Source organism: Periplaneta americana, chromosome 10 (genome assembly GCF_040183065.1).
Source record: "Periplaneta americana isolate PAMFEO1 chromosome 10, P.americana_PAMFEO1_priV1, whole genome shotgun sequence".
NCBI lineage: Eukaryota > Metazoa > Arthropoda > Insecta > Blattodea > Blattidae > Periplaneta > Periplaneta americana.
In genome coordinates, this window is record NC_091126.1 from 2,172,303 (window position 1) to 2,244,391 (window position 72,089).

Genomic DNA, 72,089 nt, shown 5'->3' on the forward strand with positions numbered 1-72,089 from the left:
ATTTTAACAATATTTCCTCTCTCGTTTTCGTTGTCGTTTCCGGTTTATTGTGAACCAGCCTTTACTCCACAGGTGTGGACTACTGTGTTTAGTGAACTAGTATGTTTAATCATGGATTCATCGGCGGATAGTGAAACTATTGCAGTACCCGTTCCCAAAAAGAAAAGTTGCAAAGTTAATTTAGTAGCGAATGGTTACAACATATTCGTGGTGAATAAAAGAAAAAAACGATTATAGAGTTCACTGTACTATGTGCCCTTCTTATTTTAGCGTTTCTCACGGAGGCGAATATTACCTTACAAATCATGCGAACACTACTTTGCAGAAAACGATTTATGATAAAGCCTTGTTAGGTCTTTCTGATATCCCGATTTCCCTCGGAGAAAACCTAGCAGCTCTGCTGACAGCAGAAACACGGTATTAAGGATATCTCGCAAAGGAAGCATTGTTCCTTTAAACAAAAACATTTAGCTTTCGGATACGCAATACAACACGTACTCAAATAGCGGTTTCGAAATCCCGCGCGTTTTCTTCCAAACAAACGGCGGCTTTCCGCTGCATCAATTTGGGTATACATTTCTCACTTCTCCGCTACGGCGTGGTAGGGACTCGATTGTAGCACGTTCTCTTGGAATTATAATTCAACTATATTTTTCTGGTTAGTAAATACAGGCTAAAGGCTGCAACGTAGTTGACCAGGTGATTCGCCATGTCATTTTTACACAGAATACAGAACCTCTAATAATAATAATAATAATAATAATAATAATAATAATAATAATAATATTAAAGCAATAGTAATACATTAACACTCTCGATTAGGATTGCTTTCGTAAGTAAAAATTAGGGACACAGACATTACAGACAATTATATTGCACTAATTATTTCCACATATCAATGTATATCAGTATGTATATATATATATATATATATATATATATATATATATATATATATATATATATATACACACACACACACACACACACAGAGTGTAAGGGGTATAAGTGCCGTCCTTTTCACAGTCGTCAGGGACGGTCTACAGCAGAGGTCTCCAAAAAGCGTATCGTCATTCGTGCTCTCGATGCTGCCCGCCGAACACAGTGTGCTGTAAGGCTAGAGAAGGGGGAGAGACTCGTACCTCAACAGACGGGAGCGATCAGTGGGGGATCGCGGCAACGGTCTGCTTATGTTTACAAATAATAGCATCAAAAGAATAAGAAATATACGTTTGTATATTATTTTGACATTCTATGAAGCTGGAGCCCCGTCTGTTGCTATTGACACAAGCCATTGCAAATTAAACCTCTTCTGTTCTATGGTGCCTTTCAGTGCCTGGAGAAGATCTTCTCCAGATGTATTTTGTAATTACATCTAGAAGACATTCAGACACAGTAAAATGTTCATTAACTCCTCGGATGAAAATGGCTAGCTGAGCTTTGTCATTTCTATCTGTGCTTTCGTCCAATGCAAGTAAGTAAGCTACAAACTGGTTAATTGTGGTTTCGACTTCAGATTCAATTACATTTACAATCTTGAAATTCCTTCTCTGAACTGTAATTGGAAACAATTTAATTTTCTTAAACTTTGACTTTGTTCTGGACACAGTATTTTAGTAACGTTCTGTATACACGATTTTACAAATGCTCATTCTGTAAAGGGCTTCATTGATTTTCCAGTATTCCAAGCTAGAACATAGCTAGCAAGAAGCTTTTTTTTTGTTTAAGACTGAGGAAACGTGTGTGATTTGTGTTTGTATTTTCTTGTTTTATATTTATCAAAATATTTGTAGGCCTACGCATTTCACCTAAAATTGAACGAAAAACTATAAGTTTGTCATGCGGAACTGAGTGTAAACGTATTATGATACACTGATTATTATGTATAACCAACAGTTATACAGATGCCTCAAAATAAATTATTTTCACATGTCCAGAATGCCTGTAATTGTATGATATTCTTTGTGAAGAGACGAGTAGTGTCGTCGCATGTTGAATTTTAACACACCCTTAAGAATTTTCGAACAAATTGAACATTTCACATTCTCCCCACTAATACAAAAAAGTCTCTTCCTATTCATCCTTGAATGTACTACGTCCATGATTAGAAGACATTGTGAAACGGTGATAATGGCAGTCCGCCACTGCTCTTCGTTTGCGCATAAACATTGAGTACAGTACAGGTGGGGATGGGTGAGGCGGAGCGCGCTTACTACGTACTGGCTTCGGTTCCGTTCAGGGGCTTACTCGCGAGTACGCTTTTGGAGACGTCTGGTCTACAGGATCAAAAAATGTCCATACAACATAGGATCAAAACTTGATAGTTTTCCCAGAAAAAAATCTTTATTTTATTCGCGTTATACTGCTTATATCGTTAGTAATATTACGAAAACAATTACATCAGTCGGTATATCTAGCAAAGAGTTAATATTAGTTTAAATAAATATTTGTGTGTTCTATTACGTTTTCGTGAAATTAAATAAAATTGCATGCTTAAATTTGTTAATATTCTGGCGTGAGAGACATGGCAACATGTTCAACAGGCAGTACTGTGCACAGATGTACGTACATGTTAGCTGAGTTCAAGCTCCCTATCCATAGCTCTACTGCCGAGCGGATGACAGTTCGGTACCAGGTACCAGGTAATCGAAAAAAAAAATGTTATGTTTTATTTAACGACGCTCGCAACTGCAGAGGTTATATCAGCGTCGCCGGATGTGCCAGAATTTTGTCCCGCAGGAGTTCTTTTACATGCCAGTAAATCTACTGACATGAGCCTGTCGCATTCAAGCACACTTAAATGCCATCGACCTGGCCTGGGATCGAACCCGCAACTTTGGGCATAGAAGGCCAGCGCTATACCAACTTGCCAACCAGGTCTTCGATAAATAACTTACAATGTCATTCACAGTTTAGGAATATCATATGTTATTAATTTATGGAGAAAGTCGTAATTCAAGTGAGGCAAGAAAATGTACCGTCAACGTCTTCCTCAAAGAAGGTTACCTAATCGGCGAACTTTTGTAGCAGTTTCTCAATGATTATTCGAAACTAGAAGTCTCTTACCCCGTTTCGACAATCACACAACCAGAAATTTGTTTAAAAAGTGATACTGCTTTACGGAAGCGGGAGAGATTAAAAAAGAAAGTGAAAATTAAAAACTAAAAGACCAACTCATAAACTTGACATTATCTTGCATGAGAAGAGACTAAAGCGAACGTTTTAAACATCGTGGTACGACAAATTTAATTGGTTAACCGGCAGTCACACTCAAAATAAATTGTATTGCTTTGTATGTCTATTGTTTAGGGGAGAAAAAGAGTGGAGTGAAGAAGGAATACCAGGTGTAAAGAATATTGAAAAGAAAGCATGCAAACATGAAGCGTCTAAAAGATATATTCATAATAGGGAATCGTTTCAACTGCTGGGTAGGGGTACACGAATTGAACATGTTTTATCTTAAGCTGCACGTTTGTCTGCCATGAAACAGAATGAAAAAATGTTTGCTAATCGCAAAATATTAGGTCGTCTTATTCCAGCTGTAGCTTTCTTAGGGAAACATCGGTATCTGTGATGGAGATCTTCCGGACTGAGAAGTGAGATGTCGTGGTCCAGCCCGAAAAAGCTGTATTTTCTTTGCGATGCACTATTATTTGTACTCATCTTGGAAAACAGAAATAAACAAACTAAAACAAAAACGTTTGAAACAGTAGCTGATCGTTGATCGAACCGCACACGCAAGCACAAGCCTGCGAAAACTCAATCAATTAGCAACCGATAGAAGAGGAGACTTGGGCTTGATGCCTTGAAACCAGCCCACGGCACAAAATTGCTTCGCAAACAGCCGAGCCAGGCCAGTGCGATGACGTCACGGACTTGTTCCGTGCGAGACTGTGAATCCCAGTGCGGAAGCAGCCCATAGGCTGGACCGTTGTGCAAGTCTCTGCCTTAGCCTCTGTTCCACTCTCAAGTTTCACAACCATACATAACAACCGGTAATATAACTGTTCCATATATTCTAACTTTCAGTTTTTTGAGAGCAGGCCGGATGACAAAAGCTTCTTAGCTGAATAATAGCAGGCATTTCCCATATTTATTCTGCGTTTAATTTCCTCCCGAGTTTCATTTATATTTGTGACTATTGCTCCAAGGTATTTCAATTTTTCCACCTTTTCAAAGGATAAATTTCCAATTTTTATGATTCCATTTCGTACTATGTTCTGGTCACGAGACATAATCATATACTCGTTCTTTTTGGGGGGGGGGATTTACTTCCAACCCTATCTCTTTACTTGCTTCAAGTAAAATTCCCGTGTTTTCCCTAATAATTTGTGAATTTTCTCCTGACATTCATATCAACTGCATAAACAAGTAGCTTATATAACCCATTCAATTCGAAACTGTCTCTGTTATCCTGGACTTTCGTAATGGCATGTTCTAGAGCAAAGTTAAAAAGTAAAGGTGATAGTGAATCTTCTTGCTTTAGCCCCGCAGTGAATTAGAATAGCATCAGACAGAAACTGGCCTATACGAACTCTGCTGTACGTTTCACTGAGACACGTTGTAATTAATCGAACTAGTTTCTTGGGAATATCAAATTCAATAAGAATATTATACAGTAAAACATCTCTCTTAACCGAGTCATAGTGTACCTATTACTAGGTCAAAATTACCCGACACACCATACTGCACTGGATTTTATGAACAAGTTATTGTAAGGTCAACAAACTAAAGTTTTGGTCCAGAATCGATTCTGAAATGCCTGCTCATGCGCATTAGCTCAATGTGTGTTCCAATTCCAACAAGACCAGAACTGATTCTGAACTCTCAGTTACATGTTCCAACGTGCTCTAGAACTAGTTCGGAACGAATGAAATTGGTTCTCGGTTAAGAGCGAACTGTTGACGCATTTGCAGATGGTTTAATCTGTAGTACGGTTAAAATGTTTCGAGACAAACAGGCTAAAATAAAGAAATAGTCCATCATGAGCGATATATTTTATGACGAATTTAGTTCGGAGACGAATATAATTTTAATACGAGAAGAAACTCCGAAGGCCGTGAATTAGTAGTTCTAGAAACGTTGGAAAAACGTAAAATGCCGAACTAGTTCTCAGACCATACACAACTGGCGCATGCGTCGAAAGAAGTCCGGTATTATTTCGTAAAGCGTTCTGAACTGCTTGTTGGAACAAACCATAAATTAGCTGCAACCATTTGGACACTCGAATACTACGAATTGCCACTCATTTGTTACTCCACAGAGGGCAGCATTTCCTATGGAAAGTGAAGGTTGCTAAGCGTGAGCCAGGAACTTTATGACTCAGTATCTCAGAACTATTCCAGATGGACTTGGTCCACTCTCGTTGTGAGCCCCTCATGTGTGTGTGTGTGTGTGTGTGTGTGTGTATATATATAATTTTTTTGTTATTTCAGATTTTTAACTTGGCTATTTAATGTAGTAATTTTGCTTTGAAGAAGAAATGATTAAAAAATTAGGCCAAATTTTAAATTTATTTGTGATAGGCCTAAAGTAATAAAAAGTGATGTATTTAGTCAAATGCACGAAACCCCAAATCTCAATTATATGTTGACTCAAGACATAGTCCAACGCAGAGGCTGTCGTGAAGGGATCTTTTTTGTTTATGTTTTTTTTTTTGCATGTGTACTTTCATGCATAAACTGATTTAGGAACTAGAAGTTGATCAATATTACATTTAACGTCATAAAGCCCATACTTACAGGCGCCAAATACAACTTACGAACTTGCCTCTGTATTGAGCATCAGTATTTATTTGTCTATGATCAGTATACTGAATACCGCTTGTCTGTTTCTGAAAGAAAAGTCCTTTATCGCCTATTTAATAGTTGACTTTGTTAATTTAATATGCCCCAAAATTCATAGTATTTTAATGTTCAAGTATACGCAATTGTTAGATGAACAGTGTTGCCATGTGTATAAACACAAAATTAATCTTTGTGTTGTTTCACGTAGTCCTCTGATCTGGCATAAGAGTGATACTTCCGTATTTCTGTTCGGATTGATAAGTACGTTTTGCTTTGTTAGTGAGGAGGTCTTTCTAGGATTTGTTGAGTCATTGCGAGTTATTGCGAAATTGATTTTACGCAGGAGTATAGTTATAAACGTCGGAATACATTTATCTGCTCGCCCTTCAACAGAAGAGAGAAAAAATGACAGTCCATCTTGTTAAGGATACGGTGAGCTCTTTCTATTATTTGCATGTAACGCTGTACTATTAATTAAATATATAGTTATGCGTTGTTACATAATCTTTTAGATGTGGCTGCATTCGATTCTTAATTGCCCTATATCCAGTTCTCTTGTTTCAACCTTTCATTTACGAAAGAAGGATGCTGATGAACATTCCAAAGTACCGGTAATGGAAATTCACTTTTGAGGAACTGGAAACTGAAAATGTGATATAAAATATTGTGTTATGTCTATGTGTACGTCACAGTTAGATATTTGATTTGGCAGATCTATGGACTTTTTAACGTATTCCACATGACGAGCATGTACGGTAAATCTTCACGAGACGACCAAGTCAGAAGATTGTTATCGAATCAAAATAATAGGATTTGCTTGAGCTATTGCTGTCATGTAATTGAAAATGAAACATTATGTAAAGGCAGTGTGTTTAAATTGTGGGTTTTCTTAAATAGGCTTATATGTTCACTATTTAAAAGTTGTCCTCCTTTATAGAAGCAAGATATTGTCATAATCTGAAAGAGCGGTGTAGGGGCCGGTTCCCGTCGCCCTCTCCCAATGCGCATTCGATGCCTAGTTGCGCCAGTCTTCAGGTTTTCCCTGCATGTATTTGGCAATGTATGGGAAAATTTTAGAACACGGACTGCACCTACCAATTTATGTCTTAAAATACTAAAAAGGGCAGATTTGTCTGCGTTTGTCGAATGCGCATCATTATATTTACGAAAAGGCACTTTTCAGTGCCAATAATTTATTTTGTGTGCACAAGGTTAGAATTTTGAAGTAAGAGGGAAAGGGTGCAGTCCATGTTCTGGAGTTTATCCTTTTTCGGCTGCCTACACAAAAACATAACATTAGCTTACTAGGTTTTATTGTTTGGTGAATTTTCGATCCTGCTACACACAACATAAGGGAGAAAAAAACCACAAAATTGCGGAATACCACTGTAAAGATACGAAGTGATCATTGCGAAAGCTATAAACCCACCCAAACTGATCCAAATGCCTTCGTATCTTATATAACTGGCCGATGTTTTTCCCAGATATTTTTACACGAAATCATCACGTAATCCAGTGGTACCACAATTATGGAAAGCACTCCCTTTCTCGATCCAGGGTAAATCTGTGTATCTATCAAAAAGCGTAGGTATATGCAATGCATACTGAAAGCCTGAAGAAACCAAACCTAACCTGTCACTTATCCTCAACCTTACGAAAACTCGTTTATTTTTCCATATTGGGACAATCTAGAGCATCCACTAGCCACTGAACGAATATTGCACACTTTTATCACTGCCAGTGTGGCGCTATAAACCAATTTTCAATACTTTTATCACAACCACAAATTTCAAATCTTATTGTACCATATATATATATATATATATATATATATATATATATATATATATATATATATAATTATTACTACATTAACACATTTAGTATATCACGAAAGATGTAAAATGTGATTATTATGAAAGTCGCCATAGTTTCTTCTTGGAATTAGTATTAGTACGATCCAATTCCACTACATGGAAACTGACACGATTGGCAGAGCCGGCAATACATGCAAACGAAATGATATTAAATGTGGGAAATGTTACAAGTGTGTATTATTATGTGACAAGTTAGGTTAGGTTTGTGTAGGTGTGTATTATGTGACAGGTTAGGTTAGGTAAGGTTTGATTAGGTGTGTAGTATTATGAGGAGGGTTAGGTTAGATTAGGTATGTAGTATTATTGTGTTGGCAACACTGAAACCCACCGTTACATTAAAGAAATGTGGCGATATTCTTCGTTCACGCACTACGATTTTCGTAGGCCTATATAAGTAACATATGTATTTAGAGTGCGTTGGGTGGGCTTACAGCTCTCCCCGTGATCACATCGAGCTTCTCCTACTCCATACTATAAATCGAAGGTATTTTCAGTGCGTTTTTTAAATTCTCTATAGTGCCAGGGACATAAGTAAGATTCACCGCACCATTTACGAAGCAACTTGGCCAGGAGATAATGGAGTAGGGTGGCCAGTTCCTTTCCTCCTCCATTGCATACATCGCCGATTAACTACATATTACACTAATGAGATGCAAACAAACAATTGTTCTTCCTCTGACATGTATCGTAAAGTGAAATGTACTGGACTGATAATAGATGTACAGTTGCCCAAGAAAAGAATAAGATGATGAAATATTAAGTCTCAGATGTAAGACACTGGCATGATCAGAGACCAGAGCACTGATACAAAAGATAACGAATATTTGTGTTACTTAAATTCAGACTATTTGGTTTGTTGCTAGTATAGCTCTGAAGTGCACTTCAAAAACTGCAAAAAAAAAAAAGTGATATGACGTAAATAACAGATAAAAGTATACATAAATCGTATAGCTAGTTATATCGACATTTGAATCTTCATGACCAGATCGATACTCCGTGCAGAAAAGAAAACTTCCATGTCTTCTTAATAGCTCAGATGCTAGGTCTTCTGCATATGGTGCAGAAGAGAGCAGGTTCGATTCCTAGTATATATCGACAATTTTTCTTTTGTCTGCATAACTTTGAAATAGAGTTTACAGAGTCCTGAGATTAACTGTTAATGATCACAGATAATATAAAATTACAAATTGTAGTATTATAAATGTTAATCTAATGAATGTAATTACACCATATATACATACATACTTACATAGGTATGTACAGTGTAAATGCATATATATTAAAAGCTAAACATTACAATGCAATTGAAAAATGTAAAATTCTTTAACCACAAGCATTAGAAATTGACTTTAAATAACTACATTTAAATATTAACCATATCAGCCACAGAGACAAGATGGAGAGACAGACATTTATCCAGTTTTTATCCTCATCCCAGGCAGGTTCCCATTCAAAATACTGATAAAGAATATTATAGCCTGGGCCATTTAGAAAGACATTCCCAGAGGGAAAAACATGTGAGTGAAAGTGCTGACTTTCCCTCTTCGAGAAGGCTTTAAGTTAAGTTTGTTCATTTCATTTTATTTATTGTACATATTCTATAGATCTCACATTAGTACTGAAGCTTCAAGATGTGGAATAAGCACAATTTTGTAAGATTACAATTGTACAAATTTTTGTACTATATAGATGAGGTGAGATATATCATGTCATATGAGCTCTGTGACGGGGGAAAGAATGAGCTATCAGAAAGAGAGTTGTTTCTTGATTATTTATATTATATGAATCTACTGACAGGAAAGTTCATCTATCTTCCTCCCTCCTATACCCATTGGTGATATGGCCACGGCACATGATAAGGTCACAGGACAGATCTTGCCTCCACTACTATAGTATAGCTCATCTCAAAATTAGTTACCTGGCACTTGGCTCTTGGCGCTCGGTAGAAAATATCCTGAGTAAATCTGTAATCAGTCAGGCTGCCGTACAGCATCGTAAGACCCTTCTTTGAGGACATTATCTACTGTGTGAAACAATAGTCACTTGTCAAAGAGAAAATACATTATTTGAAATGGCAATTGTAGGAGCATGACAAGGACATAGACGAGGACAATGACAAGGATCACAACATGAGCTGCGACAAGTACCACAATAAAGATCATGATAAGGACCATGAAATGAACCACGATAAGGATCACAATAATGAAAAATACCACGATAACGATCCTGACAAAGAAAATAAGGACCACAATAAAGATAACAATCGTCGCAATAAGGACCATGACAAAGACGAGGATCACAGTAAGGACCACGACAAAGACGACAAAGATCAGCATAAGAGCCCAGACAGAGACAACAAAGACCACGATAAGGACTACGACAAGGTCAATGACAAGAACCATGATAGGCCTAAGTATCACGACGTGAATTATGGTCCTTGTCGGATCCTTGTCTTGGTACTTGTGGTCCTTATCGTGATCGTTGCTGTGGATCTTATGATTCTTGTTGCCTTTGTGATGGTCCTTATCGTGGTCACCATTGTGTTTGTCATGTTTCTTATTGTGGTCTTTGTTGTCGCACTTATCAGGATTCTTGTCACTGCAATGGCCCTTGTTGCCTTTATCATGATCCTTATCATGGTATTTATTGCCCTTTTTGTGGTCCTTATAGTGGTCTAGATCATTATCGTTGTTCATGTCGTGACCTTTATCTTGAACTTTGTCCTCATTGCGTTCCATTTCGTAATTATTATCGTGGCCCTTGTCTTTGTCCATGTCTCGTTTTTTTTATATTGGCCCTTGTTTTTCTTTTCATGGTTCTTATCGTGATCCTAATTTTTGTTGTCATTCTTGTTGTCTTTGACATGTCTCTTATCGTGATCAGTGTTGTCTTTATCATGGTTCTTGTTGGAATTGTAATAGTCCTTATCCTACTCCTTGCTGCTTTTGTCATTAGTCCTTATTAGTTATTTGTTGTCTTTGTCATTGTCCTTATCGTGGTCCTGGTCCCTATCATGATTCTTGTCATGATCCTTATCGTGACCCCTATCGTCATTCTCGTGGTGCTTGTCGTGGTCCATGTTGGGATCTTTATTCTGGTCCCTGTCTTTGTTACTGTCGGGGCTTATAGTGGTCCTTGGCAATCTCATATTTCTTATCGCAATCCTGTTCCTTGTGATCCTTATCGTGATACAATGTCGTCCCTTTGATGATCATTCTCTTGGTGCTTGTCATGGCCCATGTTATGATCCTCATCGTGGTCCTTTTTCCTTATCGTTGTCCTTGTGAACTCTATCATAGTCCTTGTGATAACTGTCGTGGTCCTAATAGTGACCCCTATCAAAGTGCTTTTCGTAGGCCATGATGCCATCCTCATCGTGGTCCTTGTCATCTTTGAGACAGTCCTTATCGTGATCCTGTCGTGATTCTTTCGTGGTCTTTTTATGGTTCTTTCTTGGTTGTTATCATAGTCCTTTCGTGGTCCTTGACGTGTTCCTTATTATGGTACTTATCATTCTCCATGTTGTGGTCCTTATCATGATCGTTGTCTTTATCACAGCAATTAGTGTGTCCTTGTTGTTCTCTCCATGGCCCTTATCATAATGCTTGTTGCCATTGTAATGTTTTTTATTGTTCCACTTGTTCTTGTCATGGTCTTTATTATGGTATTTCTTATTTTTGTTATGGTTCTTATCTTGTTAAATTTCGAAGTCCTTATCGTGATCTATGTGGTGGATCCTACCGTGATCATTGTTTTGTTTGTCGTCCATGTCGCGATTCTTATCGTGATATTTGTATTTATGTTAATCGAAGTCTTTGAAGGGAAGTGCTTACCGTATTTATGTAACTTCAAGACTGGGGTTCGATGCTTGTTGCCATTATACCGGGTCTCAATGGAAGAAGGACCTACATTCACCATCAAAATAATACGACTTCAATAATTTTTTCAGGCCAAACGAAGGTTTATGGGAGAGAAAGCTGAACCATGGGTATTTTTATTTTCAATGTACTTTTATCTCAAAAATTCTCTGTTCGTTCTGTGACATTGGTCCTTGTTAGACATGCTGCTTTGAGTGAAAACATACCAAAAGTAAAGCCACTATCTGGATGTATTAAACTCTTGTATTCATCTACGACTCCACATTGCATGTGAATACAAGGCCGAACACAAAATGAATGAAGCTTTGTTGATATTGGACTACTCACCACTAGCCTTATGTTTAACTGTTGACTAAGGTTTGAACATAAAGCACGTCAGTAGTAGGCAGATGGGTTCTGAGAGTACAATGAATAATATCTCTGAATACACTTCATGACAATGTGAATTTTGTTTCATTTCAGAATGAATTTGGCACCAAACTTTCTGAAGCTGATTCTGCACTCATTGTTGTGGATTTCTTTGCACAGTGGTGTGGACCTTGCAAGCTAATTGCACCGAAAATTGAGGTCTGTATTGTATTTTGCTGTCATAATATTATATACTTATGATCTAATTTTGTGAACGAAGCGTTGCTTGTGATAATCAGTATTTTAAATAGAACCTCGTGTGGATTCACTGACACACATTGATCAAACTTAATACAGATAACTTTTTATCTTTATCACTGTATCATGGTATAGTCTACTCCCCAACTTTCACTTCTTCACATTTAAATTGTTTTTTTTTTTCCCCCCTTCCTCGTTAGAAAAAGAGGAAGAGCTCACAGAATTATATGCTAACATGTTAAATCACCTGCAGGAACATAGTATTGAAATGATTAAATATTGGTAGCACATGATTATACAATGAAGACTTCTGAAATTCTGGGAAAATCATATATTCTAGTGGAATGTTTCCTCAAATTCGGCCTCTCTATGTAGCTCTAAGACAGTGGTACTCATTACGCAGCCCACATGTGCTCTCTAAGACATTTATTGCTGTTCTTGAACTAAGATTACTATTTTTTATGAAAAATATTTTTTAACATATGTGATAATGTGCAACCAGAGAAAACTTCGATTACCCTACATCATTATTGCCAGTGAAGGTGTTCAATGACGTCACATATTTGTTGTCTTAAAAAAAAAAGGTAGTGTCAAACTTTGATTACCCTACATCATTATTGCCAATGAAGGCGTTCAACAATGATACATTTGAGGAGCTTAGAACAAAAAGCAGGTAAGTAACGTTATTAAACAAAAGTGAGATAAGTGCATGTTGTGATAGCCCAAAAGGATGTTTCTTTGGGATAAAATCCGGTAAGTGATCACACTGTGCAGTGCTGGCATCTGGGCATCATTCACTTATACTCTTTACAAAACTACTTTTCTATTTAGAGCAAAACCCAGGCAAGTGATTTCATTGGCATGGTTGTTTTGTTACATCACCTCATGATTTGTGTCTACAATAAAATGAAAAATAAAGAAGAAAGAAGGATGTTATCCTCCTTTAACTTAAGTTTTTGTCGGCCACATACTGACACATGTAATAATTGTGATACTTTTCTGTGAGAATCACTCATGCGAAAGATGAGCAACTCTTAGCTCAGTTGAAAATGTAAAAATTGTGATACGTTTTCTGTGAGGATCGCTCATGAGAAAGATGAGCAACTCTTAGCTCAGTTAAAAATGGAATAATTGTGATACTTTTCTGTGAGAATCGCTCATGAGAAAGATGAGCAACTCTTAGCTCAGTTGAAAATGTAATAATTGTGATACTTTTCTGTGAGAATCGCTCATGAGAAAGATGAGCAACTCTTAGCTCAGTTGAAAATGTAATAATTGTGATACTTTTCTGTGAGAATCGCTCATGAGAAAGATGAGCAACTTTTAGCTCAGTTGAAAATGTAATAATTGTGATACTTTTCTGTGAGAATCGCTCATGAGAAAGATGAGCAACTTTTAGCTCAGTTGAAAATGTAATAATTGTGATACTTTTCTGTGAGAATCGCTCATGAGAAAGATGAGCAACTCTTAGCTCAGTTGAAAATGTAATAATTGTGATACTTTTCTGTGAGAATCGCTCATGAGAAAGATGAGCAACTCTTAGCTCAGTTGAAAATGTAATAATTGTGATACTTTTCTGTGAGAATCGCTCATGAGAAAGATGAGCAACTCTTAGCTCAGTTGAAAATGTAATAATTGTGATACTTTTCTGTGAGAATCGCTCATGAGAAAGATGAGCAACTCTTAGCTCAGTTGAAAATGTAATAATTGTGATACTTTTCTGTGAGAATCGCTCATGAGAAAGATGAGCAACTCTTAGCTCAGTTGAAAATGTAATAATTGTGATACTTTTCTGTGAGAATCGCTCATGAGAAAGATGAGCAACTCTTAGCTCAGTTGAAAATGGAATAATTGTGATACTTTTCTGTGAGAATCGCTCATGAGAAAGATGAGCAACTCTTAGCTCAGTTGAAAATGGAATAAGAGCTGCACCTGAGAAGAGCACAGAAAGCAACCGAACAGAAGAAGATTGACAATGAAAAATCAAAACCGGAGGATAGTCTAGCTGTTTTCACTTTGGACTTACAGAAATCGTTGCCTACACCTTCACTCACCAGCAATAAAGTTTACTACCTGAGAGTTCTCTGGACTTATAATTTTGATATCCATAACCTTAAAAGAGGTAAAGCCACTGGCGTGGCTCAGTCAGTTAAGGCGCTTGCCTGCCAGTCTGAAGTTGTGCTCGGGTGCGGGTTCGATCCCTGCTTGGGCTGATTACCTGGTTGGGTTTTTTGCGAGGTTTTCCCCAACCGTAAGGTGAATGTCAGGTAATCTATGGCGAATCCTCGGCCTCATCTTGCAAAATACCATCTTGCTATCACCAATCTCATCGATGCTAAATAACCTAGTAGTTGATACAGCGTCGTTAAATAACCAACTAAAAAAAAAACGGGTAAATCCACCATGTGCATGTGGGGGGAAAACACTGCCTCAAGAGGATCGCAAGAAATTGATTCCTGTCTGAAGGCTTACATGAAGTGAGTGGAATCATTGCATACAGTGGAGATAGCGCAATACAAGTCATTGATCACAAGTTCCGTGCTTATATGGAATGCAATAAAGACTTTGGCTCTAATACAAAATGGAACCTAAGAAATTTTATTGTGAACACTATTTTTGATCAGAGTAACTGTCTGTAACAAGTTCACTAAATTTCACAGTTTCTACACTTGTATTAAGTTTGATTTCCTCTTCTAGGATTATGTAAGACATATTTCAGATGAATTTTTTTTGAGTAGCACTAACCTCATGAATTTATTCCTTGTTGGATACACATCTTCTTGTCATGAACAGAGTTTTTCGAAACATTTTTACTGTTTTACATTTTTTACTAGAGAAAGTATTGTGATGCTACTAAAATTGATTTCTGCGGAAATAAGATCTCGGCATCATTGATAACTGAAAAGTGTTTTCGGATGTCATCTTGTTTCTCTTTTTGTATAATCATTTTCTCCTCAACTGTTGCATGGATTTTGTTCATATTCAGTATTTACGAGTCAATTTAGGTGGGAATAAGTGAGCATGAAATGCAGTTTTTAACAAAAATGTTCATATACAGGTCTCAGAGTCAAATTATTTCAGAATGTTAACCATGAAAGTCCACATCTGTGGAGTAACGGTTAGCGCACCTGGCCGCGAAACCAGGTGGCCCGGGTTCGATTCCCAGTCGGAGCAAGTTACCTGGTTGAGGTTTTTTCCGGGGTTTTCCCTCAATACAATATGAGCAAATGCTGGGTAACTTTCGGTGCTGGACCCCGGACTCATTTGACCGGCATTATCACCTTCATCTCATTCAGATGCTAAATAACCTGAGCTGCTGATAAAGCGTCGTAAAATAACCTAAAAAAAATAATAAACATGAAATATACTAGCTTTATTTGAAATCGAAAACACAAAATGGCGAACTCCAACTCTATCCCAATGGTTTACTTTCGTTTCTTGCATAAGATGAAGAGAGAAATCTCGTATGTCTCCAGACTCATATGTTTGAAGAATATAATTGAAGATCTCCCTCGAATTAATGTAATATGTGACTGTGGTGGAAAAACTAATAGCTGAATGAACTTGTATCCATGATTTATCAAATGGTTCTGCTAGTAAATGTAGGCCTAACGAAATATACACCTGAAATTATTTTCTTTTTTCCTGAAACGTGTGTTATAGATTTGTTGGTTACACCGTTATTCGAGGGAGGTCTAATTGTTAGATGCGGAATTATGTCTACTTTTCTTTGTGAATGTTTCCAAACTAGACTACTTCGCAGAGTCCCTCAGTTCTAAGAGGAAGGTCTACGATGAATATAAATGTGTTTGTTTGGAGTTTTGTAGTAGTTCACTTTCAGCATGTTTACCGCTTTTAAGTGTACATTTTGGCAGATATAAAAATATTAGACATAATAAAATTACAGCGTGAATACTGGTACCCATTTCATATTCTTAAAACCTCGATTTGAGTCACGAGGATGTTAAGTTCTGAGATTTCACTTTGTAAGCATTAATTTATATGTAATTATTTTGTTTTTTAATTGCAGGAACTTGCTACAGAGTATCCAGATGTTATTTTTCTAAAGGTTGATGTGGACGAATGTGAAGATATAGCAGCTGAATATGAAATCACAGCAATGCCTACATTTGTCTTCATCAAGAATAAGAAGAAGGTGATTGATTACATTCACTTTCCATAGTAAATATAAGTAAGAGGCAGCTGACATGTTTGGGAAAGCTTGTAAAAATATGTAGGGAAGGAAAGGTATTTAGTTTTTACTTTCTCATTGTACGAAATATAGAAAGAAAGTATTATGGTGCTGCAAATAATCTGCTTCGAGATTTTAATGAAAATGTCGAGTTTTAACCTTTTGTCACCATTTGTCTGTATAGAATTCGTGGGTGCACTTGAAAAGGGGGTTAAGTAAAAAATTGAGTTTTTTTTATGAAAGTACGGTGCAAACAAATTTCTCTACAGATCGATCTAAAGTGGTTAAGTCAAATCTTATTACATATGTTTCTGTAAGGTTGCTAATTCTGAGCTAGGTACAGCGTGTGAAAAAGGAGATAACACAATTTAACTCTTTTCGAACAAAAAATGGCTCTGGTTTTGCTGTGGAAAAAGGGGACATGTTAAAATAATTATGACTGCATGGAGTATTACTGCTTATAATTATTGAAAGATTATACTACTTCACCCCTTCATTTATATTGGCACCTTAATTTTGATTGGCTGTTGGTTTTCTCTCATTTCAAAATATTGTTGTGTCTATGTTGATGTATTCTAGTTTTTATATTAATGTGAAAACATGTCAAGGGGACGAAAATTAGTTAATATGGTGTTGGAAGGAGGGAGAAGAATCTGTAAGTACTTCCTTTACTAATGGTAAACCAATAAGGAAGTGAGAATTATATTATAATCGTAAGTGACAAAGTCAAAAGTCAGTGTTACTAGGTGCGGTGTGATACCTTCCCCCTATGTGTAGGAAATAAACTCGAACAAGAATCACTTTTTTCAAGTGTGGCTTTGAAGCATCTGATTCTGACTTCTTCAAAAATTAACTAAAAGTCTGTGCTCATTGGTGGGGGTCAACTCGAGATTTTTTTTTTTTTTAAATAAACTTATTTTTACATTACAGAAACAAATAAAACACACGCACTGTAATATCCGAAAGTTTAATGGAAGAAGTTTGCAATTCAGATGATAGTCCTGGATCCAAATTACGAATGTGAGTCAGTGAGTTCTGATATTTGTTTTGAAGAGTTACCTAAGCATTCAAAGCAAAAGCAGAAACTTATCAAGGCAAGAACACATCAAGAAATGTAAGTAGGCCAAATTGCGATAAAAAGATCACAGAAAAATGTTTCGTTCAAGAAAATGAAGGGAGGAGAAAACAAGCGCAGCTTCTAGTATTAGGCCTACAACTGTCAATCTAACTGAAAAATGCATGCAGGAAGGGAATGGAGATTGCTATGAGAACTGTACAAAAGGAAACGGATCTCGACAAATACAAGGAAGAAAGTGAATTGTAAAGAACATAAGAGCTATGAAAAAAACAATAATTTTGGAAAGAAATACTAGAAAGTTATATTTTACTGAAAAAAAGGGAAAGTTGTACCCGAAAGGAAGCTTCGTCCAGAAGCAGACTGTGCAGAATCTTGTGGAGAGGAACAACAATATTGGAACATAGATGAATATGACATACAGCACATACTCCACAGCAGGCAAGTTACACTAAATGTTTCAGTATGCAAACTTGCTTCATAAAAACATTAGGCGAAACAAACAAATTTATTGAACATTTTTTGCTGAAAAAACGTGCAGGTCAATGTGGGATTATTGCATGTGATACTCGAGGCAAAGAAACTAATAGTAGCAAGATCAGTGATGAGAAAAAGCAGAAGGTTAATTCTTTCTTACTGTCAGTAATCGGTTATGAAAGTCACTATGCAAGGAGAGACTCGAACAGAATTTACCTCCGCTCATTGCATTATGTGAAGAATTACAAACAAAAAAAAAAAATCCCGAATATCTAGTAAACAGGAAGTATTTTGAGAATGAATTTCACAATATGAATTTGTCCAGTAAGTGCCCACAGAAAGATACAAGCTTCTGGTCTTAGATAGAGATTCAGCTAACAAAGTTATAATTGAAAATCAACTGAAAGAACATCATGTGGAAGCGGACTTTGCATATCAGGTGAAGGATAATCCCACCCGAAAGACTGTTACGTTTGATATGCAGCAGTGCCTGCCTACACCTTCTATAAGCGACAACTTAATAGTGCATGACTGCGAAAACAGTCAGACATATTGTTTTTTATGAACTGAAACCATAGCTGGAAGAGGGGCGAATGAATTAGGTTCTTGTGTCATATGTTTCTGTTAGGTTTGAATGAAAATGTTAAACATGTCACCATGTTTTCTGATACATGCAGTGGTCAAAATAAAAATAGTCACTTAACAGCAATGTGCATGGTTGCTGTACAAGATTCTGCTAGTCTGCAGATCATAGATAAAACATTTTTGGTGGCAGAACATACACACGTCAAGTGTGACACAGAAGACAACGATGAAAGAGTAATGGGACAGAGAAAAATTCTCTCCAGCACCAGGACTGAACCCGGGTTTTCAGCTCTACGTGCTGGTGCTTTATCCACTAAGCCACACCGGATACCCATCCCGTTCCTGGACAGAATCGTCTCAGTTTAAGTTCCAACTCTTGGGTTCCCTCTAGTGGCCGCCCTCTGCACTACATCATAGATGTCTATGAACGTAGGACTGAAGTCCACATATGTGCTGAGGTGCACTCGTTATGAGTGACTAGTTGGCCGGGATCCGACGGAATAAGCGCCGTCTTAAATCACGAATGATTTACGCATATCATGTATGTTATTTTAATGTACCGAAGTACATATGATATTTCCATGCAGATATTCTGCGTCATCATACGATGAAAGAATAATGGGAAAGAGTATGTGGACTTCAGTCCTACGTTCATAGACATCTATGACGTAGTGCAGAGGGCGGCCACTAGAGGGAACCCAAGAGTTGGAACTTAAACTGAGACGATTCTGTCCAGCACCGGGATGGGTATTCGGTGTGGCTTAGTGGATAAAGCATCAGCACATAGAGCTGAAAACCCAGGTTCAAGTCCTGGTGCTGGAGAGAATTTTTCTCTGTCGCATTACTCTTTCATCGTATGATGACGCAGAATATCTGCATGGAAATATTATATGTACTTCGGTACATTAAAATAATATACAGAAGACAACATTTTTGTTTAGTTAACTGTCTGAAGACAGATCTGAACCTCAGAAGTGATAGTGACTGGCTACATATTACACTAATCAGACTTCAGATATATACAAACAATTGTTCTTCCTCTGACACATATCGTCAAGTGAGATGTACTGTCGGACAATAGAGGCACATATCAGCCAGGACCTCAAAGATATATCGCAGCATTATAGAAAAAAAAAAATTTTACCTTCCTTAGGCTAAATTTTTATGTCAATTTGGAAGAAAGAGACCTATAATTGTTTCAGAATTGAGTTCCAGAGATTTCTTTAATTATTCAGCTTTATACAAAGGACCTCTCAGTTATGCAAAGAAGATGAAGGAAAAAAAAATTAACTGGCGTGAAATGAAATGACAGTAGATTCGACTTGATCTTCAAAACATCACTAAGAGAAAAGGACGCCTTCAAAAAAAATTTCTTTCAGACAAAGAGGGAATAGCTACACCACTGTTAAGTCCTATGCTGAATTTGCTGCCCAGTATTTGACAAACATACTGATATGTAAGATATTGATCCTGACTCAGTCGAAAATGAAGGAGGAGGTGGTGAATGAAAAAGAAAGGTTAGAACATAATTTTCATTTACATGCTGCGTGCTACTCTTGGACTTACTATTATTACAGATAGTTTTTTATTCACTAGCTATTTTAAGAAATTTAAATCGTTTTGTATTGTGTTCCTGTAACTATATAATATGTAAGAGGTTACCAGATGATAATGTAAGGATTTTCATATAATAATGACTATCACTATTACTACCAATATACTATCACTACTACCACCACCACAAATACCAATACTGGTGGTAGTCTTCTTCTTCTTCTTATTTAATGGTGTACATTTCAACTGCAGCACTTAGGCACTAATGGCTCTCGAGCTGGAAAGTAACCCAGAAGACTACAATGTTACACCAACATCAGTGGTAGTTAGGAAGAGCTCAGGGAAGTTAAAACTTGGTCATGAAAAGTCATGGATATCGTTTTAATTCTTGAAAAATTGGGAAAATTTCCCCAGTGATAAAACTTGAGGGAAAAATTTGATGGTGTTTGGGTAGAGGGGTTAAGTCATTTTTTGTGCAAATTGAGTTTAGTTCACCAGGTGAATACACAAGTTAAATTCTACAAGTTTGTGTGCAAAACAAAACAAAATAATACTAGCATTTGATATATTTTATATGTGTGGGTCCAAAATTTTATTTTCATTTATCTCAAAACTTTTGATGGGTTATTCCCCTCTACCCAAACACCATCGAATTTAATCCTCTAACCTGCTGTAACCCAGGGTATAGTAGCATTTTGATGAGTTATTCCATCGAATTTAATCCTCTAACCTGCTGTAACCCAGGGTATAGTAGCATTTTGATGAGTTATTCCATCGAATTTAATCCTCTAACCTGCTGTAACCAAGGGTGTAGTAGCATTTTGATGAGTTATTCCATCGAATTTAATCCTCTAACCTGCTGTAACCCAGGGTATAGTAGCATTTTTCAGGTATGTGATACAAGTGAATTCGTACGGTCACTTTAACTATGGATGCACTCGTACTTCTGCTTTAGTTATACAATATTTTTAAAATTTGTTTCAGGTTTTCATTGCTAAAGTTTGAGAAAGAATACCATTATGGCTAAGCAGTGTATATTTGTCAATGCTACTACAATCAGAGTCAAAGTTAGACCAGCTATGGGGATGATGGAAGCTGGGTTTCCTTTCTTGCTTTCTCATCCAGAGCAGAGAGTTTAACATTCTTCATTCAGGTCGCTGGTCACAGACCACTCACTCAGTCATCAGTGTTCAGGGGAATAAAACCAAAGCTACGTGTAATGGGTTATGCGACCCTGAGTATCATCTGCAATGTACTACGTATTGTTTACACTATCTTAAAGTCAAACCACTTCATACTATGCACAGGAACCGTGCTGTCAAGGCACCAATAACGTTTTGTTTATTAACATCGTGTTTATCAAAATGGCCCACTATGATATATTTTTTAAAAGGTCTTAGTTGAAATGTTGAATAGCAAATACATAGTGTCGTTTAAAAAAACAATGTTAGTACTCGTATTTCATTAATAAATAACGGTACAAGGTTGCCTCCTCATCAGTATTATTTCTCCTTTTCAGTTGTACACCTTTGTATGAAACAATTTTTCATTTGGTGCTTGCATATAAAGTTATTTAGGGTGGCCAAGATAAGTGGGACATCCTGTGCGTGCGCGTGTGGCAAAAAAAGCTAAGGCCATACCGATGGGGATTTTGCTAAAACTGTTATTGTGATGGATGCAGAGGAAAAATTTCCAGATCTTCTGGAAGATTTTGAAAGTATAAGCTTGTCTTCAAAGACAATAATAAGAATTAAAAAATCCAGAAAATCACCATAATAAAGTTCACCTGGTGTATCAATGTTTAATGGTCACACTTTGTTGAAACAGAGAAGAAATGTTTGTTTTAATTCCGAGAGGTTAATGATTTTATTTTAATTTTTTTTTCTTTGCAAAGAAAATATTGTTTCAGCATTGCTGTGAACATTACTATGTACTATATATACATGCTTAGATTTACTCTAATAAAAGTGTGTTTCAGTTTATTCCTGAAAAGATAATTATTATAATTTAACCATGCTTATTAGTTGTCCGTTACACAACGTCAAACAGTTTCTTTGCAATTAATTTTAATCTCCTGAACAATATTTACGCAAGTCGTAATCTCGTGCATGGCCCTATAGTGCTTTATGACCTTCTCAACCCTCCCTCAATCTCCATCCCTACAATGCGTTTTACAGTGAGCATATCGCTGTCTTCCCCGGCCCTAAGCTGTTCGCAGCTGAACATTTCTGTTGTCTGTTATATCTTCAGTCAAAATTGGCACACATTCTGCTATTTCTAGACTTCCATTTCTTCGAATCTTAGTAACATGGTCACTTGATGTCTTTAATTTTAAATGTGGTATTATTGCTGCCTATCCGTTGTTTCACATCTGACCAAATGAGTTCAGTAAGAGATAAGGACAGGCATGGTCATTATCTGCAAGAGTTTTGTCGATTATACAGCATATATTTTGCTTTGTGCTCTTTTATGAAATTGTAGAGTTTAGTTTTTACCATGATTTATATCCGAAAGCCAGATTATCCTGGATGGCTTCATTGAATATGATGTTGAGGTCTTTTGTTGGATATTATGGAAGGGGGCATTGTCTAACACATGGTAAGATTTTGGGAGAAATTTGGAATAAGTTAAAAATATTTAGTTTAGAATTCATTTCGTGTTACACTTTTGGCATTTACTATTTTTTTTTCCATTTAAATTCTTCAATGATGATTTACTATTTTTGGAGTTCATGCTGTCTTATAAAACTTGAAGTAATCTTCCAACTGCAGAAGCACTTATTTCTACATATGGAAATCTTGAATTTATCTCCTAATCTTAGACTTCTAAAAATTGCGCGTGCATATCTGCATCTCTGTGTGTGCACACGTGTGTTATTTTTTTCTGCATATTGTGTTTCTTGCCTGGTTGTGAGAATATTATACCTTTGGTTCTAATGTTCGTTACATTCCTGGTCTATTCTTTATTATGTTCTGTGAATTTTCACACTTCTTGTATGTTACGTCATTAATCCTTATTCCTAGCTTCTTCTATATAATATGATTTTCTATGTTGGCTGTGAAGCATTTTGGAGCTAACTTTAATGCCACCAGTGGCATTACTAATTTGAATAAGTAATGGATAAAATAGTAAAGAAATTATATTGGCTACTTTGATTAATGATTAATAATGAACACCTTGCTAAATTGTATTCACTGAACAAAGTTTTCCACACATCAGAGTGTGAAATTTTTCTGGAAACGAAACATTGTATGAATGAAGTTCCGAATTGATAGAGACTGCACATTAGCTGATGGAACTGTTTCATGTTCAAAATGAAGATAATTTGATACAGATGAATCAAACCTAAGGGATTAGCAGGACAGTGTGGCAACAGTGTGACAAGTGATATTTTATGTGACTAGAGAAAGAATGATTTTTTTTTTAAGGAAATGGAGAAAATCTGGCCTGAATTTCAGAGTGTATACACATATTAAAGTTTGGGGACACTTGCTGCAGCTCTTCTTATCAAGAACAGAACCTGTTTGATGCTTGTGCAGTCTCTGTACTCTTTATCTAATCATGTTTAAAAATATGCGTTTCTAAATATAGTTGAGACAGCTGAGTAAGCGTGAACGTGGTGTAACAACTGATAAGGGAGACCACGCATTGTGTCCTGGGCTGACATTGAACCTAAGTTCTTGAGATTTGCTTTAGGCAGTTAGTGTGTTGAGTTTTCCTGACATGTATAGACTGCTTCGAAACTCGAGTAAGATGCTCTTCATTTCCGCGAATAAATCATTCAACAGGTCACACATCAGATCAGTCATTGTAAAAAAAAAAAAAAAAAAAAAAAAAAAAAAGAGAGAGAGAGAGAGAGAGAGAGTTCACTATTCATATATTTCAGTCTTTAGTGCACTGACTAATTATCTTAAAATTTCAATGAACCAAGCAAAAATGTTGAGAGCAGAATTAACAATATTTCTCCATATTCATGCATTCTGCTCAACTCATGAATTGTTTATGCTTGTAAATCAAATTATTCTGCTTACGTACTATGTATTATAATAACTGACTTGTTCCACATTACAGTAATAGCAGATCCTTGGTGGGGGACTGGGCCCAACATTGCAGTGCACGCAAGAAGCCATTATAACCTCGTGTTGCTACTTCTTTCCTGTTTTATATATTACGAATACTGAGTGTTCAGAGTAGAGTAATATAATAGCTTACTTACTCTCTGAGGGTGTTATCAGTTACTTTTGGAATCCCATTTATATAACGTTTCTAATCAGCGTAATTTATTTTGCAGGTCGATGCATTTTCTGGTGCCAATGCTGACATGGTTAAACAGTATATAACCAAGTATAAGTAATGTACTTCAAGCACAAGATGTTGATCAGTATGGCATCATGTCACTATTTTATTGTCCATTTAACAAGTACACAAGTTTAAGTGACATACTTCATGCAAGCAGCAAAAAAATTTGGCACATTAGACATTGGTTCAAGTAGCAGCAGCTGAGAAATCGATTTTTCTTTGTGTAACACATTCAATATTTGCTTTATGTTAGGATTTCTTACTTTGGTCACATTAATGGATGCATACTGTTCATGAGATTCTAGACAGTTTATTTGCTTGCTTATAAAAATCTGTATTTGGTCTTTAAATAAGAAATGAAGTCTCAGGTTTCTATGGCAAGGTATCTCTTAAGTGTTACTTTATCTTCATTTCATTAATGATTATTGTTTGATAGGACAGGAGACTGCAAAGGGAAGTGTATGTTTAAAGTGACTTACAGAATTTGTTCATCTTTACAATATTTGCCCTGTATTTACGTAAAAAGGAGGTAACTTTTGAATACTTACGCTTGTTAAGGAACCTCATTATGGTTAATCTGTTTCAAGGACAGTGCTCATATACTGTATTTTTTCCAAGAATCTCTGCATTAATAAGCTACAAATTGATTTTTCACAATATCAGTCTCAAAACGAATCCAAAGGCAAGTTTAATTGTCTCTGTCTTAAGATATATTTGACTATTTGACCTTGTTGCCTTTGTAGATAAGATAATGAATTCCTTTCTAGTGTGAACCTGATACTAATAATACAACTTTAGTTTAGTGAAAAGTGCATCATGCTATGTTCAAATTAAAATTCAGTAAAAGTATGCAATAACTCCAATATCTCGGAATTTTTCTAAAAGTCATTGTGGCCTACATTTGGTAAATTTGCTGCAAATTTATTTCTAATTAAAGAGTCTTTAAAAAAGGGAAGTGGTTCTAGTGACATGAAAATTCTGTTTCAACTAAGTGAAATAAAATATAAAAACATAGTTGTAAGAGTATGACCTTATATTTTCTGGGTCTCAATAAGAGTCAACAGAATCTGCTTTGAAAGAGCGACCAACTAACTATGGGATGGGTGCTGGATTATAGCATACTTTATATATTATATGGCCTTAGAAATACAAGTCATTCCAAATCCACATGAACTGAATTGCCGTATTCTCAAGAATATCTCTATAACATTTAGCCTTATAATGCCTTGTTTTTATTTGGTGCAAACAATTGTGACCTCTACACGTATACATATGATTAAAGGGTACATATTTTGTGAGTCTCTCTCTCTTTTTCTCTCTTTATATATATATATATATATATATATATATATATAGTAATTTTGGAATGGCTTGTCTATCTTCTTGCTACAGCAATGTTAAAATTAATTTATATATGCAATGACAAATGTCTGCATTTATAGCAATGAATTATTGTATTGCTTTTGTAAGGTTTACATGTTTTTAAAATTTAAAAGAAAGAAAGAAAGAAAGAAAATTCTATATGGTTTTTCTTCATTACCATTCCATTATACCTGTCACGTGAAATTTTAATCCCAGATTTAATGTGAATTGTTTCACATTGGAACATGACAAATTTATGTTAATATTGTCTTATAAGATTGTTACATTTCTAATACCTGTTCACTGTGCATTTTGCTATTTTATGATCACTTTTAAATACGGAACTTTTTCATAAAAAATAAAATTAGTATTGCTACCAAATCTATTAACTCTAAAAGTTATAATTAACGTCAAAAAGGTTACTTTTTTTTTTTTTTTCCTTTGAGGACTTGAACAATGTAAGCTACAGGGCTGGACTAGCGTGAAGCTTATGGCAAATCATAGGAATTGAAATCAAAATCTATACTAGGAAAGTGGGTACAAAAAATTGACTTATACAGTAGTGAGCGAAAAGTACTTTTAATACTGACTTTCAACTATTTGTGCCAATTGTCAATTGTTTCTCACCAGATGTCACACGGTGGCAATTTCAACCAATAAATAAGAGTGTTCAAACAATTGTAGGCCTAGTTAAAAAAAATTCTTATGGTTAAGAAATGTACACAAATTGAATAAATTGCTTAAATTATATTTTATTGATAATTATACGAAACAATTATATTTAATTGTTAATTATAAAAACTAGGGAGTACCAGAATTTGAACCAGGGACTTCTTGACTTCTGCCACCGAGTTACAACACCATTAAGTTGTAATGTACTACTAAAATGACTGCAGTGGAGAAGTCTTGTGAATTGTCTCTATACCAGCATGAACAGCTATCTAAAATTATAGTATACCATACAAACGTTAAAAATTATTTTGTTCATAGGGCCTTCAGCCTCGTTTTTAAAACGTCACTAGTCACAAAATAAAATGTCATTTTTAACACTTGTTTCATAAATAACTATCATGTATACATTTCGAATGAAAATTAACACTAAACAGGACTATCATGTGTAATGTGATAAAAGAACTAAATTGTTGCTAAATGTTTCTTGAGAAAATGTATTTTCGTGGCAGATTTTCTTTTCGTTATTGCTACTGCTTTCTCAGAATCATTTAGGATATTAATGAATGTTTGATGTGGGAGACACCTGAATGAAGGAAGATCTGGCAGAGTTGCATCTTTTCTTAGTTCCAGGTATCTTTCTTGATTCGTTCTATAAAAGTGACCTAATAAGTAATATTGGCATGTTTTAATTTGCTTTTGTGGAAGATATTTACAATGTTGTAAGTTGTATTTTTTTTTTTATTTTGCATTCTTAACCAAGGAACCATTTTCTTTGTGTTGTATCAGGTTTCCTAAATTGTTTCAATATTCAGGATTCTGAATAATACAGTTGGAGTAGCATTGCTGGCGTTTTGTAACGTTTTAGTTTAATTTGTTCCTGTGTTTATTATATTGTCATAGTCAATTAAAATATTTATTTCAGCTACAGTATTTAAGGTTCTTGTGTTATGGGTTTGTCTTGCGCTATAGTAACTATTCTATTTGCACGAAGTGTAATGATCTTATTTTTTCAGTGAATATTTTAAATTTAAATTTCAAAGATGTGCACCTCAAGTAGAGGAAAGAAGAATCTTACATCTATGATGACAGTGTAGTTTTCAAGTCAGAAAAAGATGTCGACTCCTTTCTGTTATGGTCAGAAAGATTAGTTTTTATTACAGATTGAGCATATTGGTGACTGAAGAAAAATAAAATGATTTATACTGTACAAGTGAACCTTCTGTTTCGTTTCTGTGAATGAATGTAAAGATTTTCCTCCAATATTTAGATATCAGTCAACATTAGACATTCACAAGTACCAGAAATCTTTGGCTACGCGATCAAAGACAGAAAATGAGACAAGTAAAAGAGACTTGCCTAGTTCTTGAGGTCTAGAATTGAACTTGGGTTGAGTGTGTTGCAGACATCGGCACCACAGCTGTAGAATCAACTAAATAACTGCACATTCGAAGATATGGGATCCATACTAAATGCAACTTTTGAGATCTATGGCATTTTTATTCATTCATAGCTTTCTGACCAAGAGCAGGTTTTTCACTGCAAACCAAGCATTCTCCAATCTTCCTTACTTTCCACCTATCTTTTAGTCTCTGCATACAATTCGTATATCTTAATGTTGTCTATCATGTGATACCTTCTTCTGCCCCAAACTTTTTTCCTGTTCACCATTCCTTCCAGTGCATTCTTCAGTAGGCAGTTTCTTCTTAGCCAGTGACCCAGCCAATTTCTTTTTCTCTTCCTAATCAGTTCCAGTATTACTCTTTCTTCATCCACTTTTTCTATAATGTTATACGACATAATAATAAAATAAACATGAATGGAATAGTAAACTACTCCCTTTCTTGAAATTTTTACCACAGTCGAAATGGAGAAAATTTACTTAACAATTTTGTTGCATATAGAGTTTTAACACATCTTTTTGTCTACTAAGTTTGGACTTACTATCTCCTCCTCATTATTGTTATTATATCAATAATCCTACAGCCACCAGCGTAACTCAGGCCTCAGATCTGGAATTGCGTGGGTTCAAATCCCATGGAGCAATGCACTTATATTTATTGAAATTGGCACTTGGAAAAAGTTTCTGTAATTTAATCTAAAATATTGTCTCCCTTCAGTAGTATAGTTATATATTACACAAAAGAGTAAAATTCCTTTTGAAATATTCAAGATAATACAATTTTCAACTCAATATTAAAGACCTTAAAATTGGTTTCCCAAGAGCAATAGATAATGTAAATGCAATACTGGACATGCTACAATAAGCATTTATTTCTTCTCGTAAAATTAGGAGTATCTCTATTTTAGTATGTTCAAACGTTATTTGGGCATTGTTCTGATATTAGGAGGTGTATAAACTCCTTTTGGACTTTTCAGGGCTTAGCTCCACATGAAAATTTGTGTATTCAATATAACATGCTAGATCCTCGAACAGGGGAGTGGAGAGAGACAAAGACTAAGGCTATTGAACTGATGTCTCTTATGGGGCTGGTTGGGTTGTGCATTTTCAGTATTATGAATAAAGTTGACTTTTTAATTTTAAAAATTCACTCATAAAATTAAGTGATCAAGAGAAACTTAATGTTAAATGATTAGTACCAGATCTTCCACAAACTGGTACAGGAGAAAACCGTGGCTTATGGCTAGTTTGTTTCTTGGACTAGTGATGGCGTGAATGACCTGAAACTCCTTTGGGAAAAAATTGTCTCATGAATTATCTCCTGTCACATTGGAAACTTACTTCAATTCAATTTGTGTGGCAAGGTGGATATACGATTACAGAGAGATGAGAGACATAACGATTGAATTGCTGGTCACAATGAATTTGTTCGCAAAGACAAAATTAGGCAGAATAATGTACTGTTTGAAATTTTATGATCGTCATGAAATTGTTGTTAAGAGTCCATGAGGAAACCTAAGACTCGCCAAACAGAGGAGTGTTCTTAGATTTGGTAAGTGAAATAGCAAAGCTAGATACTTGGTTGAATAAACATCAGGAAGACTGGGAACATAATAATTGAGAATTACATACGTTTGTATGTATACTATACATAGCATTTAGTAGTAGAGCATTTTCATAGCTTTGTGCAATTAAATAATAGATCTGCTGTAGGAATTTCGGGTTTTGTTCTACGAGCATTTACAACCATATAACCAAGCTTATGATGGTGCTTCACAAAATTAAGATATACTTCCTGAGCCGAGAACTCTCTAATGCTTATAGCCATGCCTCTTAGGTCTGCTTGGACTCTCATAGTAGCTGCAGTGTGTGGCACGGTAGCATATTACAACATTAGGCTATCCTATGCCATTGCAGGGGTCTTTACTGTTTATAATAATGGAGACTACTCGTGATTACCACTATCTTTATTCTCTCTTATGGCGATTTTCGAAAATGTATGTGCACACTAGGTAACTCTTCGTTCAGTCTGGACAACTGCTGAATTACTATAGAGCAGCATTTCTCAGAGTATGTTTATTTTATTAGGTTATTTTACGACGCTTTATCAACAGCTTAGGTTATTTAGCGTCTGAATGAGATGAAGGTGATAATGCCGGTGAAATGAGTCTGGGGTCCAGCACCGAAAGTTACCCAGCATTTGCTCATCTTGGGTTGAGGGAAAACCCCGGAAAATACCTCAACCAGGTAACTTGCCACGAGCGGGAATCGAACCCGGGCCACCTGGTTTTGTGGCCAGACGCGCTGACCGTTACTCCACAGGTGTGGACTCAAAGTATGTTGCCAGGGTTCCGTGAGCCTTGTATGATTTTAAATTGTATTTTATACTTAGTGGATACCATAAAAGTATATAAAAGTTACGAAAATATGAATCAATAATAACATTAAACACTGATTATAGTAATAATAATATCCGTAATAATAAAATTATTATTATTATACATCTAAAACGGAAAATAATATTTACCACTTTCATCACTGTATTCTCTGTGTATGTGTCCATTAAAACAAAATACCGAAACGGACATAATCGAGAAGTATAAATGAGACTACAACTTTCTACCACAGAAACGGACTTAAGGCTTAAAAAGCAAAACACATTCGTCCCACTGAAAACAATTATTGAGATACTAGCTTTCACTCGTCTGTTAATTATTAAATGCTAATAAAATATTACAAGGGTTCAGCAGTTGCAGTTACAGGGATTTCGCGGTGGCAAAAGTTTGAGGAACACTACCATAGAGGAAATAGTTTACAGATGTAACTGTAATCGTGATTAGGTCGATAGTCTGGAGTAGAGGCTGTAGTCTACCACTGGTATTAGTGTTTAGTTACAGGAATTGATGAAGAGGACATACCATAATTTGTTTTATGAGGGGATAGCCTATACATTTGCTTGTCGATGACTGATCTTGCTCTATAGCTGACAAAAGGCATCCTGAAAAGGCCGATGTGTTGAATGTAGGCTACTAATTGGACATGCGGTACGCATTATAGGACCTCCCACTCTCTCTCTGCGTCTCGCTCTGCAAAGAAACAAGTCCGGAAGCAAGACACAGGCAGCACTGTGTACACTGCTACACACACCTACTTGATGTAATACAACAGATGTGTTCTAACATCACCCATTAAGAAGTTTTCTTTGCAAATCTGTGATTAGTGTAATATGTAATTACTAGTAGTCAGCAATGTATAATAATAATAATAATAATAATAATAATAATGATTTATTTTAGCTGGCAGAGTTAAGGCCCCTAATACTATGAACTATTAATTAGACACTGAAATAAACTGTGTAGCAGAATTAAGCTAAAATACATAGAATGTTAATATATTTCAAATAATATTAGATAATACAAAGAGATTATTATGAGACAATTTTGAAAATATAGCACTATCAGGATGATTTCTAAAGAATGAAGTAACAATGTAGTCAGTGATAGTTTAAATCAGTAAGATTGGAGTGAAATGCTAATAAGGTTATCTTTTAAGCTGTTTTTAAAGGTGGTTATTGTCTTGCAGCCCCTAATACTTTGTGACAAGGAATTCCATTGACGCGAGGTGGATACTGTAAAAGATGATGAATAACAAGATGTTCTATGAAGAGGTATACTTAGCGTGCCACAGATAAGTGATCTGGTATTTACGTCATGGTTAGAGTACAGATAGTAGAAACGAGACGAAAGGTAATTTGGTGTTGAGGTGTGCAGAATTCGATAGAGTAAAGACAAAGAGTGTAAAGTTCTGCGTTCTTTAAGTCGGAGCCACGAAAGACTTGCGAAGGAGGGGGAAAGGAACTGGCCACCCTAACCGATTATCTCCTGGCTTAGTTGCCTCATGGTGTCACTCATGAGGTTCAGACCTGTCTTCGAACAGTTAACTAAACAACAACTCAGTAATAATTTTTCCTGCCGTTATTGCGTTTTTGTTTATTGGGGCAGAATGAGGAGGCAGATTTTCAGGGGAGGCAAGGGAGGCCATGCCTCCCCTAATATTTTGCCAGAATACAATATGATAGTATAATTCCAGCTAAAGTAAGATCATAGAAAAGTCATAGCAAATGACGGATTTTTTCCTTTTATATTAATTTTACTGTTCAGTACGAGTAAGATTAAAGTTACATAAGGTGACCACATCCAGTTTGTGATGTCTGCCCGCTATATATAGTACAAATAACTCATACCAACAGAAAACAGCGCTGTAACCTGTACAACTGACACCAAGCAGCCTGAAATGTGTCAGTGTGAGCGCGGGACAGCGGAGACAGCTATATGACTCTCCTCCCCAGTAACCATGACAACAGCAGTTCAACCAATGAGGTAACTAGTTAACAGAGTGTTCAAGACTGACTAGAACCTGCGAGAGGAGACGAATTTGGAGAACTGCTAGTATACCACTTGTCTCTCCATTCTACCATTTCTGCGTTCTATCTTAGGAGAGCAACATTGCATTGTAAAATCATAGTTTTCCTGCAGTAGGATTTAGTTCTAAACTATGGCACCTAATAGGCCTACTCTGCTCCCTGAACCTGTCTTAATATATTTAATCTATTGTGAACAAGGTTTCTTTGATGTAATCTTTATAATACTGTTGACACTGATTAAATTAAGAAACAATGTTTACAGCTGCTGAGTTAGTGCCCCATATAACTGTCTTTGGGTGTCAGATAACATTACATTATATTCTTGAGATGTCGATGTCTGTTGAGATCAACACCTGGAGATTGTGGTTTGCTAGTTTTGTGTAGGTAGCAGTGAAGAGTGTCGAGTGTGGCGAAGTTCGATGTTCGCTCTGTTATGTTTGTTCCAACTTGTTATAAAAATATTTGCTGTCCTCCACTCCCATCCCTTCATGTTGTAACCACTGAAGGATTTTAGCACAGATCTTGCGATTAGTTTTTCATATGAAAAAGACGAAGTTTGTAATGGCTTGATTGCCTATAATAGGTTAAGAACTGTGAAGTTGAAGGGATGTTGGGGAAGAATAGTTTTGTATGAAAAGCTTTAGAGAGGTTTATTCACTTGTTGAGATTGCTTTGAGAACTGCCTGTGAGTCGACATAATTGCATACATATTATGTTGTGTTGTTTCTCAGCTTGAGACACTGGAACAACTGGATAATATGCATGGTAGAGCAACGCCAACTATGCTGGCCACTAGTCACTGGGCCATACCGAGCCGTGTGAAACAAAATACAGTCGAAATGAGGGTAGTAAAATTGGCAATTATATTCTTAAATACATAATTGACTCCACTAGTCAATCCTAGGTTTATGGAGTATAATGGCAGTGCTTTGAATACACTGAAAGAAAATTAAAACGTAGTAGCATCTAATAGTAGATTATCACAACTAAATGGGGGGGGGGGGGAGTGTGGTTCAGAGAATATCATTGAAATGAACGAAAATAAGTTTGTGGTTAATGTTTACCAAAGTGTTAACTATATAATTATGACTGAGTTGCCATTTTATTTTTGGTCGAGAGAAAATACGTCATATAACATTTTTGTATTACATATGAGTAATATACAAATGAAACCGTTTGTTTTTGCAGTTACAGTAGCTCGCGACAGGAACAGTTTGGCTGTGAGATGATAACTGTGCATGTGTAGACTTGGTTAATAAAAACCTAAACTAAACAAATCTAACCTTTGTATATGCAAGATGTGTAACCGAAGCATGAAGGGAACTTGATTTGATCTGGAATGTGCAAGCAAAAATAAATCCAGGTAAGGATCACGCTGACACTGCATGAGAGGTCAGCGCATGTGCCACAACCAAACTGTTCCTGTCGCGAGCCCCTCCTAAGATTTTTTTGTTAATAAGAAAAATAACAGTATGTCTAAAGTTAACGTCAATATCTGTTTTGATCACATAGTGTATATCACAAATAATTATTAAGCAATTTACACTATATATACAAAAATAAAATAAAAAACGAAAGTTTCCAGGTTACTCTTATTTCCAGTTGCATCGCTTTGCTCCAGTCAAATACGTCCATGTTGACAATACTTCATAAGTTGCTATATATGTCTAACAAACCTGCAAAATATGGAAGCAAGGTATTTTATTTGGCCAATGCTCATATTTCTACAAAGTCAAAATGGATATATCCAGGGATCCAACAGTCAAGAGGACCCTATTTTCTGGACAACTGCACATGCAGTTGTGAAGCAAGCCAACCTATTAATAGATCTGTCAGGAACATAACATAACTTTTTCATGTCAGTTCCTTAGCCTTAGATCTTCTAATTGTCCCTAATAGAAACAACAACCAAATTTCTTGGCTTAAAAAATCGATGTGTTAAATTGGAAAATTCATATTAAAGAAATTACCCCAAACTAAATTCAGCATGTTTTGCTATTAGATCTAAGCAAAAGATGTAAATATCAATACCTTAAAAACAATATACTTTGCATACTTCCAATCGGTGATGAGTTTTGGATTAATATTCTAGGGAAATTTCAGATAGTAAGAGTATATTCCTACTACAAAGAAAGAGTAATTAGAATAATAGCAGGTGCCAAATCTAGGGACTCGTGGACTATTTTTTAAAAAACTACAAGTAATGTCCATGGCTTGTCAGTATATTTTTTCATTAATAATCTTCCTTGTATGTAATCGTGAAAACTTTGTAACTAATTCAACAGTTCATAGCATAAATACGTGTCAAAAAATGACTTTCATACTCCATCAGCAAGTCTATCATGCTATCAGAAGGAGTGCATTATATGGCAGGAAAAATTTTTAATAGCCTCCCTATGGATATATAAAGATGAAAAACAAAACATACTGTAAGATTAAATTAAAGTACCTAATTTCTCATGTCTTCTATTCTGTAGGTGAATTCATGACATTCAAGAACACTTTATGAAATTGATACTAAAACTTCGTGTTGTACAAGCAGACTGTATTGTAAACCTCTTCTGTATATATTTCAACTAGACTATGACTATGAATTAAGACTATAGTACTATTAAGAATTTTTTTTTTTTCGTTTGACTTGTTCCATATTCTAGCTGTGAAGCAATGTACGAATACCATGGAATGTTAATAAATACAATACATAATCATGGCTTAAAAATGGTTGGCACTCTAAGGAGTAACAAACCACAGATACTGTTGAGTTTCTTAACATAAAGAGAAGACCATAGCTCTCCAGCATGTTTGGTCATGGAAAAGATGCCTTGGTTGTTCATACAGTATCAAAGAAAAGAACAGATGTACTACTGCTCTGTACAATGCATGAAGCAAGCAGGCTAAACCTGAAGTCATTACCTTTTATAATATGACGAAAGGTGGCATAGACTGTATGAAAAATTTGTAATCAGTTGCCAGAAAGACTAAAACAGATGGCAATTTGCGGATCTCTTACATGCTGCTTGATGTTGGTGCTCTAAACACTTAATATAATGTTGGTCCAAAAAGGTTTTAGCTCAAATACTCTGCAAGCCTCATCTCACTAAGAGGCAAGAGTTGAATACTTGATTACGGTACTCTTCTGAGATCATCGGTTATTCTGTAGAGGCCGAGTCTTCAGAACCACTACGGGAAGATTGTGACAGAAAAAAGTGTAACTTTTGTCCCAAGAAAACAAATTGTGCAGATTGTCTTGTGTCAGTATGCAAGGAGCACGCGTCTGCTGTTCTCTGCTTCAGGTGCAGAAGGAATGAAAAAGGTGAAGACTCTGATGGAGATTAACACTAGTAGAAAGGCATAAGTTTCCTACCTAAATGGATGGCAGTGATTTAAAAGACTCAAGTGTTTAATTTGAATATTGAAGGCCTCTTAATCCAAAAATGTGTTTGCCTTTTATGTTACAATTATAAATTACTGATTTCGATGATAATAATAATATATCATTCACACATTAATATTTATTAACTTTAATAGTGTTGAAATGTAATGTTCTTGAAAACAGCTGAATTTCAGAAGTATTGTGAATTATATTATACATTATTGCCAAAAATGATATTTTTTTTATTATGACATCAGGCAATAGTCAAAACTTAACCCAAATTCTTCTGGTTTTTCAGCCATATATTGAAGAAACCTGCACCTGCACTTTGTAGGGTACAACTTTTTTTCATCACAAGTAACACTTTCTTGTAGGCCTATAGAATTCTTTATTAATGTCCCATATGGAAAATGTCAGAGAAAACTTATCGGTTCTCAATTTCCGACTTTTCTGTGATCGTATGTCGAACCTTCAATACTTCATTATTTTTAAGACTTTGTCTCCACACCAACTCATGCTCTTTGTGCCGCACATGATCAGTGAGTTAGAACATTGTCCCAATGCTTGCAATTCAGTCATTCTTTTTTCTTTGAGTGCAGCAGCTCAGTTGGTCACCACTGCTTTAGACCAACTGATTTTTAGAGTCATTTTGCCAAGACGATGCATCGCTTTCATGTAAAGCAGTGCAAAAAATTTGGGAATTTCATCTTTTGATACTGTGCAATCTGACTTTTCATTCTGCGCTTCATTCTCTGTTCACCTCTTGACTGCAGACACAAATTCATGTAGGACCAGGTAGAATACTCAAACTGTTCTGATACGAACATCTACCTGATGATGGCAAATAATTATATATAATTTTCCACTTAGATCAATTCCAATGAAATTTCACATCAAGGAAGTGCCACTGGAGCTGCATCGCTATCATCACTTTGATCTGGACTTCATCACTTGATTGCAACACATAGGCTTCAAGACTACCTTCACTGGGATTGGGATTGAGATTTTGGTTTCGATCTTGTTTGTAATAGCCTATTTCCTGGACTTGGAGTGTTTTCTACACACACTTATGCATCAAATCTGCGAATATCTACACGAGTCAAAATGACTCGCTGCTGTCTTTAGTTATATCCTAAAATTTTACATAATCTAATAATGGATTATGCTTGAAACTAATCTCATTATGCAGTGTGAACTAACAAAGTCACAAAATATAAATTAAGTACTTTTCTATCAAGTTGAAAAACTAAGAGAGTCATTTTGACTCATTCCGTCTTTCTAGTGTTAAAACATTACAATGCAACTTTACTCAGCTAGAATAGACAATGATTTTGAAATTATATTATTATTATTGCTATTATTATCACTGAATGAAATAGACTCCAAGTAAATAACTTAAAAGTCTTACTTCAAATTTAAGTGAATTCCGAGTTTTTGTGTGTGGGTTTCTATGACTTCATAAAAGAAAACACTTCTTTTCTAAAGCAAGTACATTCTTCCCAGATGTATGAGAATGACATAATTGATGCTATGCAGTGAGGGAAGTGAGATGGTATGCGCCGGTATGGAATACCACCACCGGTTTCTATGGCCAGAAAACATACCGTTAGTGAAAAATGACGTACTGTCACTGAAAAAAAATGTGATCCATAAAAATTTTGCGTATACATTTCTTCACAGCAAAAAGTACTATCTGTTTGCTTCGTAAATCTAAACCACAGCCTTCTGGAACTGTATTCAAGGTGTATTTAGACACACTTATTTGATAAGTCAACCCCTGGGAAGCTTACAACGGTAGTATTTCAAGTAGGCTTATAAAAGGCTGTGGTCTGTAGCTTGTCGTGGCTATTGTCAATTTAGTGACTGTGTCATTTTTTGTTGCTGTTGCACGTCTTATAAATAATTATGTAAGGCACTTTGAAGCTTTAACATTATTTTAAATTGTGTCAATGGATATTGCAAAATAAACTAGTAAATAACTGAAGTAACTTGAAATTATTTTATTAAGAAATTTAATGTGTTGTGCAAGCTTCAAAGATTCGTGTTACTGACTGCACGAAACAATTTATTGTATACATCATGTATGTGTAAGTCTTTTTTAAGGAGTTAGGTACAGCTTACAGCAGTAAAATGTTTGGAAATATTCGACTTTTTTTTTACTGTATCTTATACAATAATAAAAATTGGTATGTATAAAACACTGTCCTTCTGCTATATAAAAAAAATATATTTTTACGATTAAAAAAAAATTATTTATATATATTTTTTTTCAAAATTAAAAATGTTTGCAGTTCACTGTGCAGTGATGAAGCGTCTCCCTCATAACCCAAAACCTTTTCATGTTCTCTCTCTTTTATTTTATTGCTTAAATTCATGTTTACAATATCATGCTCTTTCAACTACATTCATTAGTAAATAATATTTTTTTTATTTTGTGTAATAGAAAATACTGATATTTGACCATTTTTTAAAATGAATTTATTTTTTATCAGACAATTTATCATTGATAGAGAAGTGATCTTGCATCATATTGTAGATATGACATGCATAAATACACACAAAAAATTTCATCACAGAATGTTGGACAGTTTTTGAGTTATGTGGGAAAAGCTTCATCACTGCACAGTGAACTGAATTTTGAAGAAAAAAAAAATTAAATCGTAAAAATATTTTTTTCATATAGCAGAAGGTCAGTGTAATAGTACAGTGTCACATAGTAATTTTCATTATTGTAAAATATACAGTAATGGAGGAAAAAATGTAGAATATTTGTAAAATTTTACTGCTGTAAGCTGTACCTAACCCCTTAAATCGAGGTATGCCAGGGAAGAATCTTGGGGTAGCATATCGCCTCTGGTTTTTTCCCCACTTCCCTCACTGATGTTATGTATGTATCTGTTTGTAAGTATCAGGATATTTATGTTTTCTGATAACGTGTTAACTTTTTATGAATTGGTACAATGTAGCAGATAAAAGGATATAATTGAGGCTATGTATGTTTAAATCACTCGGACTACTGTATCTGCTTGTAAGTGGTATCAGAATATTAATATAATGATATGTTCAGTTTCGCTGTTAACTTTTTATGAACTGGTACAATGTAGCAGATAACCATATGGCTGATATATGTAGGAAAAGGAATATAATGGTACATGAAACATGATGCAATTAATAATCTATTGAAATACGAATTTTGCATGTCAAAACAATAATACAAATAAATTTATTTAATATTGCAATATTGTTGAAAATGGCTAAATTGTTCAGTTCAATAGGAAATTATAAACACAGTCTGCATTATCTTTATTTACTACGAACACATATTAGTCAGAATAATGACAAACATCAAACTTAAAACGTTCACATTTCACGATTAGAATAACACTACCACGTTTTCAAAAATGAAGAGTTCGGGCATAATAGTGGTAACCCACAAAAAGTTAAAATTGTGATAATCATGTAAAGCAACAATCATGTGTGTGGACATGTATTGTAATGCACCTTCATGTTAGCAAGCTTTAAAATGCAGCGGAAGATGTGTGGTGCAAGTTTTTCTTTAAATATGACTATGATTTATCTAGTACAGCTGATGAGAACTTTTCTAAGGATGAAGGTGAAATCCAGATATCACAAACCGAGTCAACAAGTGAATTTATTAATGATCCATATAAAATTCCGTTTAAAAAGGCATGTTATACAACGAGGCTTAGCATGATCTACATGAAGTGATTAAGGTTAACATTGTCATCTAATAAGAGGAGGAAGACATGCAATATGTAAACTTCGATATAACATTATGGCTTACTTTAGGTTTGTTTCTGCAGCGAGTTTGTGATGGTTTGACAACTGTTTGCAATATGCCACTACCGAGTACTGAGAGCTATGGTCCCATAGAAAGGAGTTATGTGCAGTTCCGTTATTGCAACATCCTTGCTGTACCTAATTAGCTGAATGCAAAATGGCTGCTACATCAAGTTCGTATGTAAACAATAAAAAAGCAGTTGCAAAAACGCATGTTAATGACATACAGTGAAACTTCTCCAAACGACCACCTCTTTAAGACAAGCACCCCTATTTCCGACCACTATTATCTGGCATGGAATATTATTCTCATAAGACCAATGTATTTTGTCCCTCTTTAAGATGACCACCCCTTTCCCCGACCAACGACCATGGATTTTGACTGCGAAACAAATGGTTTTCCCCCTTTAAGACGACCAGAATTTAAAATAAAATTGGAAATGCTGTAGTATTATTCCTATACAATATTATAATTGAAAAAAAAAAAAAAACAGATGCTTCACTCTCGCCCTGCTTCCAGTCATTCTATCGGTTCTCTCAGGTCTTTAGAATTTTAAGAATAACAGCATTTCAGCGCCAGCAAGGAACAATAAAGCCAGATTCACTGTTAAAGGTTACTGCTAAGTTATTTTCCTAATTGCATGTCAAAAGATACAGTAAGTCTGTCTGACCATTTACAGTATCACTTCTGACAAAAGGTTTAGGAAAGATGGGTTTGTATGAGTTTTGATAATACCATACCTTAATAAGTTCTTGGTCTACCTGACAAACTGGATTTAAAAGGGCAATTAAAGATGCTCTTGGCAGTAGGACTCTAGCTCTTGAATTAGAAAATAAAAAGCTTTATGATTTAATCAGTGAACTGGATAAAGAATATGACAACATTATCATCGACAAACATTTGAAAAATTTAGTACAAACATCCATTTTGAAATACACCATGAAAAATGATTAACTTGGTATGCAAAGTAATTTTTATTTCTAATTTTACTGTAGTACTGCAGCTTACCTTTTGTTTCATTGTACAGTATTGAGAATATCACTATTAAATGTACGATTCATTGTGTATAAGTTATACTTGAATTTTAGTCTCTTATGAATCCTAAGAAATCTGAAAAGGTTGAGTTTTAAATTCTTCATTAGGCTATATGCTAAATTTAAGTACTGTACAAATCTAAATTGTTGATAAGAAGACCACCCCTCTAGACGACCACTTTTTATGTGCACTGGTGGTCGGCTTAAAAAGGTTTCACTGTACGTATAATATGTTGTAGAGGTGTTTAGGTGAGGGGTTTGGACTTTTTCCATTGCTGGTTGTCACAATCAAAAAATTAAGACAACGTTTCGAAGGGTGGTTCTCCCTATGTCTTCAGGTAGAAGGATGGAGAGAAAGGAAAAAACCTACTGTTAGGATCATTACGTACAGCTATTCTGTATGACTGATGACAGAATAGCTGTATGTAACGATCCCAACAGTAGGTTTTTCCTTTCTCTCCATCCTTCCACCTGAAGACGAAGGGAGAACCACCCTTCGAAACGTTGTGTCTTAATTTTTTGATTGTGACAACCAGCAATGAAAAAGTCCAAACCCCTCACCTAAACATTAATGATCCACCATTGCTTTATAGATGTTGTAGAGGTGGCAATGAAATTAAATCAGACTTACTGCGTCTTATAAAAGTCCGAACTGCGCATCTGGATTGATAACTGTGCTACAGAATGATGACTTGTCTTTGAATCTGCAGAGCATAAATGGGCATAGTCATCTACAATTTGATAGGAACTTTGCTGACAGAGAATAATGAAAAGTATTGCACCAGAGGGCCTTAAGAGCAACAAAGAAGTTTGAAGTAATAGAGATATGTGATCAAAACTTTTTGTCTGTGGCCGATTGATATGACCATAAACACAAAACTCAATAACTAGCTACTTGTGTTCAGACAAATTTACCAGGTGCAGTGTTGTCAAGACACTCATTTGACAATGCAGAATGGAAACACATTGGAGTTATGAAAAGGGGTAATGCGATTAATGAAATTCAAAAGCTCATACATAATAGAGGAAACAATTTTCATCTGATAAGAAAAAGAACTTATTGATTATGATTGATTATTTGGAAGATGAGGAGCATAGGAAGTATTAGAGAGAGCTATGTGATGGCTCTTGTATGGCTATGTAATACTCATTTTGTTTTATACATCTTGATACGTTTATTAATTCATTCTGTTGTATAATTTAAATATATAGCCTATTATGTTAAAATCAAATAGTATTAAAAAACACATAACATAACTGGCTGGGCCTACTGGCCTTAGCTCTGCCAGATTAAATAAATAAATAATTATTAATTGACTAATTTCTCCTCACTAGGATCATAATTGAAATATTTATATTTATTAGTCGTAAAATGTAACAGTATTTTAATCATTCAAAAGAAAAACACATTTTACGACTAATGAATATAAATATGTCAACTGTTGTATAATGTTATTCAACACGACTTAAAAGCAATTATTTAGTATTCGCACCTTTGTAAAAACAAAATGAATGGCCTTTAGCTCTTTTCTTAAAATACTTTGTGAAGAATGTTCCATTATTTACATGTCAACTTCAATGAATAAAACTAATTACTGACGTCACTGTACATGTGGTTTCTTTATTCCTTGAACAATATAGTCAGATTTAATTGTCCTTCGTATATTAAAACATTATCATTTATTATCTCTTTTCACCTGTATGGCACATAGCCTCTTTGTAACTTCCATGCCACAATTCTATATATCCATTAAAGTGTTTTGACGAAATTGACAAAGAAAACCCGATATTAATATTTCGAAAGTTCTGGCAAGTTTGACTTGACAATCTAACTGATATTAGCGATAATTGCAAAATAAAAACTGCACTATAATGCATTTTGAATGTGTCCGTTTTTTAGTAACAGAGATAAAAAAAATTGAGAATTCCTCCAAATGGGGCATATAGTGTTGTCCTCAAACACAGATTTAAAGAAAATCATAACAATACCAGAAAACACTATTGAACATTTATGCAGCCGATCACTTCTCAGAGGTTATCATTAGAAGCTCCAATTCTGAATTTTTATCTAGTCTACTGTCCAAAGACAGGTCTGAACCTCATGAGTGACACCAATAAGGTATCACTCATAAGACAACTAAGCCAGGTGGTAATGGGTAGGGTGGGCAATTCCTTTCCCTCCCCATTACATACATCACTGATTTACACTATAGTCAGACTTCAGATGTATACAAACAATTGTTTTTCCTCTGACACATATCGTCAAGTGAGGTACCTGATAGATGTAATATCAGCCAGAACCTCAGTCAAAGGTACTACTCTGAAAGGAGATGGAAAAAATTCGGGACAGGGTTTTGTTACTCAACAGAGGCAATCTATATGAATAAAAATTTTCGAAACATACGTTACTGAAATACAAGAAAAGTGGACCTTCGAGATTGTGACCAACATAAGAAATGCTTAACAGTAAGCTTTGAACTCAAATAAAAGAATATGAGGCCAGTGGAGAAGAAAATTTCGGTAATGACTTCAATGAAATGACTGCCACTTTTTAAGCAAATATTCATATAAAATTAACAGTACAGAATAATGACGCAACCACATAGGAGAAGTCTAAATCTGAGAGCGAGTAAAACAGTTCTCGTAGGCCTATACTATGTTTAACCTGCACTTATGGTAGCCTATATCATTACTCATTTACCAGTACACAACGAAGCACATGTACTGCTGCCGTTTATTTTACGTTCACTTAATTATTTTTTATTTTAGTAAAAAACATATATATATATATATATATATATATATATATATATATATATATATATATATATATCTTTTACTAAAGTAAAAAATGTGCGCAGTATGCAATAAAATAAATTAAAAATTAGTTCTGAAACCATAACATGTATTTTCCTCAAAAATAATTTTCTGAGTTACCAGCTTTTACATCCGAGCTCTTCAAATCATATTGTACACGTATATGTTTTTGTAGATACCGGTAGCTAAATAAAACGTTTAATACCATAAAAGTTTGTGTGACTGCTTCACTGTGCTTTCAACTTATAACACAATTGTCTGTATATTTTCCTGCATGGACCTTCAGATGTATCACCAAACTACTTGCCTGCCTGAAAGATTTATCACACATTTCACACTGAAATGGCAAGTCCTTCACTTTTTTCCTTATTACTGCAGGTTCTTCCACAGAACTAACTTCATATTGTGGCACATTCTCTTCTTGCTTGATGGCAATTTGCTTTGTTACCCCTTCCTGACGAGATGTTATGTTTGTAATGTTGCTGAGCAGATTGTCTTTATCGAAATTTCTTCTATCAACACGATGGGACCAAAGTTTTGGTCTCTGTTGATTAAAAGTGTTTAATCGTCTTATATGTATATTAGGATTAGTCAGCAACCTCTTGTCTGTAGTTTTAACTTCTTGCCGAGGAGGCTGTGGTTTGGACATTTGATTTACTTTACCACTTGCCACTTGCAGAAGAGCATTAAGTTTCTGTGATTGGGCCGTAGTTTTAGTAGTAGAATGACGCTTTGGCGGATTTTGAAATTTCATAAATTTATCATTTGTAATTGGTTCCAATTTTACAAAGCTTTGATGTTTTTTAACATAGGTTTTTATATTATTACTAACAGAGATTGTGCTTTCTGATATTTCATCGACCAACTCCCTATCACTTGTATCAACTTCCTGTTTTAAAATAATTGGATTTCCATCACCATCTTCGTCGAAATTTCGCAAAAATATTATTTCAACTGGATCATTTGGACTACAAGACTGTGAATTTTCGCTATTATCTGAAAATGTGGGATTCTCTCCAGAAGTTGCAATCTCACACTCCACAACACAAAAGTCGTCATCCATTACAACGTAGTCCTCATTTTCAATTTTTTCCACGTAAATTATCTCACCATTTTCATTTTCTTGAACTTCAACGCATATAATTTCACTGTTATCCATCTTGATTTCCTGAAAAGTAATCATGCATTCACATAAGTGTCAACGCTTAATCCAACAAGTTACGTCACGAAGTCTGAACAATAAATTAGCAATCACCAAGGTAAATATAAATAAATAAAAGATTTCTTTGCCAATATGCTGCATCAAAGTTAGGTTAAGGTAACTCATATATAATATGTATCATTTAAAAAGAAATATGAAGGCTATGCATGATACTTACGTCCATATTTGATGAAACTGAATTTCCAAAACACTGTTTATAAATAACAATAAGTTTTTACATATATTTTTGTAACAAATTTCGAAGCTTTAATGATCGTCATGTTTATTACGCTTCGTTTGATACTTTTTTTTTTGTTTGGTTACTGAGCCTCATAATTATTTTGTCCCTAGCGAAATATTTCTAAACTTCATTAACAATACACACAGGCCTCGTAGCATTGCTGCTTACATAATTATGACAGAACAGTGAAATGCGCACATATGTGCATGGAAGAAGTCTCTCGTGTGGTCTGTGGCTATCTTATTCTGCGCCCGCGTACTGCGAGGTAGATTTAGTTCTTCTTTTGCAGCTTTCGATATGATATCGTTCACATTTATTACCGCAGAGTTCGCATATGCACGAATCGTCTGGGTCGTGGAATTTTTTTGGTCTGCACAAGGTATGGTCACAGTCTACTATATACAGTCGCGAAGCTCAATATATAGTAAAAATGCAAACAGGGGTAGTTGCCCACCACTAGGATCGCTACTATCGCCTCATCATCGCAGATCTCTCTCCTAGCAGCCGACAAAATATGTTACACATTCGTTGTGTTCTTTTGGAAAAATTAACACCTTCCTTCCATTATTGAAATATTACATGCATAAAGTTAATTTATTATTTTAATGAAGTATATTAAATTCCACCGTAAACTCGAAGATACCTACAAGAAATAAAGTTAATATAATTTTTGTTTCTGCAAAACGAACTGAAATTTACTATAATAGCTTCACTCATTCAAGATTATAGCGATAATTAACTATGAATTGAAACCAATAAATATTAATTTGCATTTCTCTTTACAACAATAATAATGGAAATATGAATTAATGGAGTAACTTACGTGTACCGGTACTTCTAGTGTAGGCTTATGTAGTTAACAAAATGGGATGAGGTTAAGCAATAATAATCACACCAGAATTGGAAATAAAACGTGGTCCATACATTTTATTGTAACAGACTCTTTCTAAGTCTCTAGTTCAAGCAACAAATAAAAATAACAACAAAATTAACAGCTATAATTAAAAACATATCCTTTGAAGAAAAAATTAGGCCTAAGCAATAATAATCCCACCAGAATTGAAAATAAAACGTGATCAGTAAAGTTCATTAAAACAAACTTAATTTTTCTACGTCTTTAGTAAAATAACACATAAAAATAATAACAAAATTAATAGCTACAATTAAAAATATATCCTCTGAAAAAAAAAGTAGACCTAACCTTTATTTCTCTGGAAATTTAGCAGCCTAAGTGACAGAACTTTGACCGGTATCTAATGTCCTTTCGGTTAGACTGAAACATTTCATTGTGAAATTTAAGGATATAATGTATTCTAACAGTCATAAAGAACTTCAAATTAACAGTTTTGTTTCTGCACAGCATTCTTGTGGAAACCCAGGAACCTTTCTGAATCTTTCGGAAATCGGAAAAAGGATAACTCTGGCCTCTTTCTCTTACTGTTGCTACAATTTATAGCACTACAAACGTCTCCTCCTTGTCCAATATTATTATTTCAATTATTATATTTTAGCCATTAACATTTTCATTATAACCAATAACGAACATTTCACAAGCATCAATGTGAAATACGCAACGAGCTAGCACTCGATAGAAATACGACACAGTCCAAAGTCGACCATGGACAGTCTATTGTTTTTAGTTGCTAACCGCTTGGAGCGCTTTATCACGAGATTTGCAAAAAAAAACATCTCAAGCTTCGCGACTGTATATAGTAGACTGTGGTATGGTGTAAGCCGTGTACCGCTAGTCTCGTTATTATGTGCCATTCCGTCCTGTTTGGTCCTGTCCATTCTCGGTTTGTCATGGCTTCGCCACAGTCTACTATATACAGTCGCGAAGCTCAATATGTAGTAAAAATGCAAACATGGTAGTTGCCCACCACTAGGATCGCTACTATCGCCTCAGCATCGCAGATCTCTCTCCTAGCAGCCGACAAAATATGTTATACTTTCGTTGTCGTGTTCTTTTGGAAAAATTAACACCTTCCTTCCATTATTGAAATATTAAATGCATAAAGTTAATTTATTATTTTAATGAAGTATATTAAATTCCACCATAAACTCGAAGATACCTGCAAGAAATAAGTTAATATAATTTTTATTTGTGCAAAACGAACTGAAATTTACTATAATAGCTTCACTCATTCAAGATTATAGCGATAATTAACTATGAAACCAATAAATATTAATTTGCATTTCTCTTTACAACAATAATAATGGAAATATGAATTAATGGAGTAACTTACGTGTACCGGTACTTGTAGTGTAGGCTTACGTAGTTAACAAAGTGGGATGAGGTTAAGCAATAATAATCACACCAGAATTGGAAATAAAACGTGATCAATAAATTTTATTGTAACAGACTTTTTCTACGTCTCTAGTAAAGCAACAAATAAAAATAACAACAAAATTAACAGCTATAATTAAAAACATATCCTTTGAAGAAAAAAGTAGGCCTAAGCAATAATAATCCCACCAGAATTGAAAATAAAACTTGATCAATAAATTTCATTAACACTAACTTAATTTTTCTACGTCTTGAGTAAAATAACACATAAAAATAATAACAAAATTAATAGCTACAATTAAAAATATATCCTCTGAAAAAAAAGTAGACCTAACCTTTATATCTCTGGAAATTTATCAGCCTAAGTGACAGAACTTTAACCGGTATCTAATGTCCTTTCAGTTAGACTGAAACATTTCATTGTGAAATTTAAGGATATAATGTATTCTAACAGTCACAAAGAACTTCAAATTAACAGTTTTGTTTCTGCACGGCATTCTTGTGGAAACCCAGGAACCTTTCTGAATCTTTCGGAAATCGGACAAAGGATAACTCTGGCCTCTTTCTCTTACTGTTGCTACAATTTATAGCACTATAAAGTCTCCTCCTTGTCCAATATTATTATTCCAATTATTATATTTTAGCCATTAACATTTTCATTATAATCAATAACGAACATTTCACAAGCATCAATGTGAAATACGCAACGAGCTAGCACTCGATAGAAATACGACACAGTCCAAAGTCTGCCATGGACAGTCTATTGTTTTTAGTTGCTAACCGCTTGGAGCGCTTTATCACGAGATTTGCAAAAAACACCTCAAGCTTCGCGACTGTATATAGTAGACTGTGTTAAAAGTCTCTCCAGATTTCCGACTTCTTTGCATATAGCAAGTTCGTTAGTTTCTCAGTCTCAGCAGTGGATGGTAGGAGGAAATTGGTCCTTAGTTCTTCAATGAGGAATGGTTCTCTTGTTAATTCATACGTGAGTCGGGATGGTGTTGTCGTTGCCACTCCTAGTGCCTTCTTTAGAAATCTTGCCTTCACTTTTTCCAGCGTGGCCAGGTTTGCTACATTAAGGCTTGGCCATACGATTTCGATTCCGTAACACAGCATGGGCACTATTTTTGCGTGAAAAAGCTTTATTGCCGTTTCTAGTGAGAGCTGTCTGATGTGCAATGTTTCGTTTATTCCTCTTGTTGCCAGCGCTGCTCTTTCTGTGACGTGTCTTGTGAAACTTCCCCCCGTCGGTTGGAGCATGACTCCTAGGTATTTCACTTCCCGAGGTATTCTTATACTTTCGTTGTTTATCTTGATGTCCAGGTCGTTTGGGATTCTGCCACCCTTTCTGAATACCATGAGCTCTGATTTGTTAGGGTTAATTTGAAATCCATTCCTTTCGCACCATGTTGCCATTTTGTCAAGGATTTGTTGCAGTGTCTTGATGTCATGTGCTGCAACTGCGATGTCATCTGCGTACGCAAAGATTGATATGTCTTCGTTTTCTTTCGCTTCTTTAATGAGGTGTCTTGCTGCTAAGTTGAATAGCAGGGGACTCATAGGGTCACCCTGGAGGACTCCGTTCGTTTGTCTCACTGGGTGGGAGTGATTTAAATTGTCCGATATCGTGACGTTGTTGCATCTCAATATGTTGTTTAGAAATCTGTACCAGACACTGTTGTTCCCGAGGGTGAGTCGAAGTTTTTCTTTTAGCCAGCTTCTGTCGAGGATGTCGAAGGCTTTCGTGAAGTCCAGGAAGGCGACAAACAACTTTCCTTTTCTTTGCTTTAGAGCGTCATTTATTTCCCTCAACAGGAGGTCCACTGGGATCAATGCGGATCTTCCAGCTCTGAAGCCGAATTGCTCGTCCGGTATATTTTTTTTCTATTTCGTCCCGTATCCTGTTGTAGATTAGCTTGGACAAGGCCTTGAAGGGGTTACACTCCAGCGCGATGCCTCTATGGTTATTGGTGTTGGTTGGCTCTCCTTTGCCTTTGTAAATTACTTTTATTGTGGATTCTTTCCATTTTTCTGGGATATCGCCTATTTCTATGCATTTGTAGAAGAACTGGGTCCATATAGCATTTAATAAATGACTAGATTGTTTAAGGTGTTTGTTGACTAGGTGGTCGGGGCCAGCAGCTTTCTTGTTTTTGAGTGCGTTTAAGCACTCTTCTACTTCTTGGGTTGAGAAGGGGATCCATGGATCGGGAGTTTCCTTTATCTCTGCAAATGCTTCTTCTTTTCTTTTTCTGTTTAATATGTTTCTGAAGTGGTTTTCCCATTCTTCCATAGGTATGTAATGTGTAGCGTGATTTTTCTTCTTCCGGAGTGCTATGTAGGGGTTTTGAATTGCGTCCTGAACCATTTGTTTTCCTTCTTCCTCCTCTTACATAATTATACAAATAGGTTCACAGAGCTCGAAATGCAGGAACCGCGTTTACCGTTTGCTGCCACAAGGAGCGCTGTATCAGACCTAATTGCACAGTCTATAATATACAGTCGCGAAGCTCAATACGTTGTAAATATGCAAACATTAGATAGTTGCTCACCACTGGGATCGCTAATATCGCCTCATTACAGGCAATACAGCTGGACCAGGGAGTGTAGGAGCCAGAGACACGTGACAACAAGACTCGCAATACACGGGTTTCATCATAAAATATGTGTGAACAACTAGTTCCATGAACCGACCGAAGACTGCAAATGTGTGCTGTGCGGGCAAAGATGTAGGAAATACCACATCATAACGTGTGCGAAGAGAGTTAAACCAATAACAGACTATGGCAAAGACTAAACTTGGACATTAATGCTCAACTCGAGCGCATTTTTCTCATTATTATTATATTACAGGCAATGCAAAATAGTACCGTCACAGTCTATTATTTCTAGCACCCTCAAAACTCAAGCTTCGTGACTGTATATAGTAGACTGTGCTAGCCAGTATTTGTCTATGGTGTATACTATAGACTGTGTGTAGATAGATAGATAGCTAGATAGACGGACAGACAGACAGACAGACAGATAGATAGATAGATAGATAGATAGATAGATGGATGGATGGATGGATGGATGGATGGATGGATGGATGGATGGATGGATGGATGGATGGATGGATGGATGGATGGATAGATAGATAGATAGATAGATAGATAGATAGATAGATAGATAGATAGATAGATAGATAGATAGATAGATAGATAGATAGATAGATAGATAGATAGATAGATAGATAGATAGATAGATAGATAGATAGATAGATAGATAGATAGATAGATAGATAGATTTATTCGTTCCATAATAATCTTACATTTGCTTTATAGCATAGAATAAAGAACATGTCCAATTCTTACGTTTAACAATAAAATGCAAATATGAAATATGTACAGAATTAATACCTTAATAACAATAATATTTTATACAATGTAATATGTTTACCATTTAATAGTATTATAATATTTACACAGTACTGTGAAACGTCAAGAATTCATCTACAGAATAGAAAGTGTGAAATGTTAAGTAATTTTTTAGTTTTGCCTTAAATAATGCAGGGTTTTGGCTATGATTCTTAATGTTTTCAGAAAGACTATTGAAAATTTTTATCGCCATGTAACGTACTCCCCTTTGAAAGCATGATAAATTTGGTGCTGGCGTATGAAAATCATTCCTTCTGCGGGTATTTATACTGTGTTGGTTAATACTGGATTTTGGTTATAGTACATTTTATCTGTAACAAATAGAGTTACTGCAAAATAGTTTTCTGAATAGTGTTCATAAACGTATAATTTAGTGTGTGGTATAATATGCATAAACTTGAATAAATATGAAGTATGTGTTAACAAAATATTGTGTATCAATAATCCATTGATAACTTTCGATTAACCTCTGTTTTATTTCTGGTGGTTTGGTGACTTCATTTTAGACTTCCCTTCTCTGTCCTGTCTTTTGATTGGTTTGCGTTACCGGTTAAGGGAACGAACAGGTGAAAAATGTGGAAAAATGGAAAAAAATACAAATTTTTGTTTTTATGTTCATAATTTTATTTAAACCTTCTACTTTCATAATATGGCCTCATTTTTTATTTGGGAGCCCTTTAAACCGTGTCACATGACGTTTAAATGTCTGCTTGCATGTGCTTCGTTGCCCTTTAAACGAGCTGTCAGCTCTAAAGTTTATGTTGAGCTTTGTAATTTGAATAAAGCGGGCTAGTTTTTTTTCTGGTGTGTATCTAGTGAAATTAAGTTTGTTGTCACTCCTGAATACACTATCAGCTTGCCTGTCAGCCCTGCAAATACTTTGTTTTGAAACTGTGAACGGCAAAATATTGTTTGTGGATCGTTTCTTCTCGAGTTTGTGCGTTTGTACGTGAATATTCATACTTGTTTTGCTGATTTCGTGTTATTTAGGGTGTTATTAAAGTTTTACACTAATTTTGTATTCAATTAGTTGTATATATTAGTGTGAATAAGTTAGTATAAGTGCATTAGGTTAGGAATCGTCACAATAACATTCAAGACCACGTGTATAACTCAACATTTAGCATTTTAGGCATGGTTTTAGTTTTCTAAACATGAATAGACTAAGTGACATTCATAATAAGGGCAAGAAACGATCAAAATATGCTAATAGGGCTAAAAATTTAGCAAATATAAGGTGGAAGAATGCCAAAACTATTGTGGAATGTGTGCAACAAGAAAATGTGTTAGGCCTAGTTGGTGATAATGAAGATCAAGTGTCAAAAGAACCAAATAATAAACAAAGTGCTAGTGAGATAAAGTTGATAAAATATGGCAACTTGCAGGAGAATTCAAATATAAGTGCCCCCCAGTGTAGTGAAGACTACACATTAGTGCATGTAAGTTTGTGGAGTGAACTGTATAAAGGAGTAAAATGTGGTGAATGTGGAATGGATAGTGCAAAAGCTGAGCTTACTGAACCATCAGGCTTTGCATTTAAAGTGATAGTGAAGTGTTATAATTGCAACACAGTGTTGAATGAAATGTATACAAGCCCTAAGGTAGGTAACACTGAGTCAACTCGACCTCCCTTCGATGTAAATAGGAGAATGGTCAACGCCTTTGTTACCATGGGAAAAGGACACTCTGCTATGGAACAACATTGTATGGCTATGGGTATGGCAGGTTTGAGCTCACCATCCTTCAACTCTCACCTGATAAAACTGACGGAAGAAAACAAACTTGTTAGACAACATGTGTTGAGAAATGCTCGCTCTGCAGTTAGACGATCTCACATGGAAGTGGACAGTTCTATTAGTGATAGTGATGTTATAAATATTGGTGTGTCATACGATGGCACATGGATGAAGCATGGACATACATCAAAGTATGGTTTAGGTTTAGTCATAGATATTTTAACAGGGCTAGTGTTAGATTTTGAAATAATGTCAAAATATTGCAGTACTTGTGAAAAGACAGGAAAAAAAATGGATGTTGCAAGTGACGAATATAAACAGTGGTATCAAAGTCACAAAGATGCTGGTGTTTGTGAGAAAAAATTTGATGGATCTTCAAATGCCATGGAGATGAAAGCTGCAGAAATTCTCTGGACCCGGTCCATTAGGTTGTGTAATATGAGGTACACAACTTTATTGTCTGACGGGGATGCAAAAACACACCATCACCTTCAGCAGCTTCAAGTTTATGGTGAAGTCATTGACATTAGAAAAGTAGACTGTGTGAACCACGTTGCTAAGAGAGTAGGTAAAGGTCTACAGAATATTGTTAGGGAATGGAGAGGGACAGATTCCTCAATCGGAGGCAAAAAAAAGGGAAGTCTGACTGCAGAAATGATACCTCGACTGCAAAATTACTACAGAAAGGCCATTATTGATAATATCCCCGATGTAAACAAGATGAAGAAAACCATCTATGCAACACTTGACCATGCAATGTCCACGGATGACAAGCCCCTGCATTCAAGATGCCCTAGCGGTGAAAAGTCATGGTGCTTCTTCAACCGGGCCATTGCGAAGCAAGAAGCTGTTCCGAAGCATGACTTGAAAACCATGAAGACAGTGTTGCGACCTGATGTTGTGGCTAAAATCATGCCAGTGTACTGTAGACTAGCTAGTGATGAACTTCTTAGCAAGTGCACTGCAGGAAAAATTCAAAATGTGAATGAAAGTGTTCATAGTGTGATATGGCGTAAGTGCCCAAAAGAAATTTTTGTATAAAAAAAAACTTGAAGTGGCTGTTACTTCTGCTGTGACTGAATTTAACATGGGTTGTACAGCAAACATTTCCATGAGAGATTTAGTGTCAACAGTGAAATTATCTCCTGCAGCATACAAAATTGGCAATAGGAGAGACAAGCGTCGACTGCAGCAAGCGGCTACTTCAACCAGTGAGAACTTCAAAACAAGCAGGAAGAAGCTACGTTTGTCAAAAAGTGTCACTGAAAGTAGGAAAAAGCAGGAGGGGTCAACATATCAGGCAGGAGGGTTTTAAGCAATTTCCATAACGTGTAAGTACTCAAACATAGTGTTGTACTTTAAAACTTGATTTTCTCCCTTTTAAATTTTATTACATTTTAACATGTTAAAATTGCTCCATATGATGCATTTCTTAACCAATTGTGATGAACTTTTTACCACAAGCCCACATTACCTAAAGGAAAAAGACTGTCACATGGATTTTTTAAATATTTATTATTTGCCAAGATATAAATTGATTAAGATGCATGAAATTAATTTTTTTCTTTAAATTGGCACTCACCCAGTTTTGAATTTTTTTCTCAGAAACTAAGAAGTGCTAACTAAAAATCATGTGATAGATGTTTTATTATTGTTAGAGGAACTGTTCTATATTTTTTTTAAAATTCATAATGTTAAGCGTTCATCGTGCAGCATTTTTTAAATATTAATTAGTATTAATTGGTAAATAATTAATTTCTTCAAAACTAATTAAGATACATTGATGAAATTTATAGGGATGTTTTAAATACACATCAGCACTCTGTGGTAAAAATTTCAGTCCATTAGCATCACAAATGCATAATTTGGATATTTCACCTGTTCATTCCCTTAATGCATTCTCTTCCAACGTTCCATTATCTCGTGGGGTGAGAACCAGAAGGTTATATCTTCATCCATTTTGAATCTTGCGTACACCACTTTTAACACTTGAATATAATTAATTGATGTACTAGTGGAATTACTCGTGTTAAATATGTAATATTTGTCCGGCTTACAGCTGTTTCAGTGCTTCACGCACCATCATCAGAGCCTACTAGATCGCGGCGTCATCTCGAACTTCTCTGCCTGTTAGGAGGGTGTGTTTTATTGTTGGAAGGTGTTGAAGTGTGGATTTGATTGTTTACTTCTTCATTGTAGTGTTGTTGGTTCATGGGTATGTTGAGTAATCTGTGTACCATTGTCCTGAATGCATCATGTTTGTGTTGTATGGGGTGGTTAGATGTGTTGTGTATGTGTGGTGGTGGTGGTGGTGGTTGGTTTTCTGTATATTTTGAAGGTGTGTTTGTTGTCGATTTTTGTTATGGTGAGGTCTAAGAAATTTATGTAGTTGTTGTTTTCAAGTTCCAGTGTGTATTGAAGTTTTGGGTGTAATTTGTTTATGTATTGGTGTAGTTTGTGTATTTGTCTTTTGTTTCCTTTGTATAGTATGAGTATATCGTCTACATATCTGTGCCAGTATATTATGTTGTCTGCATACTTGTTGTGTTCATTGTTGAGTATGAATGTTTGTTCTATGTTGTGTAAAAATATCTCTGCTAGTATGCTGGATATGGGTGATCCTATTGGCAATCCCTCTGTTTGGGTGTAGTATTTGTTGTTGTGCGTGAAATAGTTTTGCTTTGTTATGATGTCTGTGATTTCGATGATTTCTTCGATGTATTCTTGTGATGTGTTGTTATCTGTGAGCATTTGTTTTAGTATCTGTAATGTGTCCTGTATTGGTATATTAGTGTATAAGTTGGTAATATCGAATGATGCTAGTGTTGCACTGTGTGGTATGTGTTGTTGTTTTGTTTTGTTGACGAGGTCTATAGTGTTCTTTATTGCTGTCTGTTCTCTGAATTTTATGTTGTTTCTGATGATTTTGTCCATGTGTGTGTGGCTAGTTTGTGTGCTGGTGCCTGTCTGTAGTTGATTAGGGGTCTGATAGGTATGTTTTCTTTGTGTATTTTGGGTAGTGCATTGAGTTTAGGTGCTGCTGGTTTGATTGGTTTGAGTTGGTGTTTTATGTTGTGTGGTATTACGTGTTTGCTTTTGTTTGTGTTTTTTATTGTGTTGTGGTCTAATATATACAGTCGCGCACTTCAACACTTATATTATATATTTATCCATGTATATACGTCGAATCCGGATCATGGTAACTTTTGGTTTTGCATAGCTTAAAGTGGAAGCCATGTATTGCAAGATGCGTGAATGCAAGGTATATAGAGAGGAATAATTATAGTTCACACCTATTTCTATGAAGAAAGAAAAAGTGCAAAAACTGAAGATATAATTAATTGTGTTGTGTAGTATCACAAACAAAACTTACACAACAAAATAGAAACATGCTTTAAACAAAACAACATTACAGAACTCGAAAAAGATCCCACCACACAATACCACAACACAATAAAAAACACAATCAGCAAAAGCAAACACGTAATACCACACAACATAAAACACCAACTCAAACCAATCAAACCAGCAGCACCTAAACTCAATGCACTACCCAAAATACACAAAGAAAACATACCTATCAGACCCCTAATCAACTACAGACAGGCACCAGCACACAAACTAGCCACACACACATGGACAAAATCATCAGAAACAACATAAAATTCAGAGAACAGACAGCAATAAAGAACACTATAGACCTCGTCAACAAAACAAAACAACAACACATACCACACAGTGCAATACTAGCATCATTCGATATTACCAACTTATACACTAATACACTATATACACTATACACTAATATACAGGACACATTACAGATACTAAAACAAATGCTCACAGATAACAACACATCACAAGAATACATCGAAGAAATCATCGAAATCACAGACATCATAACAAAGCAAAACTATTTCACGCACAACAACAAATACTACACCCAAACAGAGGGATTGCCAATAGGATCACCCATATCCAGCATACTAGCAGAGATATTTTTACACAACATAGAACAAACATTCATACTCAACAATGAACACAACAAGTATGCAGACAACATAATATACTGGCACAGATATGTAGACGATATACTCATACTATACAAAGGAAACAAAAGACAAATACACAAACTACACCAATACATAAACAAATTACACCCAAAACTTCAATACACACTGGAACTTGAAAACAACAACTACATAAATTTCTTAGACCTCACCATAACAAAAATCGACAACAAACACACCTTCAAAATATACAGAAAACCAACCACCACCACCACCACCACACATACACAACACATCTAACCACCCCATACAACACAAACATGATGCATTCAGGACAATGGTACACAGATTACTCAACATACCCATGAACCAACAACACTACAATGAAGAAGTAAACAATCAAATCCACACTTCAACACCTTCCAACAATAAAACACACCCTCCTAACAGGCAGAGAAGTTCGAGATGACGCCGCGATCTAGTAGGCTCTGATGATGGTGCGTGAAGCACTGAAACAGCTGTAAACTGGACAAATATTACATATTTAACACGAGTAATTCCACCAGTTCATCACTTAATTATATCTTCAGTTTTTGCACTTTTTCTTTCTTCATAGAAATAGGTGTGAACTATAATTATTCCTCTCTATATACCTTGCATTCACACGTCTGGCAATACATGGCTTCCACTTTAAGCTATGCAAAACCAAAAGTTACCATTATCCGGATTCCACGTCTATACATGGATAAATATATAATTACATATTTATCCACGGTATATGCCACAGTCTAATATATACAGTCGCGCAACTTCAACACTTTTTTTGCCAACATTCACGACACTAGCGCTCAAGCGGCAGGCAAGGCACTGGTCATAGGGTTGTTGATACAGCACGTGCTTTAAATGTATGCGAGATGTTATAATTACGTTTTAATCATGCGTCGGAATAAAGGCAATGTGTGCAATGACAAAAATTGCAGTAACAACAAGTTTAAATCTCCGAATTTGTCGTTCTTCAGATTCCCTAAAGACCAAGAGAAAATCATAACTCAGTCATAATCTATAATCCACGCTTAGGTAGCCTACGTATTGTGTTCTATAAAACATTTATTAGTTATCAGTTACCTATTTGTATGTCAGGAAGGAGAGTTTAAATAAAAACAAAGTAAATACCTGTTACAGTATATTATTCTTTTGCAGAGATCATGTGTAAATGTGTAACCATTCCGATTTTGGATAATGTATCTACAGTTTTTAATGCAAGTACCATTCCATAATTTTTGTATTCGTGTTTTTTTCTTTATATTTTTCAAAGGTTGAATGTTATATTGCATTCAAGTAGGGATTATGGTGTTAATTTTTTCAAGAATTCATGGCGTATTATAATCCTTTTGCAAAATACTCACTTCTTGAATAAATCCAGACTGTGTCGATAAATTTCTGATGTGTTGGTGTAGATTCATGTGGCAGACGTATTAAGTTCTCAAGAAATAAAAGAGCCTTTTTAAATTTAATATAAAAAGCAATCTTTTCTGTAATAATTTGCATGGCTGTTATTGGTAATGAGGTTTAAATTAAAAATTCTGTAAAATACAGCGCAAAGTAGCAATTAATATATCCTTCGTGCTATTCACTGACTACTAATAGTTTAAATAAATTCAATATTCACTGCTACTTTGCGCTGTATTTTACAGAATGTTTACTTTAACTCTCATTATCCATTTTTGACTTACACCACTTCAGCTCTGAAAATAAAATTAGGCCTACATTTTCTGAGTTAATTGAAGTTGCAATTTTTTCAACAAAGTTGTGTGTTCATTTGTTCTCACCTACGTCATAATAACAGTAAGTGCATGTAAATTACGTATTATATAGGTAGGGTAAGTTAAAATTAAGCTTATGTGTGAAAACTGGAAATGTAATGTAAAATGCGGTAAACTTTCCATAAAAATTTAAACCATAATATGAGCACTATTAGCGACTCAAAATAATAATAATAATAATAATAATAATAATAATAATAGTAATAAATTGAAAAATAATGAACTTCATAAATCAATGTCTGTCAAATTAAGGTTTAAATCTTCCCCTTTTTTATTTTTAAGTTTACCTCAGCGGCCGAGTTTACCCCAATTTGCGGTATGGAAAATAGTTAATTTCTCAGGAAATAGGGAGAGGAGTTCGTCACGCGATGTACCCTACGAGATATGCCCTACAATTTTGACTCTTCTCACAAGAAATATAGAGTTCCAATGGTTTATAAATACAAACGTACGAACAATTATATTATTTCAAACCATGATACGTGATCAGGGCCATGATTCAGTTGTAAGGAGCAGAAAGAATTACGTTTATTCCCAGCTTCTGAAACTTGTAGATTAACTGCGTGTGAAATTCTTCCAGGATTCTAAAGTAGAATTAGTAAGAACCATGTACGCTTATTGTATAGCATAAAAATATAAAATAAATTACGCAAAACCCGTTTTCTGATGTGTTATCATATGTCGTGTGCACACTTTTAACTTGCCTGCCGCTAGAGGGCTACTGTCGCGCCAGCTGTCAAATGTTGGCATATTTTATACGTATGAGTTGCGTGACTGTATCTATTAGACTGTGTTATATACACAGTCTACTATATAGAGTCACGAAGCTTGAGTTTTGAGGATGCTAGAAACAATAGACTGTGACGGTACTATTTTGCATTGCCTGTAATGAGGCGATATTAGGGATCCTAGTGGTGAGCAACTATCTAATGTTTGCATATTTACTACGTATTGAGCTTCGCGACTGTATATACTCGACTATGGTGTATATGTGATCTTTGCGAGAGTTTCTGTGACAGATACAATGTAATTAGGTGCAAACCAACGAGCAAACTCGTTGATGCAAACAAAGGAAAGAATCACTAACACAATTTGTAGTGAGTGTACGGCAAGACCGAGCCCCTACAGCCCAGGCTGCGCAGTAGTTTAGAGTCGGGACAAATTGAAGCTTGCGCCCGCCGCCATGTTTGGGGAGAGTGCCGGCTAGCAGACATCCACATATGCAATGTTTAAGGTTTAAAATAATATGTTTTTTTATATTTTATAAACCAATCGGAGTAACTAAATGAAACAAAATCCTGTTGAGATTTAATGCGACTACGTTGTGGACATAATTCAAGTTACCGTTAGTATGACGTGAAACGAAAGATGACGGAAACAATTTGATAATTATCAAAGACGTTGTAGTTATTTGACATCATTTTAGAGCGAATAAAGAATACAAATGCATATTGTAAGCCAGTTCAGGTGAAAATAAAGTTATGTATTAGTAGTCTATTAGCTGTTATTCGTAAAACACTGCCAGCTATGTATTGTACATTACATAAAACAATATATATATATCCTACTATGTACATATGTTTCCTTTGATGTAGAGGAGAAACGAACAATTTGATCTGCTTTCATATTGTATAGTATAATACATCTGTAAAATAAAAACATGTACACTAATGTTCTAGTTTTAAGATATAAATACTATTCATTAGCATATTATCATAGTAATATAAAATAAACTTTAAATGCAGGAATTATTCCGTCAAATATAGATACTTGAACACTTATAGGCTATATGAATTTTAGGCCTAGTGTACAGAATAAGAGCTTACCTATTGATTCTTAATTAATAAGATGGACTTCCTTAAATTTCTTACAAATTTATGTAAATTCATGTTAGAACTCTTAGGTTTATAGTGACATCTGATCTTTATGTATATATGGTCATTATGGTCAATTTAACACGTCTAAAAATATTAATATCTCTGCTTCCATACCTGTAAAAAAATATGTAAGCCTATTGTTTTATTTTGAAAATATTGGCGTAAGTACCATTCATTAGCTTATTATCATAGCAGTAATAGGACTATAAAATATACTTTACAGGCATTAATTACTCTGTCAAACAAATTTTGAATTAGTAATTAGTAGCACTAAGTTATAAGTTTAAACAAGTTTATCAGCGATATTTTGAAAACCTAATATTCAGAACAACGCTTTTTTGTGTTAGATATTCGTCTTCGTCTGTAGCTATTATCTCGGTACATGTCCAACTAGGCTAAGCAAGCAAGAAATAAATTGTACGGTAATTATATTACTGTACTTACTTGTGCAGAGAAATTCTAGATCCTTTCTTGTACGTGTATGTACAATTAAACGCTGCACACGAATTCACCATAGTGAACGGCACACTCAAATTTACTACTTAGGCGTAGAACTCATTAAACAATAACAAACCTACACGTTAGCAACGTGTATCTCTAACTTGTAGGAACACATTCACACTTCGAACATATTACGCATTTTTAAAATACACTAATTGTTAGAAACGACTATTAATGTACTCCATCACTGACTAAAAAACTGAACCTCCTATTAACTTTAACTTTAATGCACTATAAAAAAAAACAAATTAACACACTATTAAAAGGAAACACAAATGAACACGTGAATCTCCATGTGTTGATAAAGTGCTTCCAGATCCTTCCTTGTACGTATACGTACAATTAAACGTTGTACACGAATTCACCATAAAGAATATCACTAGTCACCAAATTAAATTCAATTAATAACATCTACACGTTAGGACCGTGCATCTCTAAGATGTAGGAACGCATTCACACTTCGAAGATATTACGCATTTTTAAAATACACTAATTTTATTATTAGAAATGACTATTAATGCACTCCATCAATGGCTAAAAACTAAACTTGCTGTTAACTTTAACTTTAATGCACTATTAAAAGTAGACAACACAAATCAACACACTATTGAAAGTAAACAACACAAATGAACACGTGAATCTCCATGTGTTGATGCTTGATAAAGTGCTTCTGCTCCCAAGATATGGCGTCGCGCGAACCTGCGCGAGAGGTTTCAAATTTGTACACGACATCAGCGCCAATTTGTGTGTCTAGATATATAACTACAACGTCTTTGGGCAAGACCAAGGTGTCAGATGAAATAATTTGTGCTGCAGTGACATCTATGCACATTTGTGGGTAATTCTCTTTTTATATACGTTGCATTCGACTATTGAATGTATGTGATCTGTGTTTACAGGTTTGCACATATATCCATGTGTTATCTATGAGACAATGTTATAAGTGAAATTCGAGGAAAAGTGATGAAAGTGAATTAATAGGGCAATTTTTATACCAGGTAATTTGTATGAAGCATAAAGTTTCGCGTAACGTTGGTTTGGAATAATACTGCTGTTTTGCGGAAGCTTGTATTGCTGTATCAAGTAGATTGAAATTTCCAAGTGCAATGGTGTTGGTTAATACTGGGTTTTGGTTATAGTACATTTTATCTGTAACAAATTGAGTTACTGCAAAATAGTTTTCTGAATAGTGTTCATAAACGTATAATTTAGTGTGTGGTATAATATGCATAAACTTGAATAAATATGAAGTATGTGTTAACAAAATATTGTGTATCAATAATCCATTGATAACTTTCGATTAACCTGTGTTTTATTTCTGGTGGTTTGGTGACTTCATTTTAGACTTCCCTTCCCTGTCCTGTCTTTTGATTGTTTTGCGTTACCGGCTAATGCATTCTCTTCCAACGTTCCATTATCTCGTGGGGTGAGAACCAGAAAGTTATATCTTCAGTTTTTGCACTTTTTCTTTCTTCATAGAAGTAGGTTCATTAGAACTTCATATTTATTTAATTGAGAAGCATGATGAACCAAAAGATTATATACACCAGTATATATATATATATATATATATATATATATATATATATATATATTCAACTTTACAAAAATATAAATAGTTATGCCGTACGGATAGAACACGACGTCTTTAGTTACAGGAAATACCAGTGGGCGGTATTCCGCCTTTACCTGCTAACGCGAACAAAAGTTGACCCTTGAGGCGGTGGTGTGGGGCAGGAACGTTAAGATGTCATGTTGAAATGGCGGAATGGGTTTTGAAAGAAATTTAACACAACTATGATGAGGCTAACATTTTTTTTAGTTTCCTGTTTTGTGTTCACAAATTCTGTCAATTGGACCAAGCATTTCATTGATAGGCTCCCAATTGGCTTTTGTGTTCTTACTTCCGCTAAGAAGTTCGTACGTTATAGCTGCATGAAAGTTGCAACGTGAAACATTAGAAAGAATGGATCATTTTACTCGGGGTTTTCCAAGAATCTCAGCATTCGTATTTCAAGTAGTTTCCATCCAACTATGCGCCCATATGCAAAATTGTAAAAGTAAAAATTAAGTAATTTGTAAATTAGGCCTACAGCACGACTAAAGGGAAAATTTTAGAACACGGACTGCACCTACCAAATTATGTCTTAAAATACTAAAAAGAGCAGATTTGTCTGCGTTTGTCGAATGCGCATTATTATATTTACGAAAAGGCACTCTTCAGTGCCAATAATTTATTTTGTGTGCACAAGGTTGGAATTTTGAAGTAAGAGGGAAAGGGTGCAGTCTCTACTGGTACCTACAAATAAAATCCACACGGAATTAAATTGGGTGAGTGAGCAGTCCATAACTCTCGACTAATTATCCATTCACCAAACATTCTAGCAATTTCGTCCATAGAATTATTGGTGGTATGGATCGTGGCATTATCTTGCCTATGAGACTTTTCTTCTTTAGAAGAATGGAGCCAGGATTAGTCATACATACTGGTCTGAATTAATTGTTTCTTTGAAAAAAATTGGTCCTACAATTTTGTTCACACTGACTGCACACCAGACTCTGGTTTTACGGCCATGCAGAGGAATTTAATGAAAAGTATGTGGATTTCCTTGATTTCAGTACATATTATTTTGCCTGTTACCATGACCACTTCATGTGAACCAAGCTTCGTCTGAAAACAATGTAAGTCATGGATCGAGAGCGCTGTCATGAACTGATTGTTGAAACGACCTGCAAACTGTCTGGAGGTTGTAAATTGTGCATATTTCTAATTTTGTACAGTTTAGTTGCAGTGTGAGTCATTGTTTTAGAAATTCCACACTGTGCAGCAAGGCGACTTAATGACTTTCTATGGCTGGCTTCTAATTGGGCACCAGTATTTAATTTGTCCTGTTAGAACACGGCATCTTCTTTCACGAATATTTAGCAGATGTATTGTTTATAAATATCCTTTGTTCAATTGCAAACACCATGTAACAACACACGCTACATAACCCACCCGAAGCAAGACACAACTGAACTGACCCTTGCAAACAAGAAGTGAAAGTGACAAGACAGGGGTTGATCAGATATTTATGGCCGTTGGCAATGGAGTGATAATCTTCTGACATATTTTCTAACCTGAACGCATATCTCTGATTAGGATAATTTTGACCTGTAACAGCAGGTCGCCCTATAATATTATTTGAATGACCACATGAGAGTTTTTCATGATGCTCAATAAAAATGTTGATCAATGTTTATTTTCCTGTAAAGATGTTTCACAGTTGAGATTTGAATAAAGTAACCCCTTTAGTTTTTTCTATAAAAAGAGGCACAGAGGTGACAGATGATGGAGGCCTACTTGATGAGTGACAGGAATATTAGTCAACACAGAGGCACAGTTGAAGCAACAAACTCTCTCGGGCTCAAGTATGAAGAATAAAGGAGTTCTGTAAAGATAAGGTTAAAATAAAATACAATAAATCCATGGTGCAACATCTACTGAAAGGTCGACCTGGGTAGTGCAGTCGGTATAGCACTGGCCTTCTGTGCTCGAGGTTGGGGGTTCGATCCCGGCCCAGGTCGATGGCATTTAAGTGTGCTTAAATTCGATAGGCTCATGTCAGTAGATTTAGCGGCATGTAAAAACTCCTGCAGGACAAAATTCCAGCACACCGGCAATGCTGATATAACCTCGGCATTTGCAAGTGTCGTTAAATAAACCAGAGAGACAGAGCCTGTCAAGCTGGTTGCCAGTAACGACTCCTCAACTACCTTAATCTCAGGTTTCATAATTCTCTGCCAAACAGCTACTCAGTTATCTCCTTGGAAAAGTACCTTGGGAGTGCTGGGACCTCTATGGTGGTAGTCAGACTTGGTAGACCACAGAGGTGGGCACAGGAAAGATTAAATGAATAATACATTTGGATGCCAATAAACAAAGTAATTTTGAAGTAAGAAACCATTTTGTTGTTATGTTTTGGGAAACTGTTTGTACCAGAAGGTTCGATTTGCTTACAACTCTTGCTTGTATGTAAGATAATTAGGGTATTCTGAAGTGTCATCATCATTATGTAGCTTGCCCACAAATTGAACCATTTCAGTTTCATGTTAGAGCTCGAGAAGTCTCTTCAGTGATCTAGCAGAGTTGCTGGGGTAAGTTTTTAGTAATCTGGGTTATCTGTTGTGAGACATCTTACTGACATGTTGTATCCACTTCGACTTATAATTTAAAATTTGTTCAAAGGCTCATGTCATTCTCAATTCTTCCAAATTTCTGTATTTGTTTTGTAGGCCTTCTATATATGCTATTCTTCTCAAACATTTCATTTCCGCCGCAGTTATTTTTTATTTATCTTTTGCCTTGATTGTCGAATTTTCAAAACCATATAAGTAGTAGAATCGGAAGAGCCAATATGTTATACAATCTTATTTGGATTTTAGTTCAAGTTTGTTCTGATGGAAACACATTGTTAATGAAACCTGTAAGTTAAACTTTATGAAATTGTTTAATTTATGATTAATATCAAATTCAGTTCCATATGAAATAATAGGCCTATTACTAAATATTTAAACTGATTTATCTGTTCGATTAAATTTGGTTATTTATGACACTTCTGCTTCTTATCGGTGACTGACCTGTAAATGCCATTGACTTTATTCTCGGTACAGATGTTGTTAAATGTATTCTCGTATTATTTTTGTAAGCATATATTACAACCTGGTCATCTGTAAATAGTAGAGTTGTTAGTTTATTCGGTGATAATGAACATCTTTGGTGTATTTCTTTGTCTTTTGATTTGGTAAGTTAAAATCTGGACGACCTTAAATAACAAATAATACTTAATTAGTTACTTACAAATGGATTTTAAAGAACTCGCAGGTTTATTGCCGCCCTCACATAAGCCCGCTATCAGTCCCTATCCTGTACAAGATTATTTCAGTCTCTATCATATCCCAACTCCCTCAAATTCATTTTAATATTATCCTCCAATCTACGTCTCGGCCTCCTCAAAGGTCTTTTTCCCCTCTTGTCTCCCAGTTAACACTCTATATGCATTTCTGGATTCACCCATGCATGCTACATGCCCTGCCCATTACAAACGTCTGGATTTAATGTTTCTAATTATGTCAGGTGAAGAAAACAATACGTGCAGCTCTGCGTTGTGTAACTTTCTCCATTCTCCTGTAACTTCATCCCTCTTAGTCCCAAATATTTTCCTAAGAACCTTATTCTCAAACACCCTTAATCCTGGTCCTCTCTCAAAGTGAGAGTCCAAGTTTCATAACCATATAGAACAACCGGTAATACAACTGTTTTATAAATTCTAATTTTCAGATTTTTTGACAGCAGACTAGATGACAAAAGCTTCTCAACCGAATAATAACAGGCATTTCACATGTTTTTTCTGCGTTTAATTTCCTCCCGAGTGTCATTTATATTTGTTACTGTTGCTCCAAGATATTTGAATTTTTCCACTTCTTCAAAGGATAAATCACCAATTTTTATGTTTACATTTCGTACAATATTTTGGTCAGAGACGTAATCATATACTTTGTCTTTTCGGGATTTACGTCCAAACCTATTGCTTTACTTGCTTCAAGTAAAATTCCCGTGTTTTCCCTAATCATTTGTGAATTTTCTCCTAACATATTCATGTCATCTGCATAGACAAGAAGCTGATGTAACCCGTTCAGTTCCAAACCCTGTCTCTTATCCTGAACTTTCCTAATGGCATATTCTAGAGTGAAGTTAAAAAGTAAAGGACATAGTGCATCTCCTTGCTTTAGCCCACAGTGAATTGGAAAAGCATTGGATAGAAACTGGCCTATACGGACCCAACTGTAAGTTTCACTAAGACACATTTTAATTAATCGAACTAGTTTCTTGGGAATACCAAATTCAATAAGAATATTATATAAAACTCCTCTCTTAACTGAGTCATATGCCTTTTTGAAATCTATGAATAACTGATGTACTGTACCCTCATACTCCCATTTTTTCTCCAATATCTGTCGAATACAAAAAATCTGATCAATAGTCGATCTATTACTCCTAAAATTGCACTGATGATCCCCAGTAATTTCATCTACATATGGAGTTAATCTTCTCAAAAGAATACAGGACAAAATTTTGTATGACATTAACAAAAGTGATATTCCCGAAAGTTACCACAGTTAGTCTTGTCTCCCTTCTTAAAAATAGGTACAATTGTGGACTCCTTCCATTGTTCTGGCACAGTTTGCTTTTCCCAAATAACAAGTACAAGTTTATAAATTTCGCTAGATAATGCGCTTCCACCTTCTTGTATTAATTCTGCAGGAATTTGATCAATACCTGGAGACTTGCATTTTTTCAGATTTTCTATCGCAATTTTGTCTTCTGAAAGTGTGGTTTCATGTATAAATGATTCAGCATTTTGTATTTGAATTTCGTCCCGATCATTTCTATCTGGCCTATGTACATTTAGTAGTTGCCCAAAATAGTTTTTCCATCTGTTCACGATTGAATGAGAATCTGCAAGCAAGTCACCATTCTCATCCTTGGTCACGTTTACCCTTGCCTGATATTCGTTCTTAAATTCCTTTATACCCTTATATAAATTTCGAATGTTTTTATTCTTACTATTTGTTTCTACTTCATTCAGTTTTTCCTTCAAGTATCCTCTCTTTTTATTCCTAAGTGTACGACTTCCTGTCATTCATTGAAATAATTATCTCTATTCTCCTCAACTGGATCCTGTAAGAATTTCTATTTTTCCTGTTTCCTTCTTTCTACTACCATGCAACAATCTTCATCAAATCACGGTTCCTTTTTCTTAGTTTCATAATAATCTATGCTCTGCTCAGCTGCAACTTGGATACTATCTCTGATATTTTCCCACATGCTATTAACATCTAACTCTTTCTCAACTTCGTCAGAACTTCCAAAAGTGGCAAACCTATTCGAAATTTCGACCTGATAATGTTGCTTATTTTCCTCGTCCTTTAATTTCGGAATACTGAATCTTCTAATATTAACTTGTTGCTCTACTCGCTTGGCTACTGATAGTCTTTCTCTAAGTTCTCCAATTACCAAATAATGGTCAGAATTAAAGTCTGCCCCCCCTGAAGGTTCGAATGTCTACTATACTAGTATGTTTTCTTTTATCTATCAAGATGTCATCTAATTGGTTGTGTGTCAATCCATCAGGAGAGGTCCAAGTATATTAATGTATATCCTTATGGGGGAATGTTGTACTTTTGACAATTAAATTTTCTGATGTCGCAAAGTTGACTAACCAAACTCCATTGTCATTACTAGTTACGTGTAGGCTCTCTTTTCCAATAGTTTTTTTAAAATAATCTCTCGTCCTAATTTAGCATTGAAATCCCCCAATAAAACTTTCATGTGATATCTAGATAACTGATCAAAAGTATGTTCCAATTCCTCATAGAAGCTATCCTTTATATCGTCGTCTTTCTCTTCTGTGGGGGCATGAGCATTTATAACTACGATATTGCACCATCTACCCTTAAGTACTAAATATGATAACCTGTCACGATAAATTCGACCTTCTTTTACTGGTGATTTTATTCTTTTATGAACAAAGAATCCTGTTTCTAATTGGTGAGTATTGTTTCCTTCCCCATAATACAACAAGTAATCTCCTATTTGTGATATGCCATTCCCATCTAACCTAACCTCTTGTACTCCCACTAAGTCTCTTCTATATCTAGCTAGTTCTTTTGATACTAATGTTACCCCTAATGTTCTATAAAGACTAGTTACGTTCCACATACCAAATCTCATAACCTTATTCCTTTGTTGTGGTCGTGCCAAAGAATCAGTCCCATTCCGAGGCTTATTGTATGGATTCGTAACAAGCTGTTTTTTTATGCTGATGGGTTGTTAGCCCTTCGCCCAAGCCCCAAGCTGGAGTACCACCCCTTATCAGGTGTCCACGACTGCTTATTCAATATATTCGTTGCTACCCTCCATATCTGGAGGCCGTCTCCTGTATCTCCAACCTGAGGATGTGCCATGCGTTGGTGATAGGGAAATAACAAATAATACAATAATACAACATGAAATATCACGTCTTCTTATCAAAGAGATGTCGGTTACCAGCAACCAGGGAAAAGGAATCCGATTTCTGTGCGTGATGTAATTGCTGAAAAGAACTCTAACGGAAGTGTATCATGCTCATGATAATAAAATAATGCTATGAACTTTTTATGCAGGAATACGCTGAAATTAATGTAAATTTTTTTAAACTCAAGCCCTCCTTAATATTAAATGCTAAAATGCCACACAATATGTGCATATGTAAGTAAGTTATCATTTGAACATGAATATTGGAAGGAATTGTTTCTCAACATTTTCATGTGGTTGTGAAGTATATAAAGAAACGTGGAAAATAGTGGATGTGAATAAGGAGAATATTGAAAGATCAACAGAACATTATAAAGTAATAATAAAGATCCTATCAGAACCTAAAATACTGAACAAAATAGGGGACATATGCTTTTCAAGGAGATGTTAAGACAGGTCTTTTGTTTGAGCTCAGTTGTCATACATGTTACAGGTCAATGACAGCTGGAATAGAGTCGACTTTATTTAACTTTTGTTATATTTGTGAAGCTGGTATGCTTAGTATGTAGAAAGATGCACAATAATAGTATAAAATATGTACATTTCTCTCAATGTCTAAACAGTATTTAATTATAGGTTGTCACTCATATTATTTTCCTCTGATTGAGGTTCTGGCTGATATGTACATCTATTATCAGGCAGTACATCTCACTTGACGATATGTTTCAGAGGAAGAACAATTGTTTGTATCCCTCTGAAGTGTGACTAGTGTAATATGTAGCTTAGTCGGCAGTGTATCCAATGCAGGGGAAAGGAACTGGCCACCCTGCTCCATTATCTCCTGGCCTAGTTGCCTCATAAGTGGTGCCTTGTTAATATCACTGTCTTCAAACAGTTGATTAAACAACAACAACGGTAATATTCATAATCTTGTTACTGATACTTGCTGATAGTTTCAGCATTCATGGCATGTTATTTTGAATCTACGTCTAGATTTTGTGATAAAATAAATAACAAACAGGAATGCTTAGAAAATCTTTATGTCCCACCCGTAATGGTAACGAAATGCTTTTATGTTAAGTCATTACACAATATATGAATGTAATTTTTGTAAATATGACCGTCTCTTAACCAAAAAGGTCTAATGTTGAAGTTCAAACAGAGCAGAACTTTCTATATGTTTATGGTTGCAAAGAAATACAGATCAGAAGTTTAACCCACCCATAATAAAATTAGTTTCATCTTAATTACCACTAATAAATCAATATATATGTGTTCATCACTTATGTTACAGTTAAATAGAGACTAGAATATTTGAACGAAACAGTTTTGTTCCAAGTTTTAAATTTTTTAAAGGTTATTCAAGCCACATAAATCAAGCTAATTCTGTGAAAATGTCCCACCCATAATTACGAAATTGCTGTGTTCTAAATGATCCACAAACTTCCTCCAGGACATTCTTTTCCTCTTTCTCACATCTCGTTTTGTAATTGTTACTTTTCTTTTGTATTTTAATTTTTCTTCTATTTTTTTAAAACTTAGCCAGTTCTTAAGTTTCTCTTTTCTGCTATTAATTGTTTAATATCATCCCAAATTTTTAAGTATATTCTATTTCTATTTTTTTTTATTGCCCACAGAGTTTCAAATGCTGCAATCATTGGTGGTGCATCCAATGTATTCGATGGTTCAGAGAGCCCCCAGGAAAAACAAGGAAAAACAATTGAATTGTTTAAATCAATTGATTTATAATTTACACTTTCATTCTTTGTTTCTTGCTCATTTTTAGTAAGTTTATTTGCAGCTCATGAATTTGTGTCGTATGAAAACCTATGAATTGCAGAGATCGAATACCTACATGATTGTAGTTTCTCTTCTAAACCTTGCCGAGCCAGTGTCTGGACTTGCGTGCAGAGGAAACACTGCGCAGGAACGACTTCGGAATGCCGCATAAGTACATATGTCATTATTGGTTCATTGAATTATTTATATATCTTTTTTATGTGCTTATTTATTTATCTACCCTTGTGCTCTCAATAAAAAACACGTGTTTTAATAATTTTTAATTTGTACAGTCTTTGTACATGAGTACTTATGCAGTATTCTGAAGTATATGGCAGGCCGTTATCTGAACTCAGTTTAATGCAAGTACAGACAAGCCGAGGTAAGACATTTTCCAGAGCTTTTAATGTAAAAATATATGAAAGAAACAGCTGGATTTGCGGTTGTGAATTTACAAATAAATTACAGTATTTTGTTTCCCATGCCTGCTATTTGCTATGGGTAAAGATACGATTTGGACATGCACTGGTGTGTCAGTTTTGAGCCATTTGACACAGAAAATTAAGAACCATGAGGAATCTCGCTCACAAGAATGCTTGCCTAGATTTATCAGTCCTTGGAAGAACAGAAATTTTATTAGGCAACAGCTTAGCTCAGTTCTCAGGCAGAATATTGAAAGAAAGAATGATAACCTAAGGAAAAATCGCTATGTTCTTTCAAAGATAATTCATCATCATCATCGACATCAGGCTCATCTACTTCAAATTTTTCAGAAATGAGCCATTGTTTACATTGTTAGAAAACTATGTAGTGAACCCCATATCATATTAGACATGGACCACCACTGGCTGCAGTTGTTAATATTTGTTTTAAAAATCTCCTTTCCGTTTCGAGATTGTAATCGGGATCATTTGCTTCATTTTAATGTTGTTTCAGTCTTTGTGTATATAGCCATCTTGTACTTCAGTCGTTTAAGAGTCTAATTTTGAAAATTTCATTTTTTTGTTACCTACGAGGAAGGAAATTAATTTTTGCTCCTAAAAGGTAGTGATCTTTATTCAGTTCAACTCCTGTATAGACTGTTAACATTTTCAATTATTATATTCGAAGTTTTAACATTGCTTACAAAGTACAGTAATCTATGATTGATTTTTGATCTCTGGTTTCCCAAGTGAAATTTGTGAATGGTTTTGTGTTTGAAAAAAGTGTTAATGATTTTAAGGTTATTAAATATACAGAAGTCTATTAATAATAATAATATTATCATCATTATTATTATTATTACACTCTTAATATTTTCATTTCTTCTATGGTGTAATTTTACTCATGATCACTGAGAGTGTTCCCCCCAAAAAAGTTAATTTAAACCTATTTTGATAGCAATGCTTCTTTGAGTTCATTTCTTAATTTAATTTGCTATTCATCTACATAGCTATCGTATTGTTGGCTGTGATGTACCTATAGAGTAATGTCTCTTAAGATTGAATTTCTTTGACTAATTTAAAATCTTCGTATATATTATACATTTTGTACTTCAAATTAGATTAAGAAGATTTCTTCTCAAGAGTAGGCGTGGTAGATCTCTGCTTACCGCTTGGACTTGGTTCTTTCTCTGTACACTTGCTTGTTACTGTAACTTCACTGGGCTCACACAAGGCAGCCAGACAACTTATCACATGTACACCCTTGTTGCTCCTTGCCCACAGAACACTATTGTGCACGGGTCTGGTGCAGTTTCTCTAATATTATAATACACATGTGGATTTAGTAGCTTAAATCTTTCCTTTTTTCCACTGCTAATGTGTGACATAATTATATACTTAGAATTGACTGTTCTAAAACATGGAATGACCTGATGAGGTATTCCAGTATATACATTTAGAAGGTTAATAGTAACAGAAGCAAGTATTTTCTATTGTAAAATATAAATTATCATCATCATCATCATCAT

The 72,089-nt window shown here is 35.2% G+C and overlaps 3 protein-coding genes across 4 annotated transcripts in view; 2 read left to right on the forward strand and 1 right to left on the reverse strand.

Moving 5' to 3' along the window:
- Window positions 1-5,990: 5,990 nt before the first annotated feature.
- On the forward strand, window positions 5,991-27,578 carry Trx2 (Thioredoxin 2). 2 transcript variants are annotated; one of them, XM_069836716.1, is made up of 4 exons: window positions 5,991-6,218; window positions 12,004-12,108; window positions 16,178-16,303; window positions 24,322-27,578. In XM_069836716.1, exons 1-4 carry the CDS (start codon window positions 6,192-6,194, stop codon window positions 24,382-24,384), a joined length of 321 nt encoding a protein of 106 aa, XP_069692817.1. In that variant the 5' UTR covers window positions 5,991-6,191; the 3' UTR covers window positions 24,385-27,578. The 2 variants fall into 2 exon arrangements, with proteins under 2 accessions (XP_069692817.1, XP_069692816.1); XM_069836715.1 differs by lacking the exon at window positions 5,991-6,218 and adding an exon at window positions 6,262-6,397 and having other exon boundaries at window positions 24,322-24,528.
- A 15,700-nt stretch (window positions 27,579-43,278) lies between these two features.
- Window positions 43,279-44,874, reverse strand: LOC138707381 (uncharacterized). Its single transcript, XM_069836714.1, has 2 exons — window positions 44,591-44,874; window positions 43,279-44,379 (listed from the first exon to the last, which is right to left on the reverse strand). The coding sequence occupies exons 1-2, from the start codon at window positions 44,594-44,596 to the stop codon at window positions 43,450-43,452; spliced, it is 936 nt and encodes a 311-aa protein (XP_069692815.1). The 5' UTR covers window positions 44,597-44,874; the 3' UTR covers window positions 43,279-43,449.
- A 16,374-nt stretch (window positions 44,875-61,248) lies between these two features.
- LOC138707383 (ligand of Numb protein X 2-like) overlaps window positions 61,249-72,089 on the forward strand; it is a 474,351-nt gene continuing 463,510 nt past the window's right edge. Inside the window, exon 1 of the mRNA XM_069836718.1 lies at window positions 61,249-61,301. The gene's annotated coding sequence lies outside the window, so the exon portion shown is untranslated. The remainder of the gene's footprint in view (window positions 61,302-72,089) is intronic.

Excerpts from the sequence above, each read along its gene's own strand:
- Trx2 (XM_069836715.1), top strand. The coding sequence starts at position 6,299 with ATGTGGCTGCATTCGATTCTTAATTGCCCTATATCCAGTTCTCTTGTT. Across the intron at positions 6,398-12,003 it reads ATGAACATTCCAAAGTACCG|AATGAATTTGGCACCAAACT; the intron begins GTAATGGAAATT and ends GTTTCATTTCAG. Across the intron at positions 12,109-16,177 it reads TAATTGCACCGAAAATTGAG|GAACTTGCTACAGAGTATCC; the intron begins GTCTGTATTGTA and ends TTTTAATTGCAG.